Source organism: Diadema antillarum, unplaced genomic scaffold (genome assembly GCF_040938485.1).
Source record: "Diadema antillarum isolate AM-2024a unplaced genomic scaffold, OU_Dant_1.0 seq00001918_RagTag, whole genome shotgun sequence".
NCBI classification, from domain to species: Eukaryota; Metazoa; Echinodermata; class Echinoidea; order Diadematoida; family Diadematidae; genus Diadema; species Diadema antillarum.
Genome location: NW_027272581.1, coordinates 1,349 through 73,437, shown reverse-complemented (window position 1 = coordinate 73,437; position 72,089 = coordinate 1,349). Strand labels below are relative to the sequence as shown.

General features: G+C 39.8%; 2 protein-coding genes across 2 annotated transcripts; both read right to left on the bottom strand.

Annotated features, from left to right (window-relative positions):
• Window positions 1-11,216: 11,216 nt before the first annotated feature.
• On the bottom strand, window positions 11,217-12,590 carry LOC139713163 (uncharacterized). The gene has a single exon (XM_071624912.1). The coding sequence runs from the start codon at window positions 12,413-12,415 to the stop codon at window positions 11,303-11,305; it is 1,113 nt and encodes a 370-aa protein (XP_071481013.1). The 5' UTR covers window positions 12,416-12,590; the 3' UTR covers window positions 11,217-11,302.
• A 15,135-nt stretch (window positions 12,591-27,725) lies between these two features.
• Window positions 27,726-71,323, bottom strand: LOC139713162 (uncharacterized; the record flags this gene model as incomplete). Its single annotated transcript, XM_071624911.1, has 5 exons — window positions 27,726-28,665; window positions 50,353-50,582; window positions 57,772-57,941; window positions 58,772-58,903; window positions 71,254-71,323. Coding segments are annotated over 5 exons (670 nt in total), but the record flags the coding sequence as incomplete, so codon positions are not given.
• Window positions 71,324-72,089: the final 766 nt, after the last annotated feature.

Genomic DNA, 72,089 nt, shown 5'->3' with positions numbered 1-72,089 from the left:
GTTCATTAACAATTAGACCTTAAAGGTGCACTTTACCTTTGGGAGCACTGATTTAAAAATGTTCGAGATATCACATTTTATGCATATGTGTAGGTCAGTTGTATCACAAAACATCCTACCATATAAAAATTTTGTAATAAAACCTAAGATATAAGGAGATATCACTACTTTTCTCAATAAACCATAACTGTAGACGGTTTAATCTAGAAACATTGTTATTATAACCATTGTTCACATCTTTTATATTAAACAATACTTAACATTAATCATAATGATTCAGATTTTATACATTGGTTGTTTCTATCCCTAACTCACATTTTAGAACTATTTTGAAGCACTACAGCTGGGTTCTTGTTTCATCTGCAAGTGGTAAATTATGCCTTTGAAACAACAGGCAAGCTTGGTTTACGAAGAACAATTTAAGACATCCGAATTTGTTCTTACATTATGGAACAAGGATCGTGGCTATAATAAGCCCACCCTTCCAGACTGACTGGTGGTTGTTCGTGACCCAAGACATGATTCTCTCTGTCTTCCGTCTTATCTCCATCTGAGATCACCCCAAGGATGATCCAGGTAGTCTCATCAGTCGACGACAGAACAAAAGCCATTCTTATCTTGGCTTTCCGCTGGCCTCGTTTTCTCCTTTCCGGGCTGGATACAAGACCTCTTGCGAGATTTTGGTTCGAGACAATGAAGTGTACCGACACGACGGCATTTCCCACTTTTGTCACTCGGGTCCAGATGCATGGACATACTAGTACACACCACACACCACACCACTGTGTATTTTGATCAAGTAATTATTTCACGAACAAGACGCCTGCCGATCAAACGTTACATACAGTAGGAGCTAACCAGTTACAATGTCATCATTTCTACTGACCTTTGCTGTTTAGTGGTGGCATTATTCGATGATAACGGTAACATACAAAAAAAAAAAAAAAAGAAAATAAGCCCTCATTAACCTATCACTTCCAGTGATGTGTATCCCTTCAACGGTATCTATCTCTCTTGTTATCATTATTTCACTTTCCGTAAGTGATTATACGAAATGTGATTATAAAGAGGAAACACACACACAAACATAAACACACACACACATCCACACACACACACACAAACACACACACACACACACACATATATATATATATATATATATATATATATATATATATATATATACGTGTATATATATATATATATATATATATATATATATATACATGATATATATTGCAGTTGTTCCGCGTATTGGCAGTACTAGAAATAGCAATAATAAAGTCACAACTGAGGAATGCAGGGAATGCATTAATAGCCAATCTTGATTTTAATGAATAATCCGAATTTTCGAGGATCCTTCCTCTTCATCAGGGATGAAGAGGAAGGATCATCCCTGATGATCATCCCTGATGAAGAGGAAGGATCCTCGAAAATTCGGATTATTCATTAAAATCAAGATTGGCTATTAACGCATTCCCTGCATTCCTCTGTTGTGACTTTATCATTGCTATATATATATATATATATATATATATATATATATATATATAATATATCTACATTATATACATTTCACTTGTTTCTGTCACCACAATGATATTGTTCCCCTCCCGCATTTTTTTTCAAGTAAACCAAGCATGTATTCACTTTTTTTCCTGTAAATATTTTTTTCTTTTATTTTGTTCCTTTTGCTCTGATTTGATTCATATAATAGTATGTTTTATATATTTTATGTTTCATGTATCCACATGTGTATATGTTTTGAAATAACTTTATGTAATTTTTACCTCATGATGCACGGACATGAAGAAGAACAGCCGTCTGGCTGAATCATGTGCCGTGCTGAAATAAATAAATGAAATGAAATTTAATATAATTATAATGCATACATATATGTACCCGAGTATGACCCGTAGGAATTTGATTTAATACGCATGCATTAAATTGAATGTGCTGTTTCTTTCAAATTTAAATGTATTTCATATTCACTCTCACTTGTCTTTCCCTTGTTTCTACCTGTGCCAAATGATCTCTCCTCCTTTCTTTGTTTCTCACATCGTCTCTCTCTCCTTCTTCTCAAGTCACACTCTAGACCCTGTTGGCTACCACGAAACTTCTCAACAGACATCACGTGAGACGTTGATAAATGGATTACAGTTCACATCTGACAGTTAGGCATACATATGAAAATAAATTTTATTAACAATCCCAAAATACAAAACTCAATCCACGGACAGAATAGAAGGCGGCGGAATGAACTGGCAAAATTTTGACTGTACCTCCTTAAAAAAGTGAAAATGTCAAAAATAATCATCTGTATGCTTTGCTTCAATACTCTCATCCTAAAATATTGACATGACTACAAGATGGGCACACGAGGCATCTTTGCCATTTTTGTGATGTTGACCTTCATTGTTAAAAATACAACGTTTATACAGCACGTCATGATTCTCTACAGTGTTGGTACTTGGATCTTACAAATTAACATATTGTGGAAAACGCAGCAATAGGAAGACCTCATTATAGTATTTGACATGTTGACGTCATAAAATGCCATTCATGAAGAGTTTATTCTCGCATAACCGTTCCTGTTAGTGTCACATGGGCCTTCATAGTTTCAATATGGCGTCGTATGAGTTCAGAATATAGTCACGTAACTCCTCAAAGACATGCCTTGATTTCTCTTGCTTCCCTGCCCTACGTGCACACGGTTTGGGTCATGTTTGAATCAATGACAGGCCCGGGATTTATCTCATATCATGCCTAAGCCTATGCCATCGCCGACTGATACAGATTCTTTAACTGATTGCTGTATAACATGAAACCCTGCTGTTCAATTTGAGTACGGGGGCATGATGCCAAGACTGAGACATGTACAGCAAAAAAAAAGGCACGGTTTGATTTAGAGGACAGGAGTGGAATTTCTAACGTCTGAAAACCACAAACCAGTCAAACACACATGTACCCAACGTGCACAGCAGACTGTTTTTTAGTCTGAGGAACATATTTCACATGGAATTAGAAAGTATACACAAACAAACAACAAGCTGTCACGTAAAGTTGCACACACGAGCGTGGAAGTAAGCCTAGTTTCGAGACAGAGCAAAATGCAACATTGAGCGGCGGGCCCACTCGCCACATTAATGTCGGAATGTTGGCTGACGGAAATAAAGAAAGGTAACATTAGCACGAAATCAACATGTTTGAAAGATTTTCGAGGCTGCAGCATTGACGACTATTCAAACAAAACCATAGCTTCATGACAAAACCAACCTAGCATGCCGAATGCTTCCTAGATATCGATGGAAATTTTGATGTAAATGAGTCTGGACAAACAGTAACGTCCTCAGACGACACGTGTTTTCCATTGTGCTACCAGATGACGTTTAGTGTTCTGTCTGAGGCACCTATAACATACGGTACACGTCTAGGAACATTCAGGCACAATCACGACAAGATACAGGAGGTAGGGAGACTACTCCTCCGTCTGTTGTTGAGATTTATACATTCCTTGTATCAACGTTCCTACAAAAGTTAACTGTACATGTAACCAAGCTTGCATAACAACCCCTGATCTTACAATGAGCGAAAACATTGTACGTAGTATAATGTTGGGGGGGGGGGGGGGTGGGAGGTGTGAAGGGACATGTTCTGAAAGAAGTTCGAGAACGGAGACTATACCGAGGTTCGCACAGTAGTTGTTGGGACATACACACTTGAATTACTCTCTGAAACATCTCGGTGGACCTAGCATTCTTTGTTAACAGAACCTGCAAGCAACATCATTGTGTAATTGTCATCATTATGAATAAAGTTGTACACAGCTATGACGCACGAGGACGAAAATATCGAAATTTAATCTGTGCGAAGCGATCCCTTCCCTTTTCCAAGGCATTATGATAACCCTACATTCTTCCCTCTTTCTTCCGTCACAATAAACGAACGATCCAGCCATTACGAGTGCATCTCACAGAGATTTATCCGCTAACATTTTAACAACTTGAGCTACCATATTTGTGCATTATGATTGGCATTATTGTTTGAAAATAATCAAACACTGAGATAATGACAATACAATAAAAATGAAGAGAATGAGCAGAGATGTGATGTATCAGAAGTTGGATTCAAGACATGCTCATGACATGTCCTTGACCAAATGGCGCCATAGCCTGACTAACAACGCGACTGGACATGTGTCATTTGTATGCCGGTCCAGAAGGATTAGGCCTACCTCTATACCAATTACGTTTTGGTGTTTGTAAACATACTAGTATCATAATCAGACGAAGTGACATGAGATAGTATTGTACACCATTACTACAAATCATTACCAATTCAAAAAAAAGGGGGGGGGGAGGGGTCTGCGAGTATGAATTTCTGTTAATACCGATCTGGACATTGTGAGAACAACAACATGTTTGCTTATTTTCAGTTTAAATTTTTGTTCATTTGTACGCCACATTGAAATAGGGTGCTCATGTAGGCCTATTTCAGAACCATATGGAAAGTAAAACTGTGTTGTAGGTCCATGGAAATATCACGCTTTTAACCTCAGAGAAACTCGTGGATGGATTACAGAAATATCGCTTGGTGATGAAATTTAAGTGCATATAGTGAGTCTTTCATGCATTTCATTAACAACGTACTTGGGTGAAAAAGTCACAGAAATACAATTTAAGACAAACTCTTACACTCCTCAGCCTCTAAATACATTGCACGAACTTATTTCTCCTTTTGATCAAAATATCAGCGCGGACTGGACTTCCCACGGAAAAAAATGCCTGTTAACTTCAACGAAGATCCCGCATGAACTCTACATGAATAAAATAATGCATTTTTTTTTTTTCTAGAAATCTTACCAATTTAGTCCTCGGCATTACCCTCAAACAATGATTTCCCTCCCCCACCCAAACAGAGGAACAGTTGGTTCATATTTCTCCGACACCAACGCCTTAATCTAATTTGTCAGAAGTTGGGGCGATGTGACCTCTCGTGGGAGGTCACGCGGTGTCGCCAGCCAATCAGAGCGCACGGCAGTTGCTCCAGCACAGCGGTGCGATGGGCGGAGTAAGTAGCCTCTGGTGGAAAGATGCATTTATCCCAGCTCATAGTGGAGGCCGCGAAGAGAACACACATCTGGGTTTGACGCTCGGATTCTCCCAGGGAGGTGAGACAAAAAGGAGTGGGCACTCTATCACTCAACACAGGATTACAAGGGATCAGTGCCCCAACGAACAAGTAAACGACCTCTTACGTAACGAGGTCAGTCTGATCGTTATCACTGCTGTTTGATGTTCGATCCTCGGGGCCGCGGTGATTTGGCCCTCTATCGTTAGGAGTATGGACAGGCCAGTTGACTTGTGTGTGTTCACAAGGACGTGTATGAGGGTTTTACATTCTTTGTGCAGGCTCACACGGCATATACTCTTGGGACCTGCTAGTCTAAGAATTCAGCTCTCGATAGATACAAAAATTTTGAAAATCGGCCAAGAAGAAGTTGAGTTTTGACAATGTAACTGTTTAACAATAGCCATTGTTTTGTTCTTGTCTTAATCAAATTACGACGCAATGTCAAGTGTAAATCCTGACTAGTGCTGACGAAATTCACCTGTAGATCAGCAGATGTTGGGGTTTTTCTTTAGTCTGATGTATCACTTCATTGTTCGCTCGTGTTGGTTCTCTTGTCATATTTTTTGGGAAACTTGCGTACATCCGCCAAGACATGTTTTTTCTGGTCCCACTAACATATTTTTGAGAGCAATTTTAGTTCTCCAGGGGATGAAAACACTATTTGAATGTTTTTTTGTTGTATGCTGGGGATATATTGTGGCAGGAGGGCTCGAATCTACAACAGAGTGGTCATGATGGAGACTACTATAGGACCTAATCTTGGTGAAATAACTTGCCTCCTTGCCTGGTGTGTGGTGAAAACATGTGAGAGTTCAGTGAGAGCTGAACTATCTCACATGTCCTGTATCACTGTATGCCTGATAAGATATTCACCATGGCGCTTTTTTTGTCTGTCTCTCTGTTTCTGTTTTATTCTTATTTGAAAGCTGAATGGGTATTTTTATGATGATTGTTGCTGTTGTGGTTGGTATTTTCTGTGCTAGCTTGGTATTAAAATTATCATTATCATCAGACATTATTAGGGCCTGTGTTCCACTACTCAGCTGTTCATGTTCTTACTTGAAAGCTGAATGGGTATTTGTATGATGGTTGTTGCTGTTGTGGTTGGTATTTTCTGTGCTAGCTTGGTATCAAAATTATTATTATCATCAGACATTATTAGGGCCTGTGTTCCACTACTCAGCTGTTCATGTTTCCTTCATATTCTTACAATCAGTATATCATTATTGGTGCAGCTAATCATTATATTATTAAATGTTTTTAAGTCTGTGTTTATTTGTTTCCATTTCATGTAAAAGTTATTTCACCATAATAGCATGCAAAGTACATTTTGTTCCCAAGAAATCTTATAGTACATGGACATGTTAATGCACATAAATTATAATACCTTGAATACTAGCTGCAAAATTCAAAATGTGACCATGCAACCAGTTCACTGCACATCACAATGCACCAGTGTTGTTTGCAGGCACAGCAATGGGTAATGCATCAGTAATGCACCAGTATACTCCACCCACCAGTACCACGTGGAGTAATCCAGGTTCTGGCCAGGGAGGGGTGAGGACCGTTTTTGCATTTCTCTATACAACCTTATTCATGGCCAAAGATACGATGTAACGGTTAATTAGTCTAGTCATGTCCTCACCACACCTACGGTTTTCAGAACTTTTTATTCTTCAGAAATCAAGAACGTTTCATGTTCTCCTACGTAATAACATTCCTCTCCCTTCCCTGATTTATTAACGCCAACACCAGGTGACTGAAAGCAATTTCCACACATGTGCTTATAATTGGCTTCAGAATGCAGAGCAGCAGGCCCACCTCTCCGGCTTCTCGCCTCTCTCGATCCGTTGTTGACATTAACCGTCCTCTTTCGCTGGGCAGCCATCTTTTGTTGACGTCAAGAAACCAGTGGCATTTTGACTCGAGATTGAACTCGATACTTCCAGAAACACCTTCACATAATTACAGGCCAACATTCAAAACAAAAGCAGACATTTGGCTTCCCGTGATCCGTTTGGCAAGCCGACTTCCGAGCTAAATTCCCAAACAACCACTTGTAGTCAAGTGTACAATAGACCTGGAGGATCATTGTATTTTGACCGAGCACTGACGGAGGAACGTAATCACAGAAAACCGCGACATTTCTTTTTTTTTTTTCCTCCTTTCCTTCTCTCATGTGTATTCCTCGTGGGAACTAGAGCAAATTGAACCGGGAAGTAATAGAGGAAGTTCAACGGGACGCAACCACATAGTGTACACTCTCGGTTCTAATTTGGGGGAGGGCAAATAGTAGAATGATTTTTACCCAGTATATGCTTTGAATATTGACAGGAAGTCGAAAGGTTTAGCGCAGAATAGACTTACGTATTATTCAGCTAGGTATTTATTCACAACAGTGCACTGTATATCACATGTTATGCTCCATACCTAGTTTTGTAGCCATGCCTTTGGCAAACCAGGGAGGCGAGACGAAAACTTCTCACCTCCCTGGGCAAACTTTCAAAGCGTTTGTTTCCGGCAACCAACACAGTCCGTGCTGTTATCAATCGATAAAACAAGCACAGCGACCATCGTTTCCCCTTATTTCGCCAACAAAAGTTTTGCCAGGAAAGCGTTCGGTCAAGAGCGATAGATAGGCAGATCATCAGTAATCGGTAGAAATGTCACTCCATTTTTGTGACCAACACTCCGAATACTATGATGCCTGGTGAAACCAACAGCGATTTAAATCATGACACACCATGTCGTTAATCCCCCCCCCCCTTCTACTTTTCTCGTATTGCTACACTACCAGAACATAATAGGGTCGAAATACTATGCTGTCCAATTAGCTGATCACTTTGAATGCCTCGCCAAACGTTTGCTTCATTACCATTCAATGTAATACGAAACATCGCTCTGACACCGGATATCAGCTTTACAATTTTACATCTAAATATCCCTAATGACATGACCGTACTTTTAATTCTATGTTTCATTCTATTTAATCAGACTTCGGTGTAAAATACTCTCTCAGCCACAAGGGACTCGGGCACAGGATCAACTTATAAACAACGAAGGCACTAAAAGGTCAAAGGCGATGTTCTTAACTTTCAACTGAAAGAGTTATCACTTCACGAAACTGGAAGACTTTGATCTAAGAATTCAAATTGCTACTAACGTGAATGACAACCACTATGAACTGGAAATCCTTCTGTTGCATAGTGTTTTGACCTAACTCGTCATTTCTTAGTACTGATGAATCAAAAAGGGAAGATAATAGCGGCAGCTTCTCAAACGTATAGAATCATTCTTGACTAAAATTCCTTCTTCATATGATAATCGACTGATACAAGAAATACAGAAAATGAATGATAATGCAGACATCAAATCAAATCTCAACGACCACAGCGAAATAAACCTCTGCATTCATCTTGCAAAGACAACTCTTCTGATTAGCTTTCAATAACGAATTCTAAACAATCTGTCATAATTCAAAACTCATATCACGAACACACAAGACTCTATCTATCCTAGCTTAACACTGTCTTAGATTATTTTGAAGTTACTCACTACGCAACACTAAACTCTACTTCATTCTGAAAAGTACGGCTCAAAAGAAAAGTATATCAGAAAACACAAAGAAAACGTGGTTACTGTGGAATCTTAAATTCTGATACAATTGATAAAAACGCAAATCTCAATATCTACCTTCTGACAACAACTTTCTTTTTCTGCAAATAAATCTAGACTAAACATACTTTGCTTGCGTTGTTTTCTACTCTTGTGAGTCTGTCTGGTCATTGTTTATTGCTATTGTCAAGAAGGAGTAACTTATACAAGATGATGTAAAATTCGACGAGCTCACATTTCGAACCAGGCTAGTAATAAATACAAAGAGATAAACAGTATTTTCTTTCTTCCTCCATTTCTGCCCCCCCCCCCCCCCAAAAAAAGAAAGTTGTTTCTTTTGAGAAGACTCTGTGTATTAAACTCTATAGAACACTTCGTGATCTCTATGATTTCATATGGATTCGATTGATTCACAGATTTAAGACATGCGTGGTAAGTGTAACTGAATGAAGATTGTTTTCTTTGTCTTTTTTTTTCAATATAAAAATCTGGTAACCAATGCAGAACTTGGTTATGTCAAGATGAATTGACCAACATACACGACGTTGGGAGCTTACCCCTATCAGTGAAGATGTCCTGCCAGTTAACATTCATATCATTTTGACATTCCTGCCTCATGGTAAAATTTTGATATGAACTTCTGGGACCAGGACGAGGGAAGACACGTTAAGTAGGTCACTGAAACCTCACGCAGAGCACTGAAGTCTATGTATCAGACGACAGCAGACATTCACAACATAAGTATGTTCGTGCACACATACCTGAACTAATAAACAACATTTTTGGTGGGTTCTGTTTTAAGAGAAGTTCTTATGTTCGCTTGGCTTCTCACAATTCTACAGTGGGTGTGAGATGAGAGTCAAACCAGCCAGCTTTTAACAGTCCTTCACTGCGATGTGGCCTTGCCACCATCAAAATAAACCGTCGCATGTGAAAGTTGCACTATTCATTTCTTTTTTTAAAAAACTCGATGCAAGCTCTCCATCTCAGTGTGAAAACTGGTTTCTTCCCTCCCGATAAAGTTCAGATTGCGGGAAGACAGGGAAACACGGGAGGTGGTGGTGCGGACGTGACAAAGACAAGACGGGAAAGCCCCCTGCCCTCTTCGTGAAGATTGATTAACTCTTCGAGTGCCTCGTTTCGGTTTATTTCCTATCCTTAGGTTTGTGTGGAATTTGTGCACATTTGACTCACTGACACAAAAAAGGGTTGAAAACAGAAACGTCGCGCGGACTGTGAATTGGTTTAGACAGACTATGCACTGATTATCGGCGTACATTGACTTTCAGAAGTCTATTTCCTTTCCACCGGATGCAGTTTTGTGATTGCAATGTTGACGGGGGTGATACACTAAAGCGACATGTGATCAGAGGAGAGCGCAAACGACACAAGTACTATTGTTTTGGCAAATTTACCATCATGAGAATGTGTCTGTACGTGTGCCTGAAACATCCTTACTGTCTTTCGACCCGTCGGTGAAGGTTTCTCTCAAATATTTTTCTTTTGTGTGTGTGAAGATGAATGAATACGCATAACAGACGCCTCATAACCTCCTCACGCTAATCAATCATGAAAACGTCTGTACATAAATCCTTGCACCTTGGTCCCTTCTCTTCCTCCTCGTTTTGACAAGTACAGGACAGTTTAAGCCGGATTAAGGCAGGCAACGACCAAGGTTTTGTTTGCTTTCTCGCTCAGGTCGTAAAGTTACGAAGTCGCATCAGTATTTTCGTCTTTCTTCATGTCAATTTTGACCTTGCAAATGAACTGAACTCCTATATACATAGTATAATGGCTCGTTTAGAAATAAAAACAGTGATGAAACACATACTATACACCTCTAATGTTATGGCATTAAAAGTAAAAACACAACTCTTAAAAACAATAGAAAAGACAATCAGAACAATTCGTGCACAAGGGGTATTTCAAATCACCTTTCTGGACATTCATTGAGAAAATTCTCCACAAAGCAGCGCAAAACAAACCTCATTATTGACATCATAAAAAAACAACACATGAAATCAGTAGAGACGAGGCGAGATTGGTCTCTTCTTTGGAGTAAAACGTTCTGTAAACATTGCGTATCATTTCGCGTACATTCAATAACAAAAATCTTAACATGATCAAAATTTATCGCCACACGCAGTTGAAAATCAACTGAAAACTGAGAGGTGGAACAAATTAACTGAGAGCGTGTGGTGCTCCCTGACGCGGTTTGATTTCCCATGGATCACTGCTAAAAGTTAATTTGTAAGGGATGCTCTTGCGCTCTCACGCTGCAACTTCACAGCCATAGCGTTCCCCGGTAGGTGGGTGCGATTTTTCACGTCGGTCAGACGTGTTTACCGTTCAGCCATTTGCAGAGTCACTGCCTTTTGGCATCCTTAATTCGTTTGATCAATCATTCATGGGGAAATTTCAAACGAAGTTGTCGATGAACCACGCTACGCGCCGAAGAGGTCGCAGTACAACTTAAAGGATGCTGTCAAAGCTCTCTGGTGATGTCTCTCTGGTAGGCACGGTAACCATGTGTCGAGCGTGACGTCTGTCATCACAGGTAGAACTCCGCCGAGTCGGGGCTCTCCGGCACGACGACCCCCTGCATGCTCGCTCGAAAACTCTCCAGCTGACGACGGTAGTGGTCTCGCTCTTGGGTGGCGATGGATAGCTGGCTCTTGAGTCTGGCTAGCTCTGTTCTCAGGTAGAGTTGTTCGTTCTCCAGGTCCATGCGCTGCTTGAGGCGCTTGGTGCGACAGCTTTGAGCGTAACCTCGATTTTTCAGCGTGCGTCGCTTCTGCTTCAACCTGACCACATCCTCCTTTCTGTAGCCGCGAAGTCGCCGGTTGAGTTCGCGCACGCTTAGGTGAACGAGCTCTTCGTCGGAGAAAATCCCAAAAATGTCTTCCTTTGGCATGTCGAGCATGTCGGCGTCACCCGCCGTACTACTCCCGCTTGAACTACTGTCATCCCCGTCGTCACTATCGTCATCCTCATCGTCGTCATCCTCATCGCTGTCTTCGTCGTCTTGTTCTGATATGGTAGAATTCAACCGCAATTTTCGCGGTTCCCTTTTTCTTCTCTGGCTGGAAGTTTTCTTAGGGCTAGTTTTTTTCGAGATGGTTTTCGTGTTCGCGTTCGTTGGCACCCAGTGTATTTCTAGAGGTTTTAATTCGACGGGGCTGGCGGGCACGCTGCTGGCAAGACAGGGCGAAGCAGGTAGTGTCGATGTGGTGTTGGCAGTCGACACGGCGGCGCTGGGGCAAGGTGGTTGGACGAGCTCCCCCATGGGAGCCATGGTGTTGGTGTAGTTCTCTGGTGAACACAGACCCGACGACGGGAGCTTGGTATTACTCCAGTCATCACTGCTTGCACTACTTATGCTGCTGCTACTACTCATGCTGCGTGGGCCATGGCTGTGTTGCATGATGAAGTCCTGCTCGGCAGGGCCAAGCTCGGGGTAGGTGGAACCACGCTGCAGCTGGCCCTGAGCCTGAGCCAGGGCAAACACCTCACACATGGTTTGATCGCCATCGCAGTCGATGTCGGGCTCACGTTTCAGTGCGGCCCCAAGCTGCCATAGACTGAGATCAAAGTTTCTAATATACTCCATAGCAAGAGCATCGACATCGTTGAAGGTAGCCGAACCGTCGGCAGACTCCCCCATCGCGTTCCGGTAGCCTTGTGGCCAGATCACAGGTGTGAAGATGAAACAGTATCGAGTGAGGTCCACTTAATCACTTTCTTTGAAAAGTTTTAACATGAAGAACGGCGCTCGCAGCTAAACATGTCAGTTGACAGCTTGAATTCGAGGCGTAGGAATGGAAACAGTGAGATTTACGACGAATGTCAACATACAAAAAGAGTTTCCACTCTGACACTGAGATCACACGACCAGCTGGTGTCTGCTTGCTCACGATGAACGAAGTGCAAAGTTAACCATCTATGTTAATAAACTTGTAAGCGCTCAAGAGGCGGGCAACAGTGAGGCACGAAGAGCGTATAGCTTTAGTCCACCATCCTCACACGAGATGATACGCACACACTGGTGTCATCTCATCGCAACAGACTAGGGAGTAACAAGTGGATCCCGTCTCTTCTTCAGAGTGCGCTTTCGGAAGAGACGAATGAAGTTGTAATGTCATCACCCTGTGTTTTTAGTTACTCCAAGCCCAGATGTTGACTGCGTGTTGTGACGTGAAATACGCATGACCCTGGCATGCAGCGACTTCTATAGGCTCTCCTCCACCGGTCTCCTCACATCACAACGAGAGTACGCACCACCAGTGGGTGTACCATCCACCATCCACCACTCTCCAGATCACATTACTCTCACAGACTGGTATCTTTCCCAGAGGGTTAGAGCCATGGTCTGTATTGAACGGTCTAATGTAACGATTCTCCGCCGCGGCATGCCCGCCTACCGCGACCGGGACGAGCCACACACACACACACACACACACACACACACACACACAACCACACACACAACCATACACACGCCGCAGCGCAGTTACATATGCAACAGAACAGCTGGTAAAGGAATCGACCGCAGGCCACGCCTCCTTTTTAGTTCTTGATTAACCTTGGCATCTACTTTCAGCCAACCAGAGACCAGTGATGGTAATACAGTGGTGTCGTTATCGTGCTAAATGTATGACCCTGTTCACATAAGAGCTACCCTGGATGCGGTCAGTGTTACGTAACTACGTTTTCCTATCCCAGTCTGCCTCTGGCGTTGTGGAGCGTATATACTTTATACATGTGACGTCACTGCAAGTTTGGTAAATGAATAGGTCAAGATTGCAGGGGATAATTATTTTATTTTCAGTGCATGTTCGTCCAATCTCAGTGCTGAAACTTCATATTCACACAATTCTCGAATTGTTGGCCGGTAGTCGTGATAATGATTGCTTTCGTGGATATCACAGTGCGTGCTCTCCTCAATTTCCTCTCTTCCCTTAGCAACGGTAATCAAAACAACTGCCAAAACTGAAGTGAGTGAATGATTATGTTTGCAGTCTAATTTCGTGCGATGGAGACACAGCCTCATAGATATTGTCGCAGGATTGAGACCACCACGGACGGGGACCCCTTTGCCACTGACTCCTGTTTAAACACGCGACCGTAACCTGCGAGACATCCACACCCCTCTCTCACTTTTTTTTTTTTTTTTTTTTTTTTGGGGGGGGGGGTCCCTTTGCTGTACTTCTTTTGTATTTCTTTATTCATTTCATTCTCAGGTAAGTGTCACTGGTGGTGTGCGAGATGAGCACTGCGCGTACTGCGCGCTGAGTTAACGGAAGGTGGCGCTAGTGGTCTTATTCCTGCAGAATTCCAGTTCACACCACCATCCGTCTGGAAACTGACTCCTGAAGGCGCTCGACAATGTGATCGACGCTAACGTCTGGAAAAGATATCAGAAATATTTCATAATATCAGGAATCGTGACTAATATTGTCAAAGAGGGAGAATACGATAGATCATGAGAATGACCAGGAATCTTGTTTTTTATGTTTACTGTTTAGTATTTTGTTAGGTAGTTGACGTTTGTCTTTGTGGAGAATTGGACACTAGTATAGATTTATCAACGGAAGAAAGTTACTCAGTATCGACAACGAGCTTGCAAAATATCACCCATAACCTCATTTAGTTATGCAGCAGTGCTACGATTACCTGTAATTAGGATTGTATTCAGTATTAGTTTCCTAAATCCACCCTCTCTGCCCCTGACATTCTTTTTAAGTGACGCACAAAAAAAAACCCATGAAAATGTTATTTCAATTTTGTTCTAACTTAGAATGAGATAAAGTCGATGATTTACTTTATATTACAGAAAAATTAAGATAATCGTGTGAATTTCACATCGCTTGGTATTCGTTCTTATGAAGATAGGAGAAAGGGAAATCAGCCTTACTAGAAATCATTCCTGAAGAATTTAATGAATATGACAGCCACAGAGTAATAGTGTTGTGGTCACAATATCCTCTTCGAAATGGACGTTATGAACGTTTTAACAGTACGAGAGAAAGCCCTTTGGCCGCCAATCCATGTATGCATTTTCTCATAATTCGTACACTAAAGGGCAATCTTTTCGTATGTTTTCTTGTCGGAACTGGGGCTTGCTCTATTGCTTAGAATGTGATGGGAAAAAAAGACACACCATTGGGTAACTATGGGAAAAAACAGTGGTACTAAATTAATTTCAAGGAAATCTTTAATTTTTTACTTTTACCGCGAAAATAATAAAGCCAAATATTACTAAACTGACATGCGATCGATACGGCTACATGGCTGAGGTAAGCCTAACACGAATGAGATTTCCCCGAATATCAAGGAGTTGTTAAAGTTTTGTGATTCATGATTGGCATAATTCAGATACCCATTGCAGTGAAACGCCATTCCATTTTCAAATTGACATGGAAATTCAATTTAAAAACTGTTCCGGAGTTTGATTGATTAAATCAATCAAACCCCTTCTCCTTTCCAATCTTTCATAACCAAATTTTGGTCATGAAAGGTGAGCTTTATACAGTCGCTACATTGCCTGATATATATTGAAAAAGAGAGAAGATAAAAGTAAATCATTTCTAACAAGATATAGAGGTGCCTTTTTATTGTCATGTCGATTTTCCCCGTATCATATGGCGTGGCTGGTGTAATTTCGATTGAATCCAACTGAATTAAATACACTGATATTGCTGTGAGAATTATACTTTTGCTTCTGGGAAAGGATAGACTATAGGGCTCATTTAAAAACGAGGAGAAGCTCAAAGGAACTATCATAAGAAACTGGTGAGATGGAACGATCAACCGTGTCGATTACCAAAGAACATGCATGAAAGCAGATGTTTTCATAGACTAAATTCATAACGCATAACAAAAAATTTCTCCGCTCCGTTTTGTGTATTTGCCACATTTTCCTCGCAGTCAACATTTCTACCACACAAACGAAGTTTCCCCTATCTACACCTGTCAAACATCTCCGATCCAAACTATCACATCGCTTCCAATTCGGCTTCGCCCTTCATCATAATTTTTCCGCACTTGGCACTGGCAAATTTTTGAATAGGTTTACGAAAACTGCGATAGGGGACAAATGCCATGGAGCTGTTTAGCTCCATGCCCATTCTTATAGCTTGGGCAATAGCGCGACAGTACTTATCAGAGTCAAAGCGGGGAAGTGCTCAGCGGTCCATGTTGATCGCCCACGATAAGGCGAGCGAAGGATAGACCAGGTCTGAATCCTTGGGCTTGATGCGAGGGACTGGTCACAGAACATGAGGTGGACCACCTGTCAAACATCAATCAATCAGTTCATGTCACTTACGACTCACTGCTCGACCTCCCTTCGACAGCTGACATTTGTTGACACCAATTTTCACGTACTTTACTTGCCTGTCTCTGTGTAAAAAAGACCATTACCCACCGTAACTTTATCACTGAATTACCACTACCAACTCTCCTCTTGTGGTTGTGGTGGTGGTGGTGGTGGTGGTAGTAGTAGTAGTAGAAGTAGTAGTAGTGGTAGTAGTAGTCATAAAAGTAATTACATGTACACCCCCTCACAAAAAAGAAGTCCGAACAAACTAAGACCATTCAACTACCAATCGTGATGTCTCATTTCTATTTACGCCTTGCGTCCTCTGCTTAGCTGGAGTACAGCTGTAGCTTCTGTAGTGCGTATGTAATAACGCACGCATTTCACACTGCGAGCTCGGCAAGAAAGAATGACCCACAAAGCAGTCGAACTGTAGTTGGATGGGCGCGGCGCGCGGGCCTGGGCTGTGATGTAGAGCGCACTCGGTATCGTCGTGAACGCGAGAGCGGCAACATTTTTTGCGAACAATCGCTGATATTCCACGCATATTTCGCGCATTGCTCGTATTTTTCCCCGTTTCTCATATTTTAAGCGGATGAATTGTACTGTACAAATGCTTGTGAGGATTGTATCGAGTTTGTATGTATACATTTTCATGTCATTGTGACTATGTGCATGTGTGTGCAGTGTCGGAAGGTACGGTGCCAGTGCAGTGGCCGTGCTGGCTGCGTATACGTATGCGTGTCTGCAGCTGTCAGGGTCCCCATCCCCCTGATCTATCAGCCGTCTGCACGCACGCATGAACACATTCGAATGTGTAGAGGCCCAAACACTCTGCTCTGTAACGTTGCATCTGACGGCGATGTATTGTTCTATTTTGAAGAGAAAATGAATGCGCTTTTCCAGCAAATGTAGAATTATTAAAAAGGTGTATCTACAAAATAAATAACTTTTCCACGGACTCTGGTTTGTCTCGTATTTCTGCGGGATACTTTTCTTTACTCTGTAAATTCACGGACACGGCCGTGAGTCGTATCACACTGATACAATCATTCATCATCCAAATGATGAGTGATTATCAAATGTCTTTTTAGAACATGAAGAAACATCTTTAAATGTTTAATGCTATAATGCCATATCAGTATCATTTTGGCATCCATCTGCAATTGTACCAGCCAGTTTCTAGTTGAATGTGCTACAATTGTGCTGTGAAGAGATGCAGATACATACCATCTGTGTGGACACAAAAAGTCACAAACACCAATGATTCCATAAATAAAGCAGTGTTTTGAATATCATGGAATTTATTTCAGTCGTACATTTGTTGATAGAATGTTTTATACCTGATTCAATTAATAGCACAATACATCAGAATTGCAAGTACACTGTCACTGGTATCAGAAATGCCATTAACACTAAATACCAGTATTAAGATGGTCATTTTCCCTTGACATAAACATCTGTAGTGTACGTAGTGGAAAGAAAAAGCAAATGTATTTTTTGCATGCATGAAGTTTCATTTCAAGTATGGTACATATTATATCTATGCACAGAGTGCAGGCAAGACATACTTTTGGGACCTGGTCTCTCGTAACACAGCTACCAGAGTGATATTTCATTTCATAAATTGGATATAGAAAATAGTATAGCCCTCTCTCGTTACCTTTCTCAGAATTACCGGACGAGAAACACATATTACTTTCATTTTGACAATCCTCGAAAAAAATAGTAAGATATCAAATAGTAAGGGCCTCCCTCATCGCCTTGCTCAATAATGATAATGTACGTGTTGCCACCTCTAAACAGAACCGTCATGTCTAGGACCCTACCAAATTCTGCAAGAGGCTCCGAAGAAAAGAAAATGAATGGAAACTTAGATACCAGCTTCTCAATCTCATCCTGACAAAAGAACTAGAAAGTCTCCGTAATCTCGGCATGATGGCAGCTTTATTGAATCTCCCCGAGTTCGCCTACGATAATGTGGGAGATCGATTAGAGTGACAATTTCTCGGATGTAATAAATAATGGGGAGGGGGTAAATGGTAAGAAATGACATCATAAATCAAGTTCAAGTTCAGGTTTATTTAACCAATTCATTAAACATTTGACATTTTACAAAAGGATACAGCATTAAGAATAATGAATGGTTTGGGACCCCAAAAGAAGCAGAGCTTGTAAAAAAGGGGTCCCGGATAAACATATAAAACAAAACATACTAAAGTTTTTGAACATATTAACAAGAAGTATAATAGTAACATATTTACATAGGACAGATGCAACACAAGCACACACACACACACGCACACACACACACATTCGATCACACAAACACGTGTCACAAAAACGCTCATGCACATACATGTAGTTCACATGAAATTGCAGAAAGATACTTTCTATTTTACTATACTTTTAAATTCAGCTTCCCTGATCAATTCTTGTTTTACAAATTTCCCTCAAGATAGATGCGAAATGTACGTTTAAAGTTGGATAGTGTTGAGGCTGACCTAATTCTCCATTCTCTAATACAAACATATACAAATGAATTTTGGGCAGTTTGAGATCTTACACAGGGTTGATGAATTAGATTACTTTTACGCGTATTATAAGCATGAACGGTAGAATTTAACACAAACGCATCCTTCATGAAAGATTTCGGATCACCTTGTGTCTTAAACATAAAAATCAAGCAACTCAAGATAACTAATTTTTCAAATGGCAAAATATGAAGTTGAATAAACAATGGCAAACTTGGACTTCTATAATTTGAATTTGTAATATACCTGACAGCTTTTATCTGACGAACAATCAACTAATCTATATGAGTCTTATAAGTATTTCCCCAAGCTACATTACGGTACATTAAATGAGGCATAACTATGGCATTATACAGAGTAATTAAGGTTTCTTTTGGTAAATAGAGACGTAACTTGGATAAGATACCAACACTACGAGAAACTTTAATACAGACGTAACTGACGTGGTCTTTCCACGATCAACATTCATCGACTATAAAGCCTAGGAATCGTACATTATGGCTTCGATCAATCTGGTTACCGCCTATTACCAGTGGAACAATGTCATTTTGGATTCTTTTCCCTCTTAATCTAAATACAACATGTTGAGATTTACTAGCATTCAATAATAGTTTACTAGTATTACAACAAAACCATTCAAATATATTACCAATTATATATATAAATATATTTATATTATAAATGTCAGAAATATGATGGGGCCTACATAAAAGCAATGATGCTTGTAAAAACTGTAGGTTCCCGAATTTATAGGCGTGAAATTAAACGGAGAACGGACATAAATAAATATATTTATATTATAAATGGGCATAGATGTATGATAAGAGAGTGAGAGGTATCGTTTCTTGCTTTCTCCTTCATCAAAATCATTGCGATTACACTTTTGAACTCCGGCTAATCAAGGAGGGAGTACTACAGTTTGCAGGCACAAACCCTTGTTGGTCGTAAAGGAGTCTGTGCCAAGACAACTACATGCACCACTCCGTTACACTGCAAAAAGTCCGGTGTTAAAAAGTGTACACCGAGCTGGTGTTAAATTTTCGGTGCTCATTTATGGTGTTAAATTAACACCTCCGGGTGTCATTTCCGATTATAAAACTGTTTTTTGAAGAGTTTCTTAGTAACTGCACTTCTTGTTGATTTTTAATTTAAACAAGACGATCAGGAATTTTACATTAAAATACTAGATTTTTGAAAAAATGTGAAAATAAATTTACACCACAGTAACACCAGCTGGTGTGTTCTCTTATTGAAGCTAGACGGGTGTTAAACCATTGATATTAACACCAGCAATATCAAATCAACACCATGTGGTGTCATTTTTTAATTAACACCACTACAATGTCAAAACAACACCAGGTACAGTGTTAAATTAACACCACGAAGTGTCAGGTGAACACTTTTCAACACCATCACAGTGCATTTCAACACCTGTGGGTGTGGTCCTCTATTAACACTTGATCGGTGTTAAATTTAACACCCATGGTGTTAAATCTAACACCGATGTTTTTACAGTGTAGCTTCTGAGGGGCTGCAGTGCAGTGGTGCTTGTAATAGTCTTAGTGCATGCAGACTCCTTTACGACCAACAAGGGTTTGTGCCTGCAAACTAGGAGTACTAGGCCCTCCTTGGGCAAAATCCATACACTGCCAGTCCATGAACTGCCACAACGCCCTCATAGTCCCGTCTCTACTAATCGGTGGCGGTTCCAACCTGGCGCCACTCACATGCAGAAAATTGGATAGGCCCTCCCTGGCGACATGCACGCCGCATCGTAGTCTAGATCATGGACTGTTTCCCTATATCGTTTTTCCTTCGTAATATATAGCGCTGTAATAATAGTCATCATTGATTCACTTTTTAATAACGTTAAAAATCATACTGCAATGAGATTTTGGTGAAGACGGCGAAATTTTGTAAGGAAAATCTTACATATTTGGATGAATAAGCTTATAGATCGAAATGTCATTATGAATACAGTCAGATGACTGTATTATTACACACATTATCATTTACAGCTCATATCAAACAATGGAAATATCTAGATGAAGGTCTGCAGCATGGTATCAGGAAATTTTGTTTCTCGTATCAGGTTTATTTGTTTTTTTTGTTGATGTTGTTGTGTGTGTGTTTTTTTTGTTTTTTTTTTGTTTGTTTTTTGTTTGTTTGTTTGTTTGTTGTTGTTGTTGTTGTTGTTGTTGTTGTTTTTTTTTGGGGGGGGGGTTCTGCATTGGTAGGCCTAATTAATGCCTAGTAAAAAAAAACAATAGAAAATTACAGTAAATAATGTAGGCCTACGTACTGGTAGAATTTGCACTTTTAATATTTTGTCAAGCTGATTTTGGCCACCACCATTTTGTACGTACGTTTTTTTCATGGTTTGTTGTTTGTTTTGTTTTGTTTTTGTTTTTTCTGTAACTTACATACCCCCAAAACAAAGTGGATCAAGTAGTTTAAGTGGCGCCGATCACACCCCTTGACGCAGAAAGTGCCTACCGCGCTATCAAAATAGGCAAAGAGATGAAAAAGTCCAGAATTTAGACTAACATCATCACCCCCAGCCTGACGGCTGGAGAAAAGTCTTGGGCAAAGCTTTGTGAGTGTGTGTTTTTTGACCCAGATATGACTTGGAGGTTAGATAAGAGAAAATAGCGAGGAGGGCTGTATCTAGGGTCGCAAGCGTCCAGGAATAGTACAGACTGAGTGGTCAAACCAAACAACCAAAAAACAACCAAAAAACAAAACAAAACAAAACAAAATCCCAAGCCCGAGGTATGTTAAAGGGATCGTATAGTTTTGGTTTTGGTTGAGACGTAATTTCAGGTTTCTAACATTTTTTGGTGAGATAATGAGAAACCTCTTATGAAATATGAAAGAGCATGTAATTCCATGAAGTATTCAACGTTTATTTGATGAAAATTGGTTTTGAAATGGCTGAGATATCCAAAGCAGAGCAATTCTAATAAGTGTGGGACCCACACTTTATATACAATCGCTTTGTTTTACATTAAACTTTGAATTCCTCTTAAAATGGTATGCTCTGTACTATTTCATGTTTTCTTGGTATCTCGCAAAAAGTTAAAAAGCTCAATTCTCACCTCCACCAATACAACTGTACTGTACCATCCCTTTAACTTGCTTGTGCCTAGTCTGTAGGCATACCACAGACACTTATTTTCAAGGGAAACGTAAGAATGCACTTGTTTATCCTTCACGAGAGCATGCACATTCCAATGCTACACAATTATTTCCAAGTCAACATCGACAAAATGACGAGTGTGTAATTAGGGTTTCTTTTCCAGACTAGCTAATACCCAAACAAAGCAGCTATACAGTTTCGGTTGAAATGGGGTTAGAGGTTTCCAACATTTTTTGATGATGATTTTTCAGATAAAAAGAAACCTCATAAGAAAAATGGTTGAAATATCCAAAACAAAGGGATCCTGATAGAAGGTGGGACCCACCTTTTATTAGGATCCCTTTGTTTTACTTGTTTGGGATATCTCAGCCATTTCAAAAGTGATTTTCATCAGATAAACTTTAAAATCCTCTTGGGCTTGTAGGCTTCTTAATAATTTTCATAAAGTGGTTTCTAAATATCTCGCAAAAAAAAGTTATAAGCTACGGGGGTCGGAGGGGTGTGTCTGGATGGGAGGGGGAATGATTGGAAACTAAGGGGAAAAAACAACAAAAATTTACATCACTATGTTCAGAATCCTTTTCACAGGGAGAACTGGAGAAAATGCTTCTCGTGATCTTGGGTGACGATAAGCGACATGTGATTGTGATGTCACTGATCACCATGAGGATGAATGGGACCGTACAAGTGTCAAGATTGAATATTTTGGTAATGATGTTGGAAGTGATTATGATGAGGAATATGGCAAGGATTATTTCCTTTAGACATAACTTTCTATTTCTACTGTATTCGTTTTGAGAGTGATCGCCCTACTTACTCGTAGATCGTATCCAAGTCCTCTCCTTATCACACAATTAACAATTGGTCACATAAAAATGCTACACACACAAACACAAACGCACATACGCGCACACAATATCATATGCATGAAAATCTTTTCCATTCTCTCTTCTTTGTAAAAAAAAAAAAAACCCAAAAAACATGGAACGCTGAATAAATGACTTGCTCCTAGATACCTTGGGGAAAAAACACAGCAACCAAACTTCTTCAACCTTTATATCATTCCTCATATCAGGGAGGTCTCCCACCTCCCTTCTCTGATCATCAGTGATCATGGAGGAATGCCAGTTGGCTGTTGGTCAAGGTGCTCTCTGAGGCACCCCCGACATTTCTATTCACAGTCAACCTTGCCGACGTCCATGTGAGGGATTAAAATCAATCAAGAGAAGAGGACTTGAAAAGACCTTCAACTTAGGAGATTCTTCGACTTATGTGAGGTCGACTTCAGCATGGATGACTGTATTAGGAAAAGTGTTGACCATGGTCCCTGATAACATGGAATTGATCATTCTTGTAAATATTATGTACTGATTTGAATTTTATACTTCATTTGAATACTTCGTGTTCACTTGTTACTGTGCCTGGAGGAAACCTACAGAAAAAATGACCAAAATGAAACAAAGTTAAGAAACAGGTTTAAAGTTTTTAACATTCATGACAAAATCAAGAAGGAAACATGAAAAAAGTTTTTCATGTTCTCAGAAAACTGTGAAACTGGTCATAGTGAATGCAAACTGGAAGAGGTGACAACATCATTGCCTCACACATCTCAAACAGCTAGCAACCAAATGTTCACTACATCATGATCTTTTTTTTTTAAATTTGCTTTAGCATGTAGGCCTAATTGATTGAAGAGAGGAAAATGTGACTTTTCCGATGATTCATGGATTTCAGTAAATAAGTAATGAAAACTATTACGGTGGGGTTAGTGTTCATAGGTTAAATCAGATGGAAAGTTGGCTTCTACACGATATTCTATATGTACACACCAAATTTAGAATGCAGACATCAAATTGTAAAAACCAGACTTCAGTACTACTTGAGCTTTTCCATTTCTGTGATTTTACTCTTTTAATGTCAAGAAAAACATAGACTGGAGTTCACTTGTCTATAAGGCCAGGGGCAATGTTAATAATAGCTTAAATACAACATGCTTGATGGCATACAAATAAAATACACGAGAAAAGAAAAATACCTTGGCAGGAGCAAATACCAACATTATCCGATTGATCTTGTTACCAGGTGGTGACATCAAATTTTAAAGACCAGACTTTAGTACTACTTGAGCTTTTCCTTTTCTGTGATTTTACTCTTTTGACCCGTTGCTTTGAGGATGGACTGATTTTGCTACAACACACATTTCCCATATAGTTTAATGTCGTTAATGTCGTTAATGTGGTTAATGTCGAGAGGGACATGGACTGGAGTTTGTTTGTCTATGAGGCTAGGGCTCAAGTTAATACTAGCTTCAATACAACACACTTGATGACATAGAAATAAAATACAACAGAAAATAAAAACCTTGGCAGGGAGCAAATAACAACACTATCCATTTGATCTCATTACCAGGTGGTGTCTTTATTTCTTATGACTTAACCAAACCTCATGATAAATTCTTGCTGTAATATACACTGTACACCCACTCTCTTTCTGGTATCAGCCCCCAGTCAGGATTGTTCACTCTCGCCCATCAACCCATCCAGGTCCACTGACTCAAAACACCATTGATATCATACACAATCTAGTTGCCATGGCAGTGACAGGGCTAAATCAGATCACAATGAGGCCCATCCCCTCTTACCAGCCTCCCCCAGCCCAGTCCCGCCCCACCTGTTCCCATCAAGAGAATTAAGACAGCATTAATGCCATTTCCAGTTGCACCGACTCCTTCGGTCACGTTCCCTTGGAATCACCATGGCGACAGAGGAAACTAGGAAAGGAATTCAGCAACACCCTTGGAATATGAATTTTCTCCCAATCTGTGGGAAAGGGGGGGGGGGGGCGGGGTTGCACATTGGGACCAGGGTGAAAGTCATAAAAGTATGACAAAAATATTTGTCAATATATTGCCACCGTGTAATCATTAAACATGCAATGAAATTTAAAAACTGATGCACAAATATGACAAAGTGAATCAAGATGTGAATACATGTTTATTTCTTCATCTCTTCTGGGTTTTTTTTCTCCACCAATAATCAGACTTCTCACAACCTTTGCTTTGAACATTTTCTCTGATGGCCTGCAAAATGTATCAGTCTACGGAACTGTGTGTGTACTAAAGCCTCAAGTCAAAATTTTCCCTACACTAATGATACCTTTATTTCCCCCCTGCAAAGGCCTTACAAGCTTTGGAGGACAATATGAAAATGAAGGCAGGTCTCTCTTTTCATAAGCCAACATTCATAAAAAGAGACATAACAGTTACATGGACTGTGTTCAGTCAGTATAATACAGAAATTGACACCCAGATCAGTCCTACATACTCATATCTACGCTGGCAGTTTCTGCATGTATGTCTGTACCCTGCCAGTGCTCGTATCTCAAAATATTCAAGTTCAAAAAATTGACCAATAAACTGCAAACCTTAGACATTTTCTCACAGGAATAAAGTAATCTTTTTGGTAATCATTTCAAGCAAATTTCATAACTGGGGCCATAATTAAAGATGCATTGTCAGAATGCAATTCACCATAAAGCACTACTAGTTCACCTGTATAAAAGAAAAAAATTATGAAAAGTTTATAAAAGTAAGGGCTCTGCTTCAACTCTTTGATGCTAAATGGCAACTCAGCTGATATGCCCTAATCTGTATGCTGTTCCTCTCACTCCACTGTAAATAAACATCATGGGATATGTTGTGGGCAAAGGGTTAAGCAACTGTATGTATCAGACAAGATGGTACAAAGACAGGCTTGACATCATGTGACTAGCACTGCCCCAGCATTTGATCAATCAACATAGGTGGAATAGTCTAGCAAGTTGCTGAGTGTGTCAGTCTGGCAGAGTGGATTGGACTACCTGATCGGCAAGCATCATGGCTGGGATCGACATCGAGGGCAGCAAATAAACAGAGAGAGTCTCACAATGCAAGAAATGTTTGTTTAATGAAATAGAATGTAATACTTGAGTGGTACACCTGCTACCTCTTTGGTGCCATTGGCAACCTCTTGATAATTTCTATGATTCTGCTAATAAATCTATAATTCTACAAAGTAAAAACTATTGAACAAATGTGACATAAAAACAAAATATCATGTTTGATCAATTTACTGACTCTCAAATTATCAACACGCTCTCAAAACTCACAGTCACATGACCTTGCCTTAACTTCTCACGACATATTAATTACATTTCGTTGTTTGCAACATTTGCTACTTTCTTCCAATGGTATATAATCCTTTCAATACAAGATAACTTGAAAACTTAACATTCATCTAACAAAAACAAAACACAGAACAATAAAATCACTTTGGTAACTTTTCTGTTAGCTCAATTCAGGAATTATTCAGCCGAACGAAGATCTGTCAATTCAAAACCTGAGAATGATTCACTCGAAAGTTTGCTCTCATTATTTGTAGAGTACAAAGGAAAATACTTTGAACAGAACGGAGTTGTAGGTAGTGGATGAAATCCAGTACTGTAACTATGGCAACCAACTTGTCAACATTTGACTTAAATTTTACCTATTCCTCAGACTACGAGACAGCTTTGATATTTAAAAAAGGAGAAAAGAATATGCAATTCATGTTCATTCATTCTTTCTCTTCTTTTAGATATAAAATGTAGGGCCCATTCACATTGCCAATTGTCTTAGTCCAGACCATGCCTTGGCCTATGGGACCTCAAGACATGGTTGGCATGCAATGTGAAGGTAGACACAATAGTGTTGTCTCAAAGGATACTGTTGCTATGCACGACTGCATGAACACTGAATTCTATGACACTATTCCCACATTACACATCTTGGAAATTCCAGAATTCTACAAAATCAAACTTTGCCTTGCAGGATATGACAGTGCCCACTTGAACACAGGCTGAGCCCATGATTACAATGGACCATTGAAATCCACTCCAAAAATAAATAAGCTTTAAAAAATAGAAATATACCCTTCAGAATGATACAGAGATGACAAAAAATGGATAAGATATAAGGGAGATATGACATTTTGAGATTTCACATTTTTTTTCAGAAAACATGTGTTGACTAGTCCTTATGAATATTCAAATGAGGGAGTTGATGATGTCATACCCTCACAAATTCTTATGTATGTTATATATGAAATTTGGAAACAAAATTATTTTTAGCAAATACATGTAAAAGCATGTTCCCTTACCAGGACATATGTCATGTCTTCTTTATTTCTTATCTGATTTTTGTCATTTTTGTATCATTCTGTAGGAAATATTTTCATCTTTCTTTCGAAGTTTATTCATTTTTGGGGTGGATTTCCTCTTTAAAACTGGATGCTCTACCTCAGTTCAACTTGAGGATATTTTCCCCACTCAAAGATGGGAAAGGTAAGAGCACAGGATACTTTCTTGTTACATTGCAAAATCTTTTTTCCCCCATTTGGGGCAAAGCTTGATGTAAGCTATTTAGATAGACAAAGCCATTTTCTGACAAACATTGGATGAGTTTTTACCTGTTGAGGACAGGCTGATTTTGCTGCAATACGTATTTCAAATAGACACTTGCCTGAGTATACTCAGGATTTGTCCTCAACAGGTTAATGTAAAATGAGCTAAGTAAGTTCATCATCAGATAGAGCGAAATTAAATTTTCCAGTGATACCTCACTTGTGCCATAACAAGGAATATTCTAGAAGTTATGACTAAAAATATCCTGTATTTTCTTATCATTTTCAGCAGCTTTAATCATAACTATCTCAACTTAACAAGATTGGAGTTAGCTCATTTTGCGGTACAACTCTTCATCTGTAAGGAGTTTGTGGGCTTTGACAAGAGGTGTATTATACCTGAATTGCTCGATGTAACATCTCTGGTCTGATAAAACATCAGGTAGCCAGCCTCCAATAATTACAAAGCCATTCCACCAAATGCACTCTCATTGGGGCAAGTTCTCTCAAAATTAGGCAATTTCCTTCTCCTTTTTTTTCTGAGCCTTCACCCAAAATTCACCCAGCGGGAGGCTTAATGTTTTCTCTGAAGAAAGTGACAAGGTTTTATTGATCTACAATGACACATTCAGAGTTGAAACACTGGCTGCAGACGCCAATCCTACTGCAGAAACTGCCTGAAATCTCATTTACATTATGAGCTCTCTTCTTGCCTGTCTCGCTGGTGCTCTAGTCTAACGGGAGTAAGCAGAGGTGACACTTCACTCCAGATCCCAAGCCTCTTTGGAGACCATTTGGTACCTTTTCAACATGGAACTGTTTTTGTCTTTAAAATGAAAAGCATTACAAGATCTGTGGTGCCTGAACTAACAGCCCCTGATTTAACATTCTCCCTGGCTAGAGGTGATGACAAAGCATACAAACAAACAAACAAACAAGCACAAATAGCACACATGTACAACAAAGTGACATTGAGGCCGATTATTGAAAGGAAAAAAAAATTGTTGCACGAGTTTTCAGCCAAACTAGAACTGCATCAAAGCTACCATCACACTTTGTGTAAGATTACCTTGAGATAACAACTATATTATCATCAAGTCTCTCATCAAATTTCTTTAAATACAGCATATTTTTGCACGAAAATAAATCATCAAGATCTAGTGAACTGGATACATCAGATAATGCACTGAGGAGAATGTAAAAAAAAAAAAAAAGCCTTGCCAGCAGACTAGTAGGCCACTGGAATCTTTGGCACATGGCATGGCTGAGGTCAGAGGTCACTCTCCATTCTCACAGATCAGGAGTTCCCTGGGTGATGCGTTCCTCTGGGAGGAAGGGAGGGAGAGTCACATGGATACACAAAGGTGATTGCCCTCTTCTCAGGCCCTGCATCCAGTTACCATGGCGACAGATGACAGGCCTGAGACCACTGCCTGGCTCAGGTTTGCTGGTCTCTGGCTGAAGATGAGGCGAAGAGGGGGCGAATCTTCAACGCTGGTTTACCACCTGTTACACATAAAAAAAGAGGAAAATTTGACGGGAGAGGAAATGGAAAAGTACACATATTACAAGGGCTTATGACTAGTCAAGGGATCAAGCTGTTAGCCACACACCTCTTTGCTGCTTTGCATAAGATATTACAGAATACGTAATAAAACAACTAAGAAACAAACACTAACCTGCATCAATTTAGCAAGTTTCATAGATATAAATACTAGTAGCCACGGTATGTTGAGTATGATGTGCTTTGATATTAATTCCTACTCGACTGATTAGACAAGAATTCCAGCTGTGTCTAGAATCACATCTGACTAATAAGTGCATATCTCTATCGGAAAATGCATAGGTCCACATTTTTTATCAAATAAAACAGACAAAAAGGCAGCCAAAGGCAAAATATTCATTTTAATTTACATAAAGTCTGTGGATGTTCACCCTCACCTCAGCTCAACATTATTTTTTTTTTTGCTAAGAATACAATTTACTACACAAAGGAAGGACTAATGGATGATAAATGCTGGAAAAACTGAAAGAAGACAAAAGAAACAAGAGACCCGCGGGTCTAGCGCTCACCTGAGTATCGCAAGTTCACCTTTCACGCAGTCGCTAATCTAAATTATTCACAGCTCTACTAAGATTTGACCAGGCATTCTCAAGTAGAAGATGAAAATGTATTTGGACCCTATTTGGACCTTCCCAACCTTCCCCCCCCCCCCTGCCCCCAAGAGGGGCACCCCTGGATCTGCTATGAACAAACTGGAAACTACAGTCATTAATGTACTCACTCATAGTATTATCTTAGCTCTATAACTTCTGATTCTAGAGAAGATTTTTAAAGATTCCTTCATTTTGGGGGGTTTGGGCCCCCTGGGGGCCCCCTGGGTGGGGCATGGTGCCCATTTTAATAAATTGAGTTCCTAACCCCCTAAGGATGCTACCTGCCAAGTTTGGTGAAAATGGGTCATGGGGTTCTCAAGAAGAAGATGAAAATGTACGATTTAGGCCCCATTAGGATCCCTCCCCACCCCCCTCCCCTAGGTCCCAAGGGGGGGGGGGGCACCCCTGATTCTGCCATGAACAAACTTGAAACTACAATCATCAATGTACCAACTCATAGTATTAACTTAGCTCTATCACTTCTGGTTCTAGAAAAGAAGATTTTTACAGATTCCTTAATTTTGGGGGGTTTGGGCCCCCCTGGGGGCCCCCTGGGTGGGGCATGGTGCCCATTTTAACAAATTGAGTTCCTAACCCCCTAGGGATGCTACCCGCCAAGTTTGATGAAAATCGGTCTTGGGGTTTTCAAGAAGAAGATGAAAATGTAAAAAGTTTACGCACGACGGACGACGCACGACGGACGACGCACGACAGACGCCGGACGAAGGGCGATCGCAATAGCTCACTTGAGCCTTTGGCTCAGGTGAGCTAATAAAAGGGAAAATGAAGCATATTTATAACACACAGTTCTTGTAATTCAGATGTTGGTACAACATCCAGGATGGCTGTAATTTGACTTGGTCATGTGACTGTGCAACCATCACAGCAATGGCATCACATTCCTAATTTACTTTCCGCTATGTATACACACACAAACACACACAATGGCCTAATGTGATTTGTTGAAAAGAATGTACTGCATAAAATTATCTACTACAAAGTAGTGCCAGAATACAGTCTTGACAAATCATCACAGACAAATAATATTTCATGAAAGGTATTAGAGATAGGATATAATGCAAATTGTCCACAGCTGATATATGAATTATGACATTTCTCCTCGTTTCACACAAGTTTGATGTATTCATATTTTGTATGGTTCTCTTAAGGTGACAAACACTTAAAAAGATATAAGATTTAGATTTGTCTTTTTGTTTACCACAAAAATTTTATATTTGCAACCTTCACATGGGCATTGTAATAGAGTTATATATCTTGCTCTTGGTATTCATTCATACCTCCAACTCATCCTAACATATTCAGTATTTTTCTTCTTTTGCTTAAGAGAATATTTAGAAATGAAATTTGCCAACTTATGTGAACCCGCAGTGGAGACATATGAGTGCCAGAAAGGGTTCACTTACATAAATTAAATTTTGAATTAGCTGCGATGGCATTTTTTTTTTTAATGTCTGCAGCTATATCCGTTTGTCGTGACTCTGTGGTCTGGGCATGCGTATATTTCCATTTGATTCTAATTCATTGTTTTCATGTTTGTGTCATATAAAGGGGGGGGGGGAGCGCGATATGATCTTAGACATCGCTCTGAGCAATTATTTTTAGCTTGCCTTCTTATTATGGAGTGATGCAGTAATAGCAGATGGTATCTTGATGTGAAATATAATGCTGGAATAACACTTTCCCCCAGACTTCTGTAATATTTTTCTCATTTTTTTTTTTTTTGGGGGGGGGGGGGGGGGGAGGGGTGGGCATTGATGGGGAGAAGATGGGTAAAGAAGAAAGTGTTTGGGTGGGTGGGGCTACCCAGATTTATTTTCTCTGTTTTCGATGGGACATTAATCACTTTCCCTGATGGTGTAAGCTACAAACAATATCTCCAGGATATGCATTTGTGGAGAATTCATCACAAGGTAACATATGTCTGTACATGACATCAAGCAGTAAACACACACAGTCAGCTGTCCCCTGAATACACTTCTGCCTATCATACCTGGGACTAGGAACCAAGACAGAATGAAAAAATGCTGAGAAAACTGAATATAAGGGATCTTCTACACTACTGTCTGGAAAACCTTTTCAAAGGACTCTTACACTAGCAGAGTTCACACTGACATGAATTAGCAAGCTACAAATATTGAAATTTGCATCTCAATCTAAATTTTGAGATTTTTGCCTATGTTGACATAAAGATCCCACTAAAAAGGGTTATCACAAAATAATCTAAATGCTAAGAAATCTTGCAATTATTTCATAATAATACCAATAATTTGAGATAGCATGATAATTTGCGCCACAGCATGTGTGTGAATGCTGTATTAGTCTTCTCATCCAGCGATGGCTGCACAGAAACTAGAAGAACTTCTCAAAGGACTGTCTGTTTATCCTTAAAACTTTCACTGACATGTTCTACAAATAGTGCTGTATTCATTCAATCCACACATACATCTGGGTGAACTTTTCCTTTAATTTAACAAGTACTACTTCAGTGGATTGAGTATGACTATTTTCATATCACACTAAAATGTGAATAGAGCTTGAAAAGTGCCTCCTTCACATGACATAGACAAAGTTACAGTACATTTTCTCTCCTTGTTTGTGTTCACTTTCATGTATACAGTAAAAATCACACAAACAGAATGATTGAAGTTGCATTAAAATCTTTGGATGTTCAATAAAGAAGTTGAAGAATTTTTAAAGTGTTACAGATCTCCAATGAAGATAGAGAAACAGGACGAGGAGGTGTTGATGTTGTCACCTCACTACTCAACCATTAGAAAGTATGCTAAATTATTGTAAAAATCATGAATCTCATGAAACTGGCTGATAATTTAGGAACTACAACCTGTTTGCCATATGAGAGTCATTGTTGCCAGGTTACTATCTGAGACAAAAATCATTCAGTGTGAAGGAGACATCTTATCCTTTAAAGAAGAAATCCACTCCAGAATTCTATTAATTTTATAAGAAAGAAGGGGGGGGGGAACATTTCCTGCAGAACAGTGCAAAAATGATCAAAATTTGATTAAAAAATGAGGAAGTTATTACATTCTAATTTTTTTTTTTGCAAACACTTCTTGACCAGTCTTACGAATATTCAAATCAGCAAGTTGACAATGTCATGCTCTCACAATTTCTTATTCATTTCATATACAGAAATGATAAAAATCTCATATTTCAGCTGTATAAACATAAAACTTGCCTTAATATTAATCAAAATAAAAAAGAACAAATGTTAACTCTGACATATTTCAGTATGGGAATATGCTTTCACCTGTATCAGCTAAAAATTACAATTTTTCCAAATTTCATTCATAACATACTTGAATTATTGTGAGGGCATGATATCATCAGCTCCCTCATTTGAATATTGATAATGACTGGTCAAGAAATGTTTCACAACAAAGATGTGAAATTTCAAAATGTCATATCTTCCTTAGTTCTTATCCGATTTTTGGCATTTTTAGAACGTTCCACAGGGAACTGTTTTCTCTTTCTTTTAGAGTGTGTTTATTATTATCATTTTTTTTTTGGGGGGGGGGGGTAGATTTCCTCTTTCATATTGACTTAATGTCAGAAATGAAAATTTGATCAAGATTTTTGTGCATATAGTTCAGTGGGAGGCTTGTGAAGTATGATGGCATCATGAACTTTGCCAACTGGAGTATGCAGTCGTGACTAATGTCACAGATATGTGAAAGCACTGGAGTGTGAAAACTGTAAAATTCCATAAATTCTTCAATTTTAGTCCAATCTATATAAAACTGCTACCATTTTGTTTGTCTGATCTTTAATATTTTCTGGCCAACTTGACTATGGTGTGAAATTGCACTTTAGATGACTGTTATACAAGCAGTAACTAACAAAAACTTAAACTGAAACAAATTGAAAACCAGCAGGAAGGGGAAAAGGGGGAGAGGGAGAGAGACAAGTAACACATTAATGACATGTACACAGAAATATACATATATCAGCATGTTTTTTTTTTTTTGAAGGACTATGTGGTTGCTTGCTAACAGGAAAGTAGGTGTTAATTACTTTATTAAACTTGGCACCACAACCAGTGTCAAATATCACTGACATCTAATGGCTGCAGTAAAGGTGCCAACTGTAGACACAGAGTAATATGCCAGCAGATAACGGAAGCTGGTCAGAGGCATTGTTACAAATCTTCAGATTTTTACTTAGTAAACATAACAAAGAAATCACTGCACCATATCTACAGAAAAAAAAAAATGAAAATGAGTAGGCCTAAACAGCAATTACAATGTTACTGATTGAATGATTGATGTGATGTACATTATTGTGGCTAAATGAACAAGTAGAACTGATAAATAGTCAGACATATTCATTTTGGTTATGGGTTTTGCTTTTGATGCATTTTCAACAATTGGTTTTGATTTTGTTCACCTACATGCAAGGTCTGGAAAAACGTGAAATTTGCATCATCAAAAATTGCATGTGAGATTGCTGTCAGAACTCTAAGAAAAACAAGATGCTTACATGCATAGTGTATGGTGAAGATGCTATGAATTGCTATCAAGTTCTTCTGTTTACTAAAGGAATTACCGTTTTGAGCACTGATAACAAACTGTAAACAGTAATGTTCCTTTAAGAACGATCTTGTGTTTTTAGACACATCCTAATTTGACAAGCTGTGAATGGGAATTCAGTCCCTGAAGGGGGTCAGGAGAGGGTCACCAGGCAGGGAGGGGATAATCAAGTAGAGATACAATTATATAACCCATCAATCCCAATTACCCATCTCAAGGTCAGCCTCCTGCCTGGGCTCCCCTCTGCCCACAAGTAGCCAGCTGCCGGACCTAGTCTCGGCATTTCAGACTTCTCACGGTCAGAGAAGAACCACCCCATCGTTTCCTAGAATTTGAGGAAACATTCATTCCACAATCACGTGGCATCCAGACATCTGCCTCTCATTGTACACCAGCACAAGGGCCACTCTCATTAGGCCTAAAAACTCGAGAAGTTAGATAACTTGTGAAGTTAGGGTTAACTTTGCCGAGCAACAGTACCAAAATCCACCAGAAAGCTCGCAGGAAAACTTGGTAAGTGTTTTGTCAGGAGAACCCATATTGCAGAAAAATCATAACTTTCCTCATACCCCTTTCAGGTAATCATGGTTCAATTATCCGCATCCAAATGATGCGGATGAAGTAATCAAAATCGCGTTCATATATCCCATGAAGTGCGCACTACTTTTACGAGCGCCCGTTCATATAACCGTGCGAAAGAAGGGAGTATTTGTCATGGTATCTGCGCACGCCTCTATAATGACGTAATGTTTCCGGTGATATTATACTCACGTGTATGCACAGCTCTCGCTCAAGCTCAGCAATCAGTTAGTGCGCATAAGGCCAAGTAAAAAAAGAAACCAGTTTCTCGTCCTCGCGCGCATCGATTTTGGCCGCCGCATCGATTTTTTTACTATTTACTATTTTCAAAATGGCGCTGAAAATACCAAGAAATTCATAATTTTCGTCCCAGCCCGCTCCCCGCCCGCATCGATTTTCAGTTGCCGCATCGACTTTTTTGATATTTACTATTTTTTCGGCCGCCGAAAAAAAAAATCAACAATTCACCTACCAATCGTGATGTCTTATTTCTAATTATGCCTTGCGTCCTCTACTTAGCTGTAGGGCTGTAGTACTGCTGTAGCTTCAGTAGTACGTATGTAATAACGCATGCATTTCACACTGCGAGCTCGGCAAGAAGGAATGACCCTCAAAGCAGTTGAACTGTAGTTGGATGGGGGCGGGCCTGGGCTGTTGTGATGTACAGCGCACTAGCCACTCGGTACGTCGTGATGTAGACAGGACGTTGAGCACCTTCTGTACATTTCTCTCGTGCTGTTGCCCGCTTCATGTGTTGCTAGATTGATTGCGCAATGTAACCACAAACCCCGTTATAACGAGATCCGTGGGACCGGCGATATTATGTCGTTATAACCGGTACCTCGTTATAACCATACTCATTAAAAACAAAGAAAAACATAAGCATGACGTCATATACCCATCAATGAAACTTAAACATATCCTTTGCGTTGTTATTACACAATTATTGAGCGTTATTATTGAGAGAATAAAGGGAGATTATTTGTGAATTAGACGAAGAAATAGAGGCTGAAATGATAAGTTAATTCTTTATTGTAATTCTTGTTTGCTTTTTCTAAACACCAGCGCAAATATGGGGGCAAATATATACTGTAGAGTAACATACAGGCCTTGTTTACCGTAACTTGCTAGGTATTTTTACGCTGTTGGTGCCCACCGGGAATGCGATGATTTCATGAATCATTTAGGCTGTAATCTTGTACACATGTACAATGTATGACCGTTGCGCCCAAATGGATTAAAAATGCGTTCTTTATTTTCTTCCGAAAATCTCTTCGCGTTTTGTACGACCGTTCTTGAAAATATGTGACAGGATTGAATGTGGGAGGTTGTTATCCTGTTTACGCAAATCTGTACCAGATCTATTCAAACTAATAAATGCGTTTGTTTCTTTTTCTGATTTAGGTTAACATGCGTCATTCAACTTTTTTTACGCTACTGTCACCTGGCGAGATCTACGAGAGTAACTACGTGCGTTGTTTACCGCTAACTTGCGAGGTATTTTACGCTGTTGGTACCCAGCGGGAATTCGATAATTTCATGAATCATTTGGCTGTAATTTTATACAATGTATGATCGTTGCGCTCGAAGGGATTAAAAATGCGTTCTTTATTTTCTTCCGAAAATCTCTTCGCGTTTTGTACATCCGTTCTTGAACTGTTGAATGCGTTTGTTTCTATTTCCGAGCACCGATTAAGTAGGTTAACATGCGTTATTCAACAATTTTTACGCTACTGTCACCCGGCGAGATCGCGATGATATCATTCATTATTTCGGCTTTAATCATACACACTCATATTTAAATTATCATTCGTTAAGTGAATAATGAACACATCCAGATCTATTCAAACTAATACATGCGTTTGTTTCTTTTTCCGAGCACCGATTAAGTAGGTTAACATGCATTATTCAACTATTTTTACTCTACTGTCACCTGGCAGGATCGCGATGATTTCACTATTTCTGCTTTGATCATACACACTCATATTTAAATTATCATTTGTTAAATGATAATGAACAAATCCAGATCTGTTCAAACTAATAAATGCGTTTGCTTCTTTTTCTGAACACCGATTAAGTATAGGTTAACATGCGTTACTCAACTATTTTAACGCTACTGTCACTCGGCGGGATCGGGGCGATGATTTTATTATTTCGGCTTTAATCATCCAAACTCATATTTGCTCAAAACCAGCAAAAGAACTGGAAGTCGGAACTAAAATTGGAAAGGATATAATGATGAGTTGCACACGCATTCCAATTGTCCATTTTTGGTCAAATTTTATTGTCGCTACATGAAAAGTTTTTGAATGCGTTATCTATTTTTTTCTCGTTGCGCTGTGGTCTGACCTCATATCACGCACGCGTTTCTCGCGAAAAAGAAAACCGAATGATTATGTTTAATAATTAGTAGGAACATCGGAAGGTGTTCCTGTGTCTTATCGCGTGATTAAGAAGAAAACATGGAAGGAACGGTTCTCTGCAAAACGGGAAAAGACGTGGATAGCGAGATTTCGGTTTCCAATGTTTCATTTGTCGCGTGTTTGAAAGCGGCAATTTGGTCAAGAAATGGAACCTCGTTATATCCGATCAAATTGCTTATGTTTTTCTTTATCATGATTTACCGAAATTGTCCTCGTTATAACCGGAATCTCGTTATAACCGATTCGTTCTGCCATTACACGCAAAGGAAAACGGGACCGACGCGATCACCTCGTTATAAGCGGTTCCTCGTTATAACCGAACTCGTTATAACGGGGTTTCCCTGTAGGAGAGAAGACCAGCCAGCCAGCATAGCATGCGTTCTGGAGCTGGAAAAAAAAATCGTGGAGTGATGGAGAGAACCGATCTCAAGCGCACGTGTGCACAGCTAACGGCTTTAAATAGTGAATATAATAGTATTCAACTGGTTCGTATTCTGTCTTTCAGTAAAAAGGAAATCAGGTGGTTGTTTCACAGGGTTGACAATTGGCAGTACTGTCTGCGGCATTTTAAATTCTTGAGCGAATACAGCTGTAAGTTTTCATATGAGAAAAGATCTCACTCAGTAAGTTTGTGTTGTGTTGAAAGGCAAAAATAATGCTATGCATTTCCAGAGATAATGGTTGGATTCGAATAGGTTCAACAAGTGATGCATAAATGTGTATATTTTATGTTTAAATTCCATACCATTGATATGACTGAATGAATACAGTCACAGTGTAGTTAAATTGGTATACTTGTCATGCATAAACAGCAATATACGCAGATTTGGTATTAAATTGTGCATCACTCAAATGATAAGTGGTTTATATCACACATATAAACACATATTACTTTCATTTTGACAATCCTCGAAAAAATAGTAAGATATCAAATAGTAAGGACCTCCCTCATCGCCTTGCTCAAAAAACCCGGACGAGAAACTACTTTCTTTTTTTACTTGGCCTAAGTCGTAAAACGCGTTCATGTATTCTCGATCTACTCCTCATGCTGCAATAATGCGGATAATAGCAGCATCAAAATAATGCGCACTTTTTTACTCCTCTCCCGTTCATGTAATCAAAATTTTACGACTTATTGCTCCTATTATCCGCATCCACGATTACCTGAAAGGGGTATAAGATGACTTATGCATTCCCTTGGTGCAGGTTGAATTAGTAAACTGGTCATGTGCACTTCTTCCAGAAACTCTTTGATCTATTGGTCAGACCTAGCATCGAGAGGTGTTGGAGCAGAGCAAAATTCCAGGAGCATTTATAAACTCACCAAATGACTTTTAGGAAGATTTGGGCATAGATGAATGCACAGCTGTTTTTATTATGGGGTTAGAATCGCTTTTCTCAAATGCAAAGAAAAAAAGTGCAATCTAAAACAAAGCAAATTATGAGGTTGGTTGCGTATACATTTTCTTCTGCAAATACCTCTTATATTTCTTTCCAATGTCATGATTTTGGCATTATAAAAGTCTTCATTATGATACTGATGAGATAAATAGGAGCTGCATTTTGATTGTCACCAACAAGCCCCCACGACAGAGAGAGAGAGACAGGCAGACAGACAGAGGAGGAGAAACAGAGTAAAGGGCTTTTTACACTTGCAAATTTTTGCTTAGTCCAGTACCAACGGTGGGGCTAAGGGGGGGGGGGGGGGTGGCTTAGCCCCACCGTTGGTACCGGACTTTCCTTAGCCCACTTTCTGTTTACACTTGTTTTTGGGAAAGTGGGCTAGCCCCACCGATAATCCCGTACTATCTGGCCCTGCAAAATAGCAGGGTTAGCACCGCAATTGCAGTGTTAACCCCGCAATTGCAGTGCCAAGCAAGCCAGTGTAAACAGAACGAAAAAATAATCCTGGGCTAAGCGACGGAGACGAAGTCCGACCCCCCATGACCAATCAGAAACGAGGTAATCAAGTGCTGCTGATGCGTGCGTGTACTTGTACAGTGCACAGCATAATCATGAATATTCATGTGGTTTGGAAAGTACGGGGCTTAGAAATATGAGTTTAAAAAGGTCAGTTTTCTCCTTAGCCCAGGACAAGAGCTTAGTACAGGATTTATTGGCGAGTGTAAAAAGCTGAAAAAATTGGTATGGGACTAACGATAGTCCTGGGTCAGAGAAAGTACGGGGTTAAGAAACACAAGTGTAAAAAGGGCTTTAGAGAGGGAGGGGGGGGGGAGTGAGAGAGAAAGCTATGTTTGGATTGTCAGAAAAATATTTCAATAGCCGCATTTACACTTACTAACATCGCGATTTTTAAAATTGCGATATTTTGGTCCACCGTTTACACTTGCGCAAAAGCATGCGAAGTTTGAGCTTCACACGAAACATCGCGATTTTTTGGTCGGTAGTGCGCATGCGTAATTTACCTCTTTTCAACACGGCAGCTGAGTGGAAGCGCGCGCTATTCTGTTCGTTTTCACTGCAGTGCAGTATACAGTATACACGTATTTTGATCACAACCAGCTGGTTGGAATGTTGAGCAGGGCTTTTTATCAGTACAATGCACACATAAATTTGTGCTTCTCGAGACTGTTTACTTACGGTAAAACTATAGAGCTTGCTATATTAGATCACATACGTAGTAGGTGTGTAAAACTTCATCTACAGCAGCATTCAGGAGGATCATGAAATTTTGCCGATATGACGAAAGTGAGAAGTAGGACTTGGAAGTTAGGACTGGTATTTTATCAGGCGACAGCAAGAACTCACACTTGTTACGTACTCCTATATTCCACAAACAATGTATATCGAGAGCAGTACGGGCACTCCCACAATCTGAATCAACGCATTTTCTGGGAGAACATAATTTTGTTAAGTCGTCATGGGGTGATGATACGTGGTTGGAGAACTTCAAGTTTGCTATGTCGTAGTTTTCACGTACTAGTTTCATCAGGGAGAGGGAGGTGAGAGACCACGAGCCGATCGAGGATCGGCCGTTTAGACCTGTACACAGCTGTCTATACCGTGTGTACTACTAGTAGTACTCTGGCCAGTGACCGACGTACTCTCTACACGTTCCAAAGAGAGGAGCGCGTGTAAACTCCCGGTGCAATCCGATACCGAAAGTCACGTGATGAAAAATCGCGATATTTCTGCGGCTTGGGTTTACACTCGCTAACTTCGCCTCAAACTTCGCGAAGTTTCAAAAAATCGCACTCCGGCTGGCGATTTTTCTGGCGATGTTTCGAGGGCGTTTGGGTGTAGTTGCTTAGCAACTTACACCCAAATGTCGCGATTTTAGAAAAATCGCGATTTTTCCAAGCAAGTGTAAATGGGCCTAATGTGGCCCCCAGCAAATTAAATGTTGTGGTATTGTGACCATGAGTCATAAATTCTGGTTGCAAAGAGGCAGAATCCACTTGAGATCTCCTAACTCAACGTGAATGATGGCTTTACTGCCGGTCGGTTCAAGCAAAAGTCACTCGTCATAACATTTGAATTTTTAAAAACTGCATTGATGGTAGAGAACATAAGCCTACCCCTCCCCCCAATTTTGATCTTACCCCTCCCTTACATCACAGCTATATAACCTCACTCAACATGAAAGTTTATTCTTTCCTTCTTTTATTTTTCTTCATTTCCAACTGGCCACTTGTCTATTTGGTTCGTTACAGTTTTGGCTTGTCACAACAACAACAACAAATCAGAAAAAAAAAATTGGGACAAAAATGTCAGAGGGGTTTTTAATTCTTTTTTTAAGCTCGAGTTTCATCCATTATTGCTAACAAACAATGCCATTACAGAGATGCCAAGTTCAAAAAACTTTTATGAGTGAGATTTTTATGACTCGGCGTCTCGGCGCTCGCGCGCATGCGCACACGAACGAGGAGGGTGTCCCCCTCCCATGGTAGGGAGCTTTTTCAAATTATTAGCTCTTAATGATGCGATCTGGTGCATACTTAAGTGACTATTTTTTACTAATTTTGAAAGGTAAAAGGGAAATATCTTCAATTGCAACAATCACTTTAATCCTTTGAGCTATGCTCCTTATTTTTGGCCCAAATTGCAGACTTCACCAGATGCATGAGAAAAATGGGTGCCATGCGTCAGATCGTGAGACAGACCCTAAATGCTTGAGTCTCACGCAGAATGCGTGAGACTTGGTAGCTCTGCCATAATTAGATCATGAAAATTCTGTGAAAACTGAATGAGCTACACTATACTCCTGTTTCTCAGTCTTCAAAGAGAGCATGCGTAATTCAGAATTCAGCATGCTTTGATCAATTAGAAAACAAAATTTTGTAGACATACAATAGAGAGGACTCATAGAAGAAGGTTACTACTGTGAAGATATTAAAATGAGAATACTGTAGATTATAAGCACTTTTTGGCATTAGAGTGCATGGTGCAGTCTTACAAATTGCGAATTGTACAGCCTCAATGATGAGGCACAATAATGAGGCTTATTCAACCATAAGATGATATATATGAAACTTCTGGCACAATTGCAGACATCAAGAAATCGGAAACCTGGAACATCTCAGTGTGTCGCATTGACACTGGGTCATGGGATCAGTTTGTAGGAACGGGTCTTTGAACAAAACATCCGGTCCATGAAAAGAAATTAATTTGAAAAAAGGGGGAAAAAATAGAACACCCATACACTCTTTATGACAGGAGGAAGGAGGTAAATAAAATGTAAAAAAAAAAAAAAATAGAAGTCACAAACTGATCCAAGGAAGAAAGCAAAGTGAAAAGAAAGGAAAAGGCTAACGCCAATGTCGTCCACCTGTCCGCCAGAAAAGAAATTTTTCTCCAGAGATTTCCAAGCCAGACACCACCTGCCCTCCCTCACTCACTGGGTGGAGGGCAGCCAAATCCAGTCATGAAATCAAAGGCTCTGATATATAGACTCTCTTCAGATTGTGGTTCTCCTTGGCAAACCTTCACAGAAGAGCAGTTTCTTGATTCCAGTATGGAGCTACAAGAAACACGACTCCAGCTTGTTTCTCGCCCGATTGCCTACAGATCAGCTTGTGACACTTCATGGCAGCCATGCTTTGTATCGTCAACTGAAAACCAGAATGGCATGCTATCGTGTTCTAAGATTTGAGCGTAAATAAACACGATATAATCAATTTTCATAAAATACAAGGTTTATTCAATCAAAAGTGGGTAGATTTAGCATTGTTCAAAACATCAGGTAAAAATAGCAACCAAAAGGGTTTTGATTTTTTAACAATTCACTGAAAATGGAATTGATGTATATGTGGCATGGTTTAAGGTCAGGCAAACCTTATGCAAGCCATGTGCATGCTTAGCACTAAACCATAACACAGGCAGCAAGCATACAAATGCACATATCAATTGTAATACAGTGTACAAAATTTGCAAGCACTCATAAAACTGATCTTTCATACATAATCCAAGTTTAGAATTAAAGGCATTTCTCAAATCTTCCCTCTTCTCTGCCTTTCAACTTTCGCGGTGGCTTTCACACAAATTCTCAAGATGCATAATCAAAAGAACAACAAATTAAGTAAATCTGCCCTATCAATAATTCGGCAATGGTGACTCACTGTTTCTCAATTACACCAAAAATGTATCATTCTTACACATTTTTAAAAAAATATAACCAACCAATATGACAGCTATGAGGAACTGACATCTTTACTTCCTCTAACAATGAGCGTGTTTCTACTGAGAGCACCTCACATCCCTGGCATCGCCACGAATTTTGTCCAACGCAGCACCTCGTATTTTACGACCACTCGAGCTGTTTCTACTGAGCGATAAAATACGAGGTGATGCAAAGGTGACGTGCAAATGCAGCGATTCCGGAAGTCAGGTATTTTTAAGTCAAAGACTGGGTCACACGCGATCGAGGGGGCTGTTGAGATTTTCTCAAGGCTGCGACATACTAATGTGGTACTCTCGTGATTCGAGACAATATAAAATCAAATAACGCGGTGTTAAATCAAAGCAAATCAAAGTAAGTGATGAGGGCTTAGTAATGCAATAAGTTAGGCTGTTAATCACGCGAACAATAGACGATGAATGCCACAATTCACATGTAACGTAACGTATAGGGCCTATAACACGTACACAAGCGAGTTGGTACAAACAAAGCATGATGCGAACACGGTCGCTGTGTGTACACATGTATTTTGTACACGTGTCGAAGGAGTGTGTGCGATGAACCGATTGAAAAGCGCGGGGAGAAATTCTAGACGTCCGATACACCACGAATTTCGCTACCCGGTGTGTTTCTACTGAGAATCGTCCTTCGCGTCACCACGCATCGACCACCTCAATAGGTGGTCGACGGAGCACCTCGCATCACCCGGCATCGGCCACTACCCGATCTGTTTCTACTGAGGAAAAATTTGATTTGTCACCACGCATCGGCCGGTATCGGCCGGCATCGGCCGGTATCACCACACATCGGCTGGTATCACCTCGAATTTTCGTCGCTCAGTAGAAACACGCTCTATATGTACATGTATACTGGTAATTGAGGCCATCTTTTTAGACTCCATCCCTTTTTCTGCATTCTGGACCTATTCACAGTTGTAACTTGCTGTACTCAATGATTACAACAGCAATAGGCTATATGCATAGTATTTATTAGGTGCTTAAAATGGATGTTTCTATTGAAAATAAGCACAAGGTTTACAGGAAAGTTAAGATTTTATCCTAGATTGAAGATTTAATGTGATTTAAGATTTATTGTAGAAAGACTGGAAGTGGAGGACGGCAAACAACATGGAAACTATAAAATGCTTCCTGCTCCTACAAACTCTGTGAGCAAGATTGACGGAAGAGGTTTCCAATTGTGCCAATATATTTATTGAAAAGCATTGTGAATATTCGGTTCATTGTCGTTACCATTGGCATCACAGAATATCACAGAATGGAAAGATTCCAGCAGCACCTAAAGCAGTTGCTACAGATGCTAAAATACAATCTCTGAATGCTTCACCTCTTCAAAAAGCTCAACCAATCATTGGTTTTGACATCTGGTGTATTATTGAAAGGAACATTGAATGACCTTTTCGAAGAGGAAGGAACTGAAATGAAAGAAAACAAATGGTAATCTCTTGGGGCTTGACCAGTCCTATACTTGACCTCTCCTTGAACACACATTTCAAGCATTTATGAGCCCATTTTGAATACCACAATAAGTCCTGAAGGTTTGTTCACGAAGGTACCTGGATGAGATCGTTGGTTTGTGTATCCTTTGCCACAAATGAGTTACACACCATCAGTCTAAACCTTCTGCTACAAATGTCATGCCACAACACCTAAAGAGCTTTAATATCACATCCTGAGGGTTATGCCTGAAAAGCATAGTTTACTGAAAAAAATGGTGTTTTCTCTCCATGTATCACCACAAGCGAGCTGACTAGCCAATCAGAGTAGATCACTGGGTCAACCTGCTTTAGTTCATTCAATCAACAGTAGATTGAATTACTTAGCTGCTTTTAATTGACTCTGCAGCTTTTTGGAGTCCCCCCGCCCCCAACATCTTATTGGGCATGGATGCCATGTTATTTTCTGTTTCTAATGTGCATTACCTGCCCCCCCCCCCCCCCATATAATATTTGCACTGAAATGATTTGTGTGTGTGTGTGTGTGCAAACATGCATTACACTGCACTGGCATCTGTGCATCTATCTACAGAGGTCAAATGAGAAATGATCACTGGAAATGTGTTGTTTTGTAAACTGAATGGCTTAATATTGAATAGAAAATACATAATTGACATAATGTTTCATACCATTCCTAGACTTAGTGGTGAACATACATTATGTGAACTGACAAAACTATATTTTTGCTTTGTCTGTGATGGAACATCTATTTTATAACTTTTGGGACATGATATTCATGCACTTTGGAGTGTTGTTATTACGCAAGGCATCTTGATAACCTAGTGATCTATCCTTCCATTCTAGCAATTCTCCATAACCACCTGTTCCAGCATCAACAAAAACTGATACCAGTTTATAGCCAGAGTTATTTGCTTTAGCATGACCCCATGAGAAAAAGAGAGGCAATCAGGGATGAGTGGTATAAGCTTTACAGAGACTTCAGATTCCAATCTGGGCCCTAGATGCAATTTTTCAGTCTGTGAGTAGTCACTGGATTTATTTTCTGTTGATAAGACCAACAAGGTGCCTGAGTACTACTACTACAGCTTTGCTTAGGCCAGGGAGTTGGGACCCACCTCCCTGCTTAGACCATGGAGCTACATCCCAATGCATGTATAAACTTGCCTCTTTCAAAAGGCAGGTGGAATAATACCCTACTAAGTACCAGATGTCAGTAACAAGTTGAGGGAAAGTGTGTCTTTAAAAAGAAAGAAAAAAAGGAGAAAAAAAAAGATGTCTACAGGAGGGTGCATTTATAAACTCACTTCTGGGGCAGAATTAGGGTTTCCGAACAACGTTTAAGGGGTTTTGAACGGATGATTCGAATTCAAAGCTGCTCTGATTACGGGGTTAAAAAAGAAACTGAAAGGCCAAAAATGTGATCGCAAATGCGTTTCTGTAGAGTTGATATTTACAGTGCGAAGTCATTTTGAGACATGCTTTACAGCTCGGCTAAGGTTCAGCAAAGCTTCTTCTCCAGTATGCAGCTGAGAAATGACAAAAAAAAACAGCAAATAGCTCAAAGACAGCATGGAGCAAAGACTACTGCAGCTCAAGGGTTTTCCTAGAAATCAACTCCTCTTATCTCCCACCCAACATTGCACAACATTCCTGAGTGCCGTGGCTCTCTGAGAAAATAAACAAGTCTATTAAAAAAAAAAAAAAAAGCAGCAACCACTTGCTTAATTGACCAACTCAGTCCAGAATCTCCACTGAAAAAAAACAACAAACAATAATGGCTCAGAACATCCAAGGCCTTGAAATTTTGTGACTGCTCTTCCAAATTAAAAGGTGTGTACAGTTCTGGTCTAGGTGAGGATTTAGCTTTTAACGTTCTGCGAGATATTCAGAAACCACTCTATGCGATGTCAAAGAGCATGCAATTCTAAGGGGTACTGGGGGTATCAAAAGTTTATTTGATGAAAATCAGATTTGAAATGGCTGAGATATCCCAAAACAAGGTGAAACAAAGAGATCCTCATAAAAGGCGTGGCCTGTCGCCTTTTATTATTATCACTTTTTTGGATATCTCAGCCATTTGAAAACCAATTTTCATCAAATAAATGTTGAATCCTTCTTAAAATTACATGCTCTTTCATATTTCATAACAGGTTTCTCATTATCTCATTTAGGAATGTTCAAAACATGAATCCCCACCTCAACAAGTACTGTACACGTCCCTTTAAACTAGGGTGTGTACAGTTCTGGGTGAGGTGAGGATTTAGCTTTTAACGTTTTGCGAGGTATTCAGAAACCACTCTATGAGATGTCAAAGAGCATGCAATTCTAAGGGGTATCAAAAGTTTATTTGATGAAAATTGGTTTTGAAATGGCTGAGATAGCCGAAAACAATGTGAAACAAAGAGATCCTAATAAAAGGCGTGGCCTGTAGTCTTTTATTATTATCACTTTTTTGGATATCTCAGCCATTTGAAAACCAATGTTCATCAAATAAACCTGTCTTCCTTAAAATTACATGCTCTTTCATATTTCATAAGAGGTTTCTCGTTATCTCACTTAGGAATGTAAAAAACGTGAATCCCCACCTCAACCAGTACTGTACAGCCCCTTTAAGACTGCTCTTCTGAAGTAAGAAGTGAAGTTGGAATATGCTGTGGAAATGTCTTTGTAAGTGTTTATCTACTATTGAAGACAGCTTGTGTGTGCCAAGCAAAGAAATTCTATTTCTCATGAAAACAAACAAAATACTATCAACCGTAGTCTAACTGCATAAGACAAGCTACCATTCAAAGACCTGGTAGCATGGAGATACCATACAATGGGTAGGTTTGACCGATTCGGATGTACTCAGGAATCCCAAAAACAAATTCTGCATACCTTAATCATCAATCTCTTTACAAACAGAAAGGCAGACAGACAGACAGACACCCACACACACACACACACACACACAAATTAAGCCGAAGAATCTCAAATGTTACTGCACAATACAGAGACTCCAACCCCAAGCACCTTCTGATCTGGAGATTCTCCCGCCTGAAACCCCTAGCAAACGGGAGACTCCAACTTTATGTGCCCGAAGGGCGAAGTTCCTTGCTGTCGTGGTCCAACTGTAGGGTTCTAGATGTTATCTCGTGCTATCTAAGGCTTATTTTTCTGCATACGATGACACTGAGTAAGAAATCATTTCAAGCGGGAGAAATTAAATCTGAAGCGGGAGAGCAGGAGATTTTGCAAAAACCGGGACTTTCGGCGGGAGAGTTGGAGTCTCTGACAATACTTCAATGCACCTACATTTGTATTTCTCCATGGGCAATTCTCTAGCAAGCCTGTGCCACTACATTTCTGGCTTTCAAATGTACCCTAATGGGCAGCAAATGGAAATCCAGATATATCATGCATTTTCCTTACTTGTCATGGACAAAAGAGCTTATTCAAGATGATATTTCAGTTGTATGCCACACTTTCTACCTTTACAGTGTATATTGACTTGATGAAGGAAATAACTAGAAATGTCGCTATGGCGACTGGTATGCTTCCGCCATAACGCACGATTCTCCAAATTGGAGTATAGTACAATGTCTTCACAATGTGTGATGACAGTTTCACATAACTGGCAAAATATTGCAATGACAGGTTTGCCAGAAATGTCTTGAATGTTTACTTTCCTTGAACTATTTGATGGAATTGAGATTCTATCCCCCTAGGGATGCTACCTGCCAAGTTTGGTGAAAATTTGTGATCTTATAGAGTTTTCCAGAAAAAGATAAAATTTACAATTTTGGTCCAAATTTAGGCCCCCTGGGCCCCCCAGGTGAGGCATGGTGCCCATTTGATGGAATTGAGATTCTATCCCCCTAGGGATGCTACTTGCCAACTTTGGTGAAAATTCATAATGGCATTTGCAAGAAAAAGATAACAAGAGACCCGCGGGTCCAGCGCTCACCTGAGTATCGCAAGTTCACCTTTCACGCAGTCACTAATCTAAATTATTCACAGCTCTACCAAAATTTGACGAGGCATTCTCAAGTGGAAGATGAAAATGTACAATAAGGGCCCAATTTTTTCAAGATTCCTTAATTTGGGGGTATTGGGGCCCCCTGGGGCCCTCTGGGTGGGGCATGGTGCCCAGTTTGATAAATTGAGATCCTGACCACCTAGGGATGCTACCTGCCAAGTTTGACAAAAATCCATCATGAGGTTTTCAGGAAGAAGATGAAAATGTACAATTCAGGCCCCCATTTGGACCCTTCCAACCACCCCCCTCCCCCTACCCCCAAGAGGGGCACCCCTGGATCTCCTATGAACAAACTTGAAACTACAGTCATTAATGTACTCACTCATAGTATTATCTCAGCTCTATAACTTCTGATTCTAGAGAAGATTTTTAAAGATTCCTTCATTTGGGGGGTTTGGGCCCCCTGGGGGCCCCCTGGGCGGGGCATGGTGCCCATTTTAACAAATTGAGATCCTAACCCCCTAGGAATGCTACCTGCCAAGTTTGGTGAAAATGGGTCATGGGGTTCTCAAGAAGAAGATAAAAATGTACAATTTAGGCCCCATTAGGACCCCTCCTCACCCCCACCCCCCCCCCCCCTGGGTCCCAAGGGGGGCACCCCTGATTCTGCCATGAACAAACTTGAAACTACAGTCATCAATGTGCTAACTCATAGTATTAACCTAGCTCTATCACTTCTGGTTCTAGAGAAGAAGGTTTTTGCGGATTCCTTAATTTTGGGGGGTTTGGGCCCCCTGGGGGCCCCCTGGGTGGGTCATGGTGCCCATTTTAATAAATGGAGTTCCTAACCCCCTAGGGATGCTACCTGCCAAGTTTGGTGAAAATGGGTCATGGAGTTCTCAAGAAGAAGATGAAAATGTACAATTTAGGCCCCATTAGAACCCTTCCCCACCTCCCTCCCCTGGGTCCCAAGGGGGGCACCCCTGATTCTGCCATGAACAAACTTGAAACTACAGTAATCAATGTACTAACTCATAGTATTAACTTCGCTCTATCACTTCTGGTTCTAGAGAAGAAGATTTTTACAGATTCCTTAATTTTGGGGGGTTTGGGCCCCCCTGGGGGCCCCCTGGGTGGGGCATGGTGCCCATTTTAACAAATTGAGTTCCTAACCCCCTAGGGATGCTACCTGCCAAGTTTGATGAAAATCGGTCATGGGGTTTTCAAGAAGAAGATGAAAATGTAAAAAGTTTACGCACGACGCACGACGGACGACGGACGACGGACGACGGACGACGGACGACGCACGACGCACGACGCACGACGCACGACGCACGACGCACGACGGACGCCGGACGAAGGGCGATCGCAATAGCTCACTTGAGCCTTTGGCTCAGGTGAGCTAAAAATGTAAAAAAAATATATAATAAAAAATGCATTGTTGCAATGCAATAGATTTGTACTTCATCTTGCAAAATTCTTTCAATACTGTCAACTCTGTTGTACTATGTGACATCACATATTGTAGAGTTCTCATCTATGAAGAGCTGGACACAGAAAACTTTAACTATAACTATAACTTTTGCACATAATGTCTGTTTTTCTTCATACTTCACTTGCCATTTCACTGATCTTACAGCATTCATCAAATCCAGATATATGTGACCCGCTACAACATAAGGATCCGAAAGTCAGGGGAGGACAATTCTGAAAATGACATAACCTTATTCCCTTACTCTTCCACTTTATTTTCATATATAACATGACTCCTAAAAGTTTTCAGTCGCGGACATATCAATAAATTTCTTAGCCCATGTCGAGTGGTCTAGGAAATCATCGTTTCGAGAAAATCGCCTTCAAAGTTCTCCTTCCGACGCTAAATCATGATCAAGGGGAGGCAAGACAGTTTTCACCTCTTGACAATAGAAGGTATGCTCCTAGCAACCTCTGCAATGTTCATTCAAGCTTAGCACCAGCGGTCTGGGCACGACCAATCAGTAAGCAGCATGCTATGCACTGACCATTAAGATCACTCCCCTCGTTGTTAGGGGCGGAGTCTTACTGCTGACAGTGCTAAATCCAAATCTTCGGACACATTTCTTTTCCGTTGGAAGTCGGAAAACGATGGCCCAGAAAAATGTTAATTTCTTGCTTATCCTTTGATCATTTAGCTTCAAAATTTCGGCAGATGATAGACGATACACTTGGCTACAAAATCATACCACAAACAGAAATCCGATAGTTTTGACCAATTTTGATGATCTGACTTCAAACTCGATTTTCTCGGTTCAGCCATCAGAAACTTTAGGATCCTTTTGTTGTGGCGGGTCACATATGATAGATCTTTGGGGGATATATACATCCCCTTTATATGATAAAACTCTGACACTCACCTTCATCCGTTGGAGATTTCTTAGTATTCTCCTCAGGTGAAAAGGGACTGAAGTCACTGTCTAAGGCAATGAAGGATGGAAGACTACCAGTGCTTCCACCATCAGCAGCATTACCACCATCATTGGTGCCCTCATTCAGTGAACGGTTTCCATGGTTACCATCATTAAGTGCATCACTTCCAAGTGTCATCCCTTTCTGTTTATGTCTTGGTTTCTTTGGATGAGTGTATCTGAGAAAAACAAGCGAGAATTGGATCCAATAACAACCGAACTTTAAATCACAAACAATGAATTTGACCTGAATCACTGCACCATTGTTAAAAGCACCACATCTTTCCATGTTTATTTTGTTATTTCATCTTTCGAATGCAGTCATTCTCTCTCATTCTCTTCTACATTCTTTTTGAGGGACATGATATTCCTCCAATGAGGAATTTATCCTAAATATTCGTACAGATCTATTCGTTGGTTGAGTGAAGGGCAGAAATATTAGTCCAACACATCAGTAAAGTTAGAGGAAAATTGGATGATCTGTTCAGAAGTTAGCGATTACACAAGTTTTGGTGAAAACCAACTGTGGGCCATTATAGCCGGTTAAAAAGACTATAAAAAGCATGTAATGCCACAGGAAGGGGGCAAAATAGAGGAGATATACAGAGAACTCCACATATTTTCATTTTTCTAGTATAATGGAAGAGTTCATGACCAACTTCCTTCAAAAAGCAGGGGGAATGATATCACCCTAACATATACCAGTAACAAACTGAGAGAAGGTGTACTTTTATAGAATAAGAAATTTTGTGGAATTCTCTATTTCTTTTGCAGGATTTCCTTACTTTGACATTACAGACTGTCATTGCCGTCTTATCCAACAACAACACATACAGCAGATTCTACCAAAACTGGGAAAATTCTGAACTTTTGCATGGATTGTCTCATTTCCTTCAAATTTCACTAATGAGTTCTACTATTTGCTACATTCACTGAATTCACTATTGTATGTTTGGGGTAGATACCACTTTAAAGGGAACGCAAACCCAAAAATCAATGTGGATTGAGTGAAAGCAGCAACATTAGCAGAACACATCAGTGAAAGTTTGAAGAAAATTTGACAAACGATGCAAAAGTTATGAATTTTTAAAGTTTTGGTGTTGGAACCGCTGGATGAGGAGACTACTAGAGGTTATAACGTATGAGTGGACGACAATACAAAGAAAATATAAAGGAAATTCAACAAAAATTTACTTTTTAATGAAAATTACAAACTCCATTAACTTGATACTGACATATGTTAAGGGTAGCAATTATTCCCCCTGCTTTCTGAAAGCGGTTAGTCAAGTGCTCTTTCATAATGCCAGAAAAGTGAATTTTTGTTTGATTTCCTTTATATTTTCTTTGTATTGTTGTCCACTAATACGTCATAACATCTACTAGTCTCCTTGTCCAACGGTTCCAACACCAAAACTTTAAAAATTCATAACTTTTGCATCGATTGTCCGATTTTCCTCAAACTTTCACTGATGTGTTCTACCCATGTTGCTGCTTTCACTCATTCCACATTGCTCTTTGGGTTTGCGTTCCCTTTAAATCAACAAACACTGTAACGAATTGAACACTAGAGGGGGTAAATCTTTAATTAGGCACACACACCCTGAAGAAAAGTTTCCCCATAACATGGCAATGTAAGACACACTTTCACACACCTCACACATGCACACAGAGTAAATGATACACAAATCTACATTGTGGTGCAATGATTAGTCCATTTCTAATCTTATTATGAAACCATTACAATAATTTGCCTCAAACATTGACTGATTGACTGAATCGGTTTATTTCTACACAGTGCAAATCCCTTGTGTGCCACAATATTCTGAGACTGCAATTTAGGCATGCTATTGGGAAAACATTCTGTTTTTCAGATTCACAGAACTTTTCATAGATTTTTGTTATGCTGGTCACGCAATGAGTAAAAATGCAGAGAAACTGCCGAAATTTATTATGATATATAAAATCTTATGACAAAGCTATGCTTATTTTCTTTCAAATGACCAGTACCATGGTAGCTACTATAATGTCCAGGCATGACTTCTGCACACAGAAACAATGACAGAAACTTGGAATTTACTCACAAATCCACTAGGGAACAGAGTTTGATATTCGATCACCACATAATGCAAGCTACATGTGACAGGAAAGGAAATGGGAGTGAAGCTGTCATTGCACTGCCGTATTAGGCGATTTATCAAATCGGTTTTGGCGGTTTTGTACACTTGATCAGAATATGCGAACTTGGCACGCTGTCGACTTAACCTAGGCATGTGAATGTGGCACATAAAGAGTTAAGGAAGCATTGGATGCTTGTAATTTAAGCAAGGAAGCAGGAATGATGGCTTGAAGTCCGTATCCAAGGACAAGGCCATGGCGATTCAAAGTGTATTTGCCAAGGGGCACAGCTACTGCAGCCAGGGGATTTGAACCAGGAATATCCTGATAGATGGTCATAGGTCCCATCCACTGGGCCGCACCATAGCACTGTGTGTGATAAGCATGCACAAAACCTGGAAGAGGGAGCTGTAGGTCATTTCTTTATTATTGTGTAGCTATACATGGATTTACATTTGCTAATACTTGTATCCAAGTTTTGTTGCTGATGTGGGAGTGGCATTTTTTAACCCGTTGAGGAGGGGTTGATTTTGCTACAACACGCATTTCCCATAGATGCTTGCCCGAGTATACTCAGGACTCGTCCTCCTTCTTCTTCTTCTTCCAAGTCAGTGCATCTCTCTTGCAGAGTATTGTCGGCACTGGAGTACAAAATGGTAGTGCTGTCACGGAAACACGCATGTGGAGGTGGGGAAATTAACATAAAAACCAGCGTTATTGTGGATTATCGTAAGCTGATGGAGGCGAGGCAGCTCTTGAAGGCTTCAACAGAGGACGCCGTTACTGCTGCAGCTGGTAGGCTGTTCCATAGCGGGCCCACATTGTGGATTATCTTGGGAAGAAGCTATGCTGGTAGGTTTGGATATGGCAGTGGTGCCGTCTCAGTTAGAACTCATGACCTCTGGTACCTGATGTAGGATACATGTAGGAAGGTGCAGCTGGAATGGCTACAAAACCATTCATGATCTTGTAGAGCATCAGAACTTTGTTTTGAGCTCGTCGCTCAAAGAGGGATCTCCACTGCAGTTGTTGAAGCATGAGGGCAACACTGCTTTGTTGTGAGTAGTTTGAGGTAACAAAACGGGCTGCGCGTCGTTGTACCATCTCGATTTGGATAAAGCCCAATGGGATAAAGCCCATTTTTGCATCACGATACCAAAATGCATAATCTTTGTTAGTACATGTAGATGGGCCTACCATATGTGTAGTTTGTTAGTATTCGCACTCGTGCATGTTTCACAATTGTAAATACCCTCGAGTGCACTACACGCCTACACTAACGCCACGAAATAATCCTGTGCATCATTTGTTTTATAAAATGGGTCGAAAATTCGAAAATTAACAGCATTTTTTCAGCGTTTTTCACGTACCTTTGTGGGTCAAGACGTCCGAAGATGTTCGTCCCAAACATTTACGCACGTCGCACTCGGAAATCCCGCACATACAGTATAAGTATGATGGGGGGTTGGGTTTCCGGACACTTAAGTTCCAGCATGAAAACTTACTTATTTTACATAGAATATGCACCCTTTACCTTAAAGACTTGATATAGACTCCTCGTATAGGCCTACTAGACAACATACTCTGAAAACGGCGTGAGAATTAACCTGCTTAATCGCTGGATTTGCCCTTCAAAGTGACTCCATGTATGCGTCCGGTCCCACAACGCTTGGTCTACTGTACACTGTACGTATGATAGGTACGCCACACATGTTATGCACAAGGGAAGAAAGGCCGGACTAGAAGTTGTTTACAGGATTGACAGCGCGTATGCATGCAATTCAAAGGAGCCGCCGCGCGCACAGACGATCGGCAATAGGATTTAACACGCAGTGCAATGGGACTGAGTAACGAAAGCACAGGTGACTCATTTCAGCGCTTCCTATTGGCTACATCCTTGAACCCATTTTATAAAAAGTATGATAACAAATGAAATATGGTATGTATGAGCATCAATCTCTCAAGAGTGTATGCACACAAGAGCAATCTTCATATTGTATCAGGTTAGTGCTTTGAGGAATGACAGGAACCTTTCTCCAAAGTACAAAATAACTGGGACTAAATCCCTGTCACAACCATTTTTCCTTTCACACAGTGCCACCTTGTACTGCAAAACGAAGATTGTTCATATGCATTTTAATTTTGCGAATTTCACGAGAGCCAAGATTCACGAAATCAAAATGCACACGAAAGTTCTTGTCAACACTATATGCATTGAATGCCAGTGGCAATTCGCGAAAATTTCATGCCGCTAAAATATTGTTTTACAGTAAAAGGGCCCTGCTGAAAATATATTAAACATTACGTTGGGTTCTAAAGGCCCATTTACTGGTATGTAGCTCTTTTCTGATGTTACGTATTTTGTTACTGTTTACAATATACTTGCAAAAGGGGAACATGAAGGCCCAGACCCCACCCTTTGCTGATGCAGAAAGAGAAGAGCAGCATGAAAATCACCCTCACAGACTGACCCAGCACAACTGCCAAGAGATAGGGACAAGGCATGATGACCTAAAAAGCCTCATCCAGTGAGCTGCAGTCTCGATGTTTGGTTCGGTTCTCGGTCGGAAGTGGGCTCTTCGACTGAGTTTGATCGATCAGCTGTCTAGACCGTGGGACAATGATCCTTGACTGACAAGCTACGACAGACAATAACAATCATTGTTTGGGTTCCCTCCGTTTGGTGCCCCGGGCTTACACAATTTTGTAATTATGGAATCTGAAGGTGATGTGCCGGAATGAAAATTGATTCGCATTGCCATACAGCGCATTAAATAGTTTTTGAGGGATACACCAGCAATTATAACTTCCTCTCACAGTCATGAATACAAGTTAATGAGATTTGCAGGCCACAATATTGACAAATATCACATGCACATGATGTTAACTTGATAGATTGCAGCAAATGCCTTCATCTAATGACATAGAACAGAGATATGTTGCACTTGTTTATCTAAGTTAAACTCAAAGCATGATATCATTTTTTTTTAGTCATTAGCATAACTTCACAGATTTATTAATGAGGCGTGGCTTTTGTGCTCAATGACAAAAAGATTACTATACTAGTTTCGATTTCATTATTCCTTCATCTACAATTTTTACGAAATAGATACTATTTTCCCCATCACGACATAAAGAAGAGAGAAGAAATCCAAAAATGTTATGAGTTGCAATGCTTAAAAAGTGGTAAACATTAAAGAACATAACTATACCGAATGATAATCTTCGTTTTGCTGCCTGTAATCTAGATGGAAATGTCTGTCTGAATGACACCTGTAGAAAGAACCTACAGCACACTCTCCTTGCATGACTGCCTTAGGAGAGTACACAAGGTAGGAAAACCCAAACAGAAACTGTTTTTATATTTTATGTAGTTCAGTACCACCAGGGTCAATGCCATAGAAAATGGCTGCCGGCAAAATACAGGAAGGAAGTTATCGCTTGCAATGCGTAGTATTAACCTACATCGCTAATTGCCACCATGCTATTGTTTCAGTCATCACTCAATCTATCCTACCCCTCTGCTTCCAATTCATGGTTCTCAGAATGCTAAGGACAGTGGTTTGTGGTTCTGCGATTTTGTTCATGGGTTAAAGTGTTTGCTGCATGTGCTAAAATTTACCCTTCATGGTACACCAAAAGTTTTGATGGTGTAATTTTGAGGGCTTCCACACTTGTTTGTAATCACGATTATGAAAAGCATAATTTCTACAATTGTTAGGGTCACCACATGTTCCGAAACAAGGACTCTCCTTGCTGTTTGCAAACTACACACTCATAGACATTCTAAGCAAGTACTTCACAAGTGTGGATGCCCTGCATGACCAAGTGCAACTTTGACATCCCTTGAAAATACTCTTGCAAACCAAGAATGCTGCAAATATCACATCCAGATTTTGTGATGATATAAATTGGAGGGGGAAATCTGAGCAAGAGAGCTTGTGAGCCAAAAAAACGCATATGTATCATGCATGCAAGTGCTGCACTGTTGTGCTTTTGTGCACGATATTCTGCATAGCACTACAAAGTTCCATGAATAGGCTGCAAAAATTAAGAAAATGCTTTGGGTGTGGCACGCACACAGTCTGTATACTTACATCGTGTGTGCAAATACACACATGATTTGGGTGGACATTTTTATAATTTTTTTTACTGACTGCTAATGTTTGGGCGCACATGACACAAAAGTGGGCCATACACACAGAACTCGACTGTATATCGAGCCCTAACAAACTTATTTGTGTTTCTCGTCACGCTGATGCCAGTACACAAGTGCCAGGATTAAAGGGACTGTACAGTAGTGGTTGAGGTGAGGATTCATGTTTTGAACATTCCTAAGTGAGATAATGAGAAACCTCTTATGAAGTATGAAAGAGCATGTGATTTTAAGAAGGATTCAACGTTTATTTGATGAAAATTGGTTTTCAAATGGCTGAGATATCAAAAAAAGTGATAATAATAAAAGGCGACATGCCCCACCTTTATTGGGATCTCTTTGTTTCACCTTGTTTTTCGATATCTCAGCCATTTCAAAACCGATTTTCATCAAACAAACTTTTGATACTTCTTAGAATTGCATGCTCTTTGACATCTCATAGAGTGGTTTCTGAGTTTCTCACAAAACGTTAAAAGCTAAATCCTCACCCCGACCAGAACTGTACACCCCTTAAAGGACAAGTCCACCTTCATATACATAAGGATTGAGAAAATGGAGCAGTATTTGTAGAACACATCAGTGAAAGTTTGAGGAAAATCGGACAATCCGTTCAAAAGTTACGAATATTTTAAGTATTTGCGCAGTCACTGCTGGAAGAGAAGACTACTACAGTGTATGATGTCACATGCGTACAACTATACAAGGTAAATAAAAAGAGAATTTCACAAAACTTTACTTTTTGAATAAAGTGCACACTTCTCCGACTTGCTACTGACGTATGTTAATGGTAATATTATTCCCCCTGCCTTCTGAAAGAGAGAAGTCGAGTATTCTTTTGTTGTGCGAGAAAAATTGAAATATGTTGAATTTTCTTTATTCTTTCTTTATATCGTTGTACTCATGTGACATCACAAGCTAAAGTAGTCTTTCCATCCAGCCGTGACTGAGCAGAAACTTCAAAAATTCATAACTTTTGAACGGATTGTCCGATTTTGCTCAAACCCTCACTGATGTGTTCTACTAATATTGCTGCATTCACTCAACCCACATGTCTATGAAGGTGAACTTGTCCTTTAAACATTCTACCATCTTCTCACCTCTTTCTTGAGGAGGAGGAGTCTCCATCGCTGCTCCGCCTCTTTGCTCCTTTCCTCCCGTCGCGCGACGGTCTCCTGGCCTTGCGGTGCCAAAGTGGACATTTGTTACCACGCTTGCACTGTCCTGTTTCGTTGAACTCAGCACACTCCAGCGTATGTTTCTTCTTGCACTGCAAACAAATTGGTGGGTGCAGAATCTATGAATATTGATATCATATCACAATCAGCTCATTATGTTCATTAACTGATTCAGTCCCATGGGTAATATATTCATATACAACGTCATTAGGATTTTAAGATAGTGGTTCATGTAGTTATACAACTGATGTCAAGACTTTGAGTGCACTGTTTTCATTCACTTTGACTGCATCAAGGCAAATTCCTCCATTTTGTGCAAACAAAAGTAACCAACCTTGTCACACCAGTGCACAAGAGCAGCTGACATTGTTTCTATCTATTTCAATTTGTCATTGATGGATTACCTTGCTCATGCCTACCTTACTAAAATACATTTATAAGAATAATTAAACAATCAAATAGTGCATTACAAAGGTTATTTCCTCTTTTTTGTATCAATAGATAATGCTGCTTGTTATCGCTACTTCACTTTCACTCGTCTTACCAGTCTCTCTGTCTGTATTTTGCTTTTGCCATATACTGTACGGAATTGCTTCATTTTTAGACAGCATACTGTCCTTTATGTCAAGGCTGTGTTTTACATAGCACTGCATGTGAAACACTGACATTTTTGTAATCAGTCTAGATGTTACCATAGCAACAACACTATTATAGTTTGCAAAATTTTAAATATCTCCTTTAGATGGACATAGAGGTCTGACAAAATTTCTGATGGGGCTCACTATAAATTGCACTCCCAATACGATTTTGATCAATTCAAATTACATCATTTGAAATTGATTTACTCTCGAGCAGTATAACATCATTCAAGGTACTGGAGTCTTGAAAAACATGAACAGCGACTGGCACACTCTGCACTCACTTTCTCCCCACGAGGGCAGTATCCCTGCAGAAACTCCTGGCAGACCTCCGCTCGCTTGCTGACCTTGACATGAGAGTAGGGGCAGTTGTCGCGGTTACAGACTCCTTTCAGGAAGTATACACATACCGGCATCTACAAAAATATCACGAGATGGATGAAGGATAGAAGACTGATTATTTAGTGTGAAATTTCCTTGAAAAGAGCATGGTTGATAGGTGAGATATTAAAGTGTGCATGTACAACTTTTTCCTCACAGAATATGAGCTTCAGACATTTGGTTCTACTACGTACTAGTATTGGTAGTTTGCACTATATATGCCTGGTAGCTTCATGCATACAATTGTATCTGGGTAAATTGTTCAGATTGTCACCTGATTTTCAGAACCACATATTGTAATGCTTAGTTTCTCTTTTCTTTTTTTTTCAAGTTCATCTATCAAAGTTGGTCTTCTTCGTGTCGTATCGTACAGTCTCTTAACTGGAATTTCCATTTATGAGGTATCATTATTACTTCTTTTTTTTCGGGGGGGGGGGGTTAGTGGATGTTCATTGTGTATTGTGTATCACATTAACATACACATGTGAATAGTCTGTTCACTACATTTTGTCAATATGTTCTTATGCTTTTACTGATTATGTGTTGCCAGTCACTAGAATTGAAGAGATAAAAAAAAACATGTCATGTGTTAGAGGGAAAAATAGTTGTATGCAATTTTTGTTTTCACAAGATTTGATGAGATTAGCCAGTTTTCATTACATCATAGTGTTCTAAAATCACTCATGTTTACCTCTTTTGATGTCTAAGTCAGACAGCAATTAAGAAGTGAGGGTTACAGGACGACATGAAATCCTACGCTGCTTTGAGGAGAGCGTAGACTACTACAACAACAACAGCAAACTAATGAGAGCCACTACCTTCAGAAATAACTCACTCATCTCCTGAAACACATCACATTCAACTCATTATCAAATTACATTTCATGCGAGGAAGTAAATGTTGTGAGTGAAGGCAACTAGCAGGTGCCAAACACGCTCATCAAATTCAGCACTCAAGGATATGTCCTCTCTTTAATTACTTCACGCATTTGAAGATAAGGAGTGTCGTTAGACCAATAACTGGATCCATGCTAGTGTAACACTTTGTGGAGATGGAATTCGGCTGAAATCAACTAGTTTCACTAAATACAAGGATGGTATTTTGGAGGTGGATTGTGTTCGGATTTATCCACAGTAACCACTGAGAAAGCACTTGAATTCTTTTGAGCAAGCTACCCTAGGACCCAAGGATTGAAGTTCTCCCCAGAGGACTTGGCAATGACCATGAAATGCCTTGCCTAAGGGCATACTCACTGCTGCCGGTGAACTAGGGACTTTGTTCATGATTGAGAATCCATGGTCTTATCCAGTTACCCATAATGGCTCCTCATAATGCATACTTCCCACCAAAGAAAAACAACTACATACAAACAAACAAATTAGCTATGAGGTTGGGGTTGGGGTTGGCACTGATCAATGGCAACCCCATAGTCTGGCGAAGGCTTGCCTGACATGACAACAAATTCTACTCATCAAAATAGATACATGTATGAAAGCAATTCAAACAATAAATACCTTATCATAAGGTATGAAATGTAAGACACACAACTGATTTGAATACACTGGAAAGCCAATTTACCACCAATGACATGTTTACAGAAAATGTCTAATGACTGGCCTTTCAATTTTTGCTGTGTGGCAACAAGAGTACAGCTTTCAACCGCACTGGGTATTTTTCGAGACTTACTCTTTCATGGGAAACAGAAGTTTACACAGGAACTCACTCGATGGAAAACTTGTTTGAATGTAAAGCAGTGTCAGAAAAGCATCCACATAATTATTGAAATAAACAGAGAATTAATAAACCAAAGGTACGTAGGACCATATGAAACTCAATGGACTTCACCCATTAATACTGACTAATGATTAGTGCCAGGTCCTTGTGATAGAACTCTGACTTCTATCCCACAAACAATTCAAACAGACACTTTAAGCAGACAAAAGTTACTAATCATCTGTTTTTGATACAATGCATGCTTGTCTCAAGGCAAAATAAGAAATAAAAATTGTCAGTATTGCAGGGGCGGATCCAGGGAGGACCGCAACCGGCGCACGCCCCCCCCCCCTTTATTTTTGTGTTGAAACAAAAGAAATAAAAGAAAAAAATGGGGGGAGGGGTGCATGCGCCCCCCCCCCATTAATTTTGTAAACGCGCCCCCTCTTTACGGAATTCCTGGATCCACCCCTGGTATTGTATCCTTGTCTGGAGACGCATGGGACACATGACATTGTGTACACAAACAGCATTTAAACATTCCATGATTAGAAAAACACAAACAAACACATCTGTCACATGATCAATGAAAATTGTCATGTGTCTATGATAATTGCATAAAGTCTTCAAAAATCAAAACATCATTAAAAGAAGGAAACCAGGGGGGCATTTCATGAAGCATTTTGGTAGGATATTTTCCTGACAAACTGTTACAAGCTACTGAAATCCTTGCATCTGATTGGCTGAGAGCAAGTTTGTCCGACAACTTTGTCGGACATAATGCCTCATGAAATGCCCCCCAGGAATGTACTTGAATCTATGGGAATTATTTCCTCGGAAAACACAGCATGCATGTGCAGACAATTTGACATATTTCATCGTTGGAATACAGCAACTCCTTCTTTGTTATACAATCCTTGCCACTACGAAAATAAGTCTATTTTTGGAAACAATGGGATTAGCCCATCAACCCTGAACTTGACACGGTAATGTGCTGCGATCATCGCACTTGACACGGCGTTTGGTTTCCCAATTTCTGACGACGGTCGAACAGAACATCTGCTCCACGCATCAGGACATTAAGCCACGCAGCAGCGAAACTATGAACCGTATGTTGTGGGAACCACTGTCCTGCTAATCATCGGCAATGAATTGAATTAACTTTGCTTTCTCTCCCAGGTGGGGCCCCTTCATTACAAAGAAATTACAAAGGAGAAAGAAATCAATCTTGTTGAAGGGACTGATTATACTTGAAATATGCCCCATGATAAAAGGGCCAGTCTGATGAATCTAACATATGAAAACCTTGATACTATGAAGTCGATCCAAGGAGGGTATACAATTGTAATTCCTGATGCTGTTGCTGTTGCATCTTATCCAACTTTACTTGAAAGGCAATGATGAATTACTAGCACTCTAATTATTGACATCTAAACTTCTGGTAGTCATTTTACCTTCAGTTGACTTCATCTCACACATCACACAAACTGGCAGAGCTACGACAAAAAAAAGTACAGTAGTCTGATCAAAGTATGTCTCAAGAAGTCCCAAGTATACTCAGGCAGGTGTCCAAGGGAAATATGTGCTAAAGCAAAATCAGCTCGTCCTCAAGTGGTCAAGGAGTAATTCTATAATTCTTTCTCAACTACAATATCAATCAAAATACTGATTTCACTTTTCATCTTAATTTTTCATTATTGAGACTAAAATGACTACCGAGAAGTTCTAATTCTATGACTTTGTTTACAATATAAGGATCAAAGCTTTAGTCTTACACTATCTTATCTTTTACATAAAAATCTAGTCCCCCTAGATGAAGCAGGGGGAAAAAAAGAAGACAGAGGACATTTGAAAAAACAACAACAACACTTTGCAGATTAAACAAAAAAGATTGTGCTGATGTCGGTGTTCAGATCAAATATATATTTCCGGTTTTTGTTTTTTTTAACAACTCCCTATCCTTGCAACTAACATTTAAAGAAATAATCAATAATTCTTGCATGAATTTGTTTGATGACTCAAATGAGATGTCAAAACATTCTCTTCTTTGTTTACTTGTTGCTGTTATCATGACTGCTTCTCCACTACCACAGCTTGCACAACATCTTGGGTGTGGCATTTTATGCAGTTTTTTACTCTTAAGGAGCACTACCATGGTATTTGTCCCTCTTTAATATTAACTGGATAACATCTGGACAAACCTGTACGTTTCTTTCCATGTTTCTTTCTGTATTTCTTGTTTGGCATTATCTGTCCTTTATTGTTCAACTGAATTTGAAACATCAAAAATAAAAATCATCTATTAAGGAAATATCTGTAATGATTTCTTCACTGTAAGAAAAGCAAGAACTTTCTTATGATCAAGTGAGTTCCATTTCCTTGTGGTTCTGCCCAGACTAGATCCGAAATGTACACTTGGAGCGATGTTGCACATTTCACAGCTGTAATACAAAAAAAAAATAATAAAATGGTATCACCGTGATAATATTTACTTTAAATAATCAACGAGGCTCCAGTACGCTGACCTTCAAAGAAAAGAGTAAGCCAAAGAAATCACACAGATGTGGGGAAATATTTCTTTATTCCATCCAAAACCTGTAGGCAGTGATTAGCTACTAATTGAGATCAATGCATTCGCCACCTGCTCGCAAAGAAGTCAGAAATGTAGGGCGAGGCTTTAATACCACCGTGACCCGTGAAGTACACCCTCAGTCATCCAAAGCAGACATGGGAGCGAATGAGAAACCAATGATGGTGTGTCTATTGAGGTTCCTAAACTGTCACATCCACGTCGGCTGTCTTCCACATCCTGGGAACTGGGGACTTGGGAATGTCGTCAGGAAAACATAGCACATCCGCTGGCAAATTGATCAACTTTCGACTGGAAGAGGACACATGATAACATTCACAGACTGCACTCGCCAGGCTCCCCGAACATGAGTACACGTACTTTGTACGGTGGAGTTCATGTACGTGTTATCTTGTCGGGCAAAAAAACACCAAACAAACCAAACAAACAAAAACAAAACAAACAACATCCATCATCCATCCAACAACATCACTTGTTCAATATTACACTTTCGTATTAAGAATTAGATATGTCGCTATGGTGATTTGTGCCTCTGCTATGTCATATTATTCTCCCTAAAGGTTTGTAGTACATCTTAACAATGTGAGATGACGTTCACATGATTGGTAAAGTAATGAGTGCTGAGCCAATGAATAACAAAATTATTGTTCATATGATTTTGACATTCCTAAATTTTGTACAAATCTGGCAAATAATGCCATACATTTTATAGTGAGTTACTGCATAGATGATTAGATATATTGCAGGGCTCGACACTAACTTTTTTGTTTGGTGGCCCGATGGGGCCACCAAAATCCTCAATTTCAAATTTTTGGTGGCCTGAGAGAAAAATTTGGTGGCCCCGAAAAAAAACAATAAAAAAACATTAAAGTCCTGTTTTTTGAATGAGTCAGATATCTAAGTTTTATCCAGTCATAGTAAGAATTGGAAGTTGGACATATCTACTCATAAACAAGCCTCAACAAACTCGCAACACTCACTCTCAGGCACTCATTTAGTCCTTTTCATGCATCCTTTAAACAATATAACTGCTAATTTCCGGCGCAAAAAGTTACAAATTAATTGACGTACGTACTTTTCAAAATATTTTGGTGGCCCGAGACGGGCCACGCAATTTGCCTTTTTTTTAAATTTGGTGGCCCGACTTTCATTTTTGGTGGCCCTGGGCCACCGGGCCACCGTTAGTGTCGAGCCCTGTATATTATCACAATTTGACTTTGACCTTTGATCCTCGCTGTCATGACATTTTCTTGTAAAGAAACATACACCCTGTAGCACATTTGAAGTAAAGAACAATCTCAGTTATTGGCTGGTCCAACAACTGAATAGATGGATAGACAATGTTTTTCAACCACCCTATGCAGAGGTATGAACATGAATGCTTCAATATGGCAGTGATAGACACTGATTTCACGAAACAAAATCATACAAGGAAAGGGGTGTAGAAAACAGTATTTTTTTCAATTACAATTTTGCTGCTATCTATCTCATTCATCCTTGTATAATGAGGATGTCCATGAATGCTTTTTGTCACATTCTTGAAAGGAAACCAAAACCCAAATATAGATGTATGGATTGAGTGAAAGCAGCAATATTAGTAGAACACATCAGTGAAAGTTTGAGGAATATAGGACAAGCGATTCAAAAGTGATGAATTTTTAAAGTTTTGGTGCTTACTACAGACTACTAGAATTAATAGCATCAATGTGGACAACAATATAAAGAAAATAAGAAGAAATTTCAACTTGTTTTCACTTTTCTAGCATAATGCAAATGCACTCGACTTTAATAGGCCTTCCTCTTTCAGAAAGTAGGGAGAATAATACTACCCTTAACATATGTCTGCACAAGTTGATGGAATGTGTACTACTCAACGAAACATGAAATATCAAATTGCCATTCATACATAACGTCATGAACTGTAGCAGACTTGTTATCCAGCAAAAATGATGGCACCAAAATTCTGACATTAGACATTTGACATTTCACGCAACATCTCGTCATCTTGGACCAAAAATTGCTCAAAAACATGAATTCATGCACGTTCAATGCAAATTGTGCTCTCAGTCAAATTTCATAAAGCATGCTTATTTTTGCTTTTTATTGATTAAAATCAATAACCAACAAATTTTCATGCTCAGAACAGTGTCGCTGAAAAATCTCATTTAAAAAAATGAAAAACAATAAGTCAAAAAAACAAATATATACATAAGAAATTTTAAAACACAATAAAATACTGAAGAAATTCTTTTTGATGGCACAATCTTTTTCACTTACATTCTGTCGCTGGGGTGAAAAGACCTACATCTCAAATTTTGGTGTAAATTACCTTTTTGGATTAAGGGTCAGATAATCAGTCAAGTGATGTCCTGTCCAAACCTAGATGTCTTACCCCTAAAATGAAGCCACCATGGCATGTCAAAGGAAAGGCCATCCAATTTGTGATAGTGCTTTGGCTTTCATGTTTTGTTTTGTTTTGTTTTTTTGCTCTCCTGAACATTTGACATTTTGTTGATATGAGGTCTTGTTGCCCCAGCGACAAAGAGCACTAGAAAGAATATTTACACCAAAAATAGGTCTTTTGGAGCTTTATTTAGTGATACATAGCAAAAAGTCTGATTTCACACATATATGTATATCATGCAAAATTAGCATATTATATATATATTTTTTAAAAATCAACTCCACAGTCATATAGATAACAATGCAGGCAATGTGTGTGCTGATTACAATTGTGTGGTCGATGGTCCGGAAGGCCCTCTCCAGCTTTATCATCTAATAAAATAGCCCGGCCTAGTGACAAGGGTTAAGGACCACAAACATATTATGGTGCCACCACAAACCTCTTTATCATCCTCATTCACATCACCATAGAAACCTTCAACAATACATAAAGTAAGATTTACTTTCTGGTCTTTAATCAAAGAAGAGAAGAATGACATCACAACAAATTGATTTGGTTGCAAGGATTTTTCCCTCTCTCTTTCTCCATCGGTCTCTGTTTGTCTCTCTCTCTCACACACACACAACACATGGACACACAACAGTAGAGTAAAAAGTCACTGATGGGACAACAAGGCAAGTGCCATTATGTGTCTTGCCCATTCGCGTACAAGAAATTGTACGCAAATGGGATATAACAGATAAAAAAAAAGACATAACAGATAAAAAGAGATATAAAAGGGTAAAAATTTATGGCAAAAAAGAAACATGCCATAATTACTCAAGTTATCGCGTAAACGAAAGCAGACGGACGGACGGACAACCCGAAAACATAATGCCTCTGGCACCACCTCGTGGCGGAGGCATAAAAACTTAACATTGGGCCCTTAAAGTTCGTTGACACTTGCCTGTGACCTTTGACCTTGTGGTGATCATCCACTCCCCAAGGGACATCTACCATCCAAGTTTGGTCACAAACAGACCTATGGAACAAAAGTTATGACCCATAATAGAAACGCGCCACAAAAACTTAACATTGGGCTCTAAAAGTTCGTTGACTTATGCTTGTGACCATTGACCTTGTGGTGACCATCCACTCCCCAAGGGACATCTACCATCCAAGTTTAGTCACAAATGGAGTTATGGATCAAAAGTTATGACCCATAATAGAAACGCGCCATAAAAACTTAACATTGGGCTCTAAAAGTTCATTGACCCCTGCCTGTGACCTTTGACCTTGTGGTGATCATCCACTCCCCAAGGGACATCTACCATCCAAGTTTGGTCACAAACAGACCTATGGAACAAAAGTTATGACCCATAATAGAAACGCGCCATAAAAACTTAACATTGGGCTCTAAAAGTTCGTTGACTCATGCTTGTGACCATTGACCTTGTGGTGACCATCCACTCCCCAAGGGACATCTACCATCCAAGTTTAGTCACAAATGGAGTTATGGATCAAAAGTTATGACCCATAATAGAAACGCGCCATAAAAACTTAACATTGGGCTCTAAAAGTTCATTGACCCCTGCTTGTGACCTTTGACCTTGTGGTGATCATCCACTCCCTAAGGGACAACTACCATCCAAGTTTGGTCACAAACAGACCTATGGATCAAAATTTATGACCAAATAATAGAAACGCGCCCATGCTTGTGACCAAACCATCTGACATCATTGGGCTCCATGAATAATAGTTTTGTTTCGACCCATGCTTGTGACCATTGACCTTGTGGTGACCATCCACTCCCCAAAGGACATCTATCATCCAAGTTTGGTCACAAATGGAGTTATGGATCAAAAGCTATGACCCATAATAGAAACGCGCCATAAAAACTTAACATTGGGCTCTAAAAGTTCATTGACCCCTGCCTGTGAGCTTTGACCTTGAGGTGACCTTCATATATTATACGAATAATTTATGAGTTGTGAGTGCATAGGGCACGAATATCGCACGAGGCGTGAGATGAGCCACTGGTCTATTCAACAAGGCGCGTAGCGCCGCGTTGAATAGACCAGTGGCGAATCTCGCGCCGAGTGCGGTATTACGTGCCCCAATGCACGAACAAAATCATAAATTATTCGTTTTATACAACACCTTGTCCACAATCACAATACAAAATTAGTGACCGCCAACTCAGGAAGGCCCAAAAATAAATGTAACAATTAGGCAGAGAATTGTAAACCACCTTGCGTGTACTGCTCTCAAACACTCGTCATGATTCAACCACACAGTCACAGGAATCACGAACTCCGCAGGGTCTATACCCATTCTACGCTAACGTTAGATCGAGTTAGGCCTGACTGTTAGATCGATCTGAGATGTCGGTAGATCTAGTAGTAGGTCTAGACTTTGTCTATTTCCGAAAATGATTTTGTATAAAAAACACAGAAAAATAATCAAATTACGGTTTCTCAACTTGAAATGAAATCTTGATGTTGGGATCACTGTGGTCCACGTAGCAGATCAGAGTCAAAAGTAAAAACACAGCAGTACCGCTAGGTGTAAAGGCCGCGATACACTAGCTAGGTAAAGTAACTGCGCGTACACGTTAACGTTGCAGTACTCCGCCGGCGCCGCGCCTGGTCTGTGAGACTTACCGGCAGCGCAGCGCAGCCGGCCAGCACGTACACTGTACAATGTAGTTTGCTGGCGCTTTGCTACGGGTGTGAGCCACAGAACTCTGTGAGCGGCCATGCATTAGTAGCCCCCCGCGAAGCCGTGCTATAGTACCTTCGAGCCGTGCTATAGGCCCATGCCAGGGGCCTATTGTATGGCTGTCACTCTCAATGAGTTTGATAGGTATTTTCTATTGAATGTCATGTGACATGTTCTTGGCCAATCACAATTCGACATCATTCTGAGGTGTTGTATAAAGTAAAATGTGAAACTTTGTATGACCCCTCTTCCCTCGAAGTTTGATTGCAATTGAAGCCCAGAGTAAAGAGTTATTGAAGTTTTTGTAGCATTACGGACAGACGACGGACGGACGGACGGACGATGGACAGACAAACGCCGCAGGCGATCCCTTAGTCTTCCCTCACCTCCGGTGGGCTCGACAAAAACAAAAAGAGATTTAGCAAGACTAAAGAGTGCAGGATTAGTCTATGATGAAGGAAAGGGAATTACATGTGATGTAAACCTTACATATGATGCTATATTTGATACTCTGGTGTACCAAATGAAAATTCACCATTTTGTTGGATCTTTTTTTTTTTTCAGCACTGTACCCTGGGTTACCGAAAAATGTCTACATTTTTTTTTAGTACTATCATGCACGAAAATGATTTCTTGTCTCTGATTATGTAACAATTAATGCAGGCAAATATTAACTTTTTTTTCTCATTTACATGCTCTGTTGTAATCCTCACTGTTTGATTTTATTGTACATGTTATTGTAAGTACTGATTTTATTATGTTGACTTTGAATGGGATTGGAAATTAATTTTTGTTTATTATGCAAGACAGTGTCAGTTTCTTTCATCAATGTTCTTGCATTGAGTGAATGAATGATCAAGTGTGTGTTTACTGATAGCATACATCATCTTACATGCAAAAAAAACAAGGAAAAGTAGAAATTACGCGGTGCGTAAAATATGTCCCCGCCGGAAGTAGCATTTAGTAGCAAAATGTACAATATCGGTAAAAAATCAAGGTCAAAGGTCAAAGAAGTCAAAGGTCAAAATTCTGTGTAGAAGTTTTGAAGCCCTCACCTAGTGCCATCACAAAAAGCAAACGGAATCGAAATCGGGTTAGAAATGGCGAAGGAGTAGCATTTTGTAGCCAATGTACAATATAGGTCAAAAATCAAGGTCAAAGGTCAAAGAAGTCAAAGGTCAAAATTCTGTGTAGAAGTTTTGAAGCCCTCACCTAGTGCCATCACATAAAGCAAACGGAATCGAAATCGGGTTAGAAATGGCGAAGGAGTAGCATTTTGTAGCCAATGTACATAGGTCAAAAATCAAGGTCAAAGGTCAAAGAAGTCAAAGGTCAAAATTCTGTGTAGAAGTTTTGAAGCCCTCACCTAGTGCCATCACATAAAGCAAACGGAATCGAAATCGGGTCAGAAATGGCGAAGGAGTAGCATTTTGTAGCCAATGTACAATATAGGTCAAAAATCAAGGTCAAAGGTCAAAGAAGTCAAAGGTCAAAATTCTGTGTAGAAGTTTTGAAGCCCTCACCTAGTGCCATCACATAAAGCAAACGGAATCGAAATCGGGTTAGAAATGGCGAAGGAGTAGCATTTTGTAGCCAATGTACAATATAGGTCAAAAATCAAGGTCAAAGGTCAAAGAAGTCAAAGGTCAAAATTCTGTGTAGAAGTTTTGAAGCCCTCACCTAGTGCCATCACATAAAGCAAACGGAATCGAAATCGGGTTAGAAATGGCGAAGGAGTAGCATTTTGTAGCCAATGTACAATATAGGTCAAAAATCAAGGTCAAAGGTCAAAGAAGTCAAAGGTCAAAATTCTGTGTAGAAGTTTTGAAGCCCTCACCTAGTGCCATCACATAAAGCAAACGGAATCGAAATCGGGTTAGAAATGGCGAAGGAGTAGCATTTTGTAGCCAATTTACAATATAGGTCAAAAATCAAGGTCAAAGGTCAAAGAAGTCAAAGGTCAAAATTCTGTGTAGAAGTTTTGAAGCCCTCACCTAGTGCCATCACATAAAGCAAACGGAATCGAAATCGGGTTAGAAATGGCGAAGGAGTAGCATTTTGAAGCAAAATGTACAATATAGGTCAAAGGTCAAGGTCAAAGGTCACAACTGAAATTCTGTGTAGAAGTTTCAAAGCTCCCATGTAGTGCTATCATATAAAGCAAACAGAATTAAAATTGGCTCATAAATGACAGAGAAGTAGCAAATTGAACATTTTGATCACACACGGACGCACAGACAGACAGACAGACGGACGGACAGACACACGGACACACACACGTACGGAGCCCGTTTCATAGTCCCCTGCTCGAACTCGTTCGGCGGGGACAAAAAGAAACACAATCCTCAGACTGATTTCAAATAAAGCAATGTGAAAATAGTGGCCATGACAACATTGCAAAACTGTCTGATAATAAACGAGATGGCACTACACAATGCCGTACCCTGGGTTACGATGAATCATATCATGGTGAATATCGGTTTGTCTTTCATTGCTAACTGAGAGGGAAAACAAATCCACCTGGTCTGTGAATGAGGAAAACATTTACTCTTGAGTTCCTGTTAATGACTGACATGGTACTCAGAAGCATGCCAGACCTTTCAATCAGAATTTCAAATCAATCTCCCTCTACTTCTAAGACCTATCACATGTGCATAAGTTTTGGTGAATCTTGTCCGTGGGAGTGACACTGTGATGGCAATTTGGCTGCCATGTGAAACCTATGTGGGTTACAGCAAAGAAATTATCGAGGAAGATAGAGCAATAGAGTCACATAATGGAGACACTTCAGTGTGCAGCGGACTGAACGAAATGGCCTGCTTTATCATGTCGATCTCAGGTGATAAAATTCCTCTGTGTGTCCCAAAGGTGATGAGGTAAAAGAGAAAGACGACAAAAAAGAAGAAGAGGAAAATAACAAAAAGAAAACCACACTTCCAGAGCAATTTTCCGGGGCTTAGAGAGGATTGGGAACTCACCTTGTCCTTGGAGACTTTGTGAGAGAAGGGACAGGTGCCATCCGTCCTTTGACAGGTTCCCCTCAGAAATCTAGATTTCAAAGAAAATCATAACAGGACACAAGGTTTTAGAATGTACCAAGACAGCACTGGACAGGTAGATACTGCATTGGCCTTCTCTCCTCACCTGGTGGTCAGACTAGCAAAGCCTTGACTGTCAATAATTTGAAACAAGTACGCATTATCTCCTCCCCTTCCTCCTCCTACCTCCCCCCCCCCCCCCCCACCCCCCCCCCTCCCAACGGAAAGTATACTGGTTACGACACTAGTAGTGGTCCTTATTCTATTCACACACATAATCAGCACTGTAGAGATTCATATATTAACTCATTGAGGACAGGTCCAAAGTATACTCGCGCAGGTGTCTATGGGAAATGCGTGTTGTAGCAAAATCAGTCTGTCCTCAACGGGTTAACAGCTCACATAACCACTGATACATTCACACAGGACTGGTCTCATCACACAGATCAATTTCACGAAAAAAGTACCAGTATCTCAGGATGGTCATCCTTCCTTTTTTCTATACATTCCTTAAAAGTACACGCCACTTGACAAGATTTAGGTAAATGATGCAAAAGTGAATATGAAAACAAATGTTCACACTAGAAATATGTGGTGAGATAGTTTCGAACATGCTCTCAAATATCATGGAAAATTTTGTCAGGTTGTTGTTTTCATAAAGCAAGCAGCATGAAAACAAAAAGGTTAAGTCACACTGTACAATCCTTTTTTTTTTCACATGAGATAAAGATTATAAAATGAAGCTTATCATAAGCAAGGACAATATTTATTTCTTC

Excerpts from the sequence above, each read along its gene's own strand:
- LOC139713163 (XM_071624912.1), bottom strand. The coding sequence starts at position 12,415 with ATGGGGGAGTCTGCCGACGGTTCGGCTACCTTCAACGATGTCGATGCT.